This window comes from Salvia splendens, chromosome 8, assembly GCF_004379255.2.
Source record: "Salvia splendens isolate huo1 chromosome 8, SspV2, whole genome shotgun sequence".
NCBI lineage: Eukaryota > Viridiplantae > Streptophyta > Magnoliopsida > Lamiales > Lamiaceae > Salvia > Salvia splendens.
Window position 1 is genome coordinate 27,200,920 of NC_056039.1, and position 72,089 is coordinate 27,273,008.

Consider the following 72,089-nt stretch of genomic DNA (forward strand, 5'->3'; position numbering starts at 1 on the left):
CATGTACTCCGGAAGAACAATGTGCTGGAGAGCTCGGCTTGCCAACAAGTTGTGAAATCATTGCGGCGCTTGGCTTCTCTGTACGACATCATTCTTTCCCGGCGTCCCTCAATCGAGAGATTCCTTAGCCGTTTCCCGCTAACAGATGCTCACACTCCAACTCAAACCTCTAATCCACTTACTCAAAACTCTGCTCCAAATCAGCAACGGACTCAGGAGCAACCGGAAACGTCAAGACAAGAACGCCCTGAAGTTCGTAGAGGAGTTGTGAATATGAGTGAGCAAGATCAGCGAATGCTTCGTGAAGAGACTCTTCGCCGCCGAGGTGCTAGAACTTCCCGGACTCAGGGAAGAGGCGGTAGGTCGATCAGAGCATCTCGTCCACCTACTTATTCTTCAACTGCTCGGAATGCCCGAACTCAGCATCATGAGGATTTTTCGGATAGGTGGCTCAACTTTAGCAATCGTAGACAGTAGAATAGTCCTTTGTAATGGTGTAACGCATTCTCGTAGGGCAGCGGAATTGTATGCCCAACAAGACTTAGTAAATGAAATTTTTTCATTTCGCTTCTATCACTGCGTATTTACAGTTCAGCGATTTTTTATTTCATTTATTGTACTCGTCCTCGGTCTTATGAAGTAAACTCTTCTTTGACCGGACTTAGTTAGTGTCCTTATTTGGCGAGTTTTATCGCTTGGATTGGACATTCCCTAGTTAACCGGAGTGGTTTTCGGCTTATTGCAGTTCGTTTCAGACGAATTGCTTGTTTCTTAAGCTGAATTGTGGAATCTTGTATCTTCCTTAGAAGCTTGGACTCACAATTGTCTTTAATACATGATCTAAAAAAAGGGGATCAGCCTTTAAGGAACAATATACCTCAGTAACATTTATAAGAGACAAAACGCACATAGAGAGACAAAACGCACATAGAGAGACAAATAAAAAGGACGAAAAAGATTTTAATCTTTTAAAAAACGACAAGTATAAAGAACAATAAAAATATGAAAGCACATAACCCTAGGACCGAACTAGACACAAGACTGACCGGACCTTGTCTCTTACAAATAGAACTTCTTGAGGTTGGAAATATGCCATGTTCGGGGTACTTGTTCTCCTGACATGTGAGTTAATTTATAAGACCCTTTTCCCAGGACTTCTGACACCCGATACGGACCTTCCCATGTGGGTTCAAGTTTGCCCAGCTTTTCTGCTCGGCTTACTTCATTGTTTCTCAATACGAGATCTCCCACTTGAAACTGCAGCTTTTTCACCCTTTGGTTATAATACCGGGTTACTTGCTCCTTGTACTTGACTTCTTTTATGAAGGCCAATTCTCTTCTTTCTTCGGCAAGATCTAGTTCGGCTCTCAGTCCGTCGTCATTCAGTTCTGTTGAGAAATTAAGGGTTCGGGGGCTGGGTAAGCCGATCTCAACCGGAATTACGGCTTCAGTGCCGTACACTAGACTGTACGGAGTTTCACCGTTGGAGGTTTTTGGTGTAGTTCGGTAAGACCATAGGACTTGAGGAAGATTTTCTACCCATTGTCCTTTGGCTTGTTCTAACCGAGTTTTTAATCCTTTCACCAAAGTACGGTTTGTTACTTCCGTTTGTCCGTTTGCTTGTGGGTGAGAGACTGAAGTGAACCGCTGTTGAATATTCAACTCTTGGCACCAATTCTTGAATATTTTGTCAGTAAACTGAGTCCCATTATCTGAAATGAGGATATGGGGTATGCCAAATCGGCAAACTATGTTCTTCCAGACAAAATCTAATGCCTTTGAGCTTGTTATCGTAGCTAATGGTTCAGCCTCCACCCACTTTGTGAAGTAATCCACGGCAACGATCAAGAATTTCATTTGCCGGGGAGCTTGTGGTAGTGGTCCTACTATGTCTATGCCCCATTGCATAAAAGGCCAAGGGCTTTGCATAGCACATAGATCAGTCTGCGGCGTCCTTGGGATATTTGCATGGATTTGGCATTTCGTACATTTCTTAACTAGCTGTACTGCTTCTTGTACCAAAGTTGGCCAATAATATCCCCATCTCAGAACTTTTTTAGCTAATGCTCTAGCTCCGATGTGGCTACCGCAAGATCCTTCATGAACTTCTCTAAGGATGTAATCCGTCTCTTCTGGTCCTACACATCGCAATAACGGTTGAAGGTAGGACTTTCTATATAGGACTCCTTCATGAAGTTCATACCGACGTGCTCGGCATGTGATTTTCCTTGCTTCTCTCTTATCCTCGGGCAGTTGTCCTTGATCTAGATACTTTAATATTGGCGTCATCCAGTTTGGTGAACTGGTTACTGAGTGTACTTCAGCTTCATCAATGCTTCTGTGCGGTAATTCCTCCACCTTTGAGCTCGGATATGAGGCCAACTTACTTAAAGTATCTGCTCGGCTATTTCCCGCTCTGGGAATGCGGATTATCCGAAAATAAGAGAAATTTCGGCTAATACTTTGCGCTTTGTCCAAGTATTTTTTCATCCTTTCACCACGGGCTTCACTCGTACCCAGCATGTGATTCACTATGACTTGTGAATCACAATGAATTTTGAGAGATTTGACAAGTAGACGTTGCGCTAACTGAAGTCCGGCAAGAAGGGCTTCGTATTCGGCTTCGTTATTAGTGGTTGGGAATAAGAACCGAAGTGAATAAGTTACTTCGTGTCCGTCGGGAGCGATAAGTAGAATACCAGCTCCACTTCCTGTCTTATTCTAAGCTCCATCTACGAATCCAATACAACAGTCCGTCGGCTCTACTTCGGGTTTCTGGGGCTGTGTTAGTTCATCATTGGTAGGATTTTTCTGTTCGGCAATAATAGGGATTGCCTGATCGAACTTTGCCTCTACAAGAAAATCTGCCAAGGCTTGTCCCTTGATGGCTTTCCGAGGTAGATATTCTATTGAATGTTCTCCCAACTCTATGGCCCACTTGGCAATTCTGCCTGATGCTTCTGGCTTAGTCAAAACTTGCCGAAGTGGAAGATCGGTTAAGACGCATACTTTGTGAGCATAGAAATATGGCCGCAGTCTCCTTGCTGCATTTACTAATGCCAGAGCAATTTTTTCCAGAGGTTGATACCTTGTTTCGGGACCTCTTAATGCTCGGCTTGTAAAGTAGATAGGACGCTGTTTTAGGCCTTCTTCTCGCACAAGCACCGCGCTAATGGTTTGATCTGATGCTGCTAAATATAAGAATATCACTTCGGCATCTGTTGGAGCAGAGAGAGTAGGAAGTTCGGTTAAATAACTTTTGAGTTCGTCAAAAGCCTTTTTCTGTTCGGCTCCCCACTCAAACTTTGGTGCCTTCTTCAAAACATTGAAGAACGGCATTTGCTTTTCGGCTGCTTGGGAAAGGAATCTATTCAGTGCGGCTAGACATCCAGTTAGCCTTTGCACATCATGTATGGACTTCGGCATTGCCATGTTCTGAACAACTTGAACCTTTAGGGGATTTGCCTTGAGTCCTTCCTTTGAAACCCAACAACCCAGAAATTTTCCCGAATCTACCAAAAAGGTACATTTTTGGGGATTGAGTTTGAGGTTGGCTTTTTTGAGCACGTCGAGAGTGGATTTGAGATTATTTTCGTACTCCGAAGTGCTTCTGCTTTTAACAACTATGTCGTCAACATATACTTCAACCTCTTTTCCGATCAGGTGCCGAAATAGCTTATCTACCATCCTTTGATATGTGGCTCCGGCATTCTTTAAACCAAATGGCATCTTTTTATAAGCAAAAATACCGAAGTCAGTAATGAAAGCCGTTTTTGAAGCATCATTCTCATCCTTTAAAACTTGGTGGTATCCTTTATACAAATCAAGAAAACAGAAAATTTCGAAGCCTATCAGAGCTTCTACTTTTTTTATCTATGTTGGGAAGGGGGTAGCAATCTTTAGGACAGTGCTTATTTAGATCCGTAAAATCTATGCACATCCGCCATCCTCCTTCTTTTTTCTTGATCATCACAGGATTGGCCACCCAAGAAGGATATTTTACTTCAAATAATACATCCGCTTTCAGTAATTGGCGGACTTCGTCATGGATGACTTGATTTCTTTCTGCCGCAAAGAGTCTTTGCTTCTGTTTTATAGGCCGGACTGAAGGATCAATATTTAACCGATGTGTAATTACCTCGGGAGACACTCCAGTCATGTCCAACGGAGACCACGCAAAGACATCTTTGTACTCTTTGAGGAGCTGGATGGTCTTTTCCCGGAGTAGAGGTGTTCCCGCGAAACCGATCTTGACCGTTCTGGATGGATCATCTTCGTATAACTGAACTTTCATCGAGTTCGGCTCCGGTGTGACTTCGTTCATTTCGCCTGCCTCTGACTCCGGCTGCTGTGATTGCTATGCTTGATGGTGCCGATCTGATTGTTCGGCACTTTTAAGCGCAATCTGCAAACATTCTTTTGCTCTCTTTTGATCACCTCGGATGACTGCTATCCCTCCTTTAGTGGGGATCTTGATTGTGAGGTGATAAGTAGAGCAAATGGCCCGAACTGTGTTGAGCCAGTCTCTTCCCAGTATAATGTTATACGGGGATCGAGCTTTTACCACAAAAAACTCGATCACCGTACTGGAGCTAGTAGGCGCTCTTCCTACCGTAATCGGAAGGCTGATAATACCTTCAGGGCGGGTGTCCTCCTGGGCGAAACTTTTCAGAGGAATTGGGGCCGGACTGAGCCGAGCTGGATCCACTTCCAGTTTATCAAAACATTCTTTAAAAAGAATGCTAACCGACGCTCCTGTATCCACAAACACTCTGTGGATCAGTTTGTTTGCCACTCCAGCTTGAATGACAATAGCGTCTTGATGAGGAGAAATGGCCGGGACGGGATCTGCATCTGAAAATGTAATTACTTCCTCCTTCTTCAGCCTTTTATGTGTTGGCTCCTCTCGATTGAAGCCTCTGCGCTCTGATTTTAGAGACGATTTAGTCTTCCCGGCTGGGAGAGCGTCAATAGTCTGGATCACTCCATCATATTGCGGCTCGTCATCGTCTTCGGGATCCTGTTGCCTTTTAGGATCCTGAGGAGCGCAGTTCGCACTTCTCTATTTCTTATTCTTTTTCGGCGGCTTGCTTTGGTATTTTTTTAACGTCCCTGCTTTCACAAGAACATCAATATCTGCTGCCAAATTTCGGCACTCCTCGGTATCGTGACCGTGGTCTTGATGGAAGGAGCAATATTTATCCTGACTTCGGCGCGTGGCCGATTTCGTCATCGGCTTTGGTTTTTTCGAACATATCAGAATGCAGTTCGAAAATTTCCGCTCTCGACTTGTTCAATGGTACGAACTGAGCGGGTGGTTTCTCAGGATTGAGACGTGGTCCCAATCTGTCTTGTACCGGTGCCCTTTGAATTCTTTCAAAAGGAGTTCGGCGAGGATGTCCCTGATCGCTATGATCGGGCTTCCTCTTGTCTCCTCTGGAAGAGCTGTCTAAAGACCGTTTTCGACGGTCTGCCTCATCAGCACGAGAAAACTGGTCCGCAATGTCCCACATCTCTTGAGCTGTTTGCGGACTGCATTCAACGAGCTTTCTGTAGAGAGCTCCTGGCAGAATTCCATTTTGGAATGCCGAAATGACAAGTAGATCATTGAGATCATCTACTTGTAGGCATTCCTTGTGGAATCTTGTCATGAAGTCGCTAATATTTTCATCGCGACCTTGACGTATAGAAAGCAGCTGAGCCGAAGTGATTCGGGTTTCAGCTTTCTGGAAGAATCTCCTATGAAAAGCATCCATTAGATCTCTGTAAGATCTAATGCTGCCTTGAGGGAGGCTATCAAACCACCTTCTTGTGTTCCCGATTAGCAGCTCGGGAAACAGCTTACACATATGAACCTCATTGAGACCTTGGTTCGCCATATTATACTGATAGCGTCCCAGGAAATCATGAGGATCCACTAACCCGTCATAAGTCACTGACGGAGTTCGGTAATTCTGTGGCAACGGAGTTCTGGTGATATCATCCAAAAATGGAGTCTTCAGCGCTCCATACATAGCGAATCCGACATCTCTACGGTATGGTGGAGATGGAGTTCTCCTGTGATTTCGGTAACAAGGAGGAGAAGGAACATATCGGTGGTGAGGATTCTTTCTCCTAGAAGATACGACACTACTGCGGTAGTGACTCTCATGTCTGGAGGGGGAGGGAGAATCCGCCGTTTTCTTCTCCGGCTTCTGGCTCTTTTGCAGGAATGTTAAGAACTCATCCTGCTTCTCAGCCAAGAACAACTTGACAGCCTCATTCAAATCGAGCTGCTGGGGAGGCTCGGTGCGATGACTTTTTGAGTGGTTTGTTCTTTCACCGTGAGAACTGGAGGCAGATTTCTCCCGAGGCTGTTTTCCAGACCTACGGGCTGGACTAGCTTCCTCACGTTCATCACGGACGGAAGTATGGGTATTATGTGATCTGGTACGCATTTTTTGGTGGAAGAGGATCAAAAACTCGCTTTTATCACAGTTTTGGTTTTCTGTGTTCCCACAGACGGCGCCAGTGATGATTTAGCGAATTTTTGATGGGAATAAATGCAAGTAATAAATGAAGATCACAACACTGAAAATTACGTGGTTCGATTTACTGAGGTAAATCTACGTCCACGGGAAGAATAGATGGCAAATTTGTATTGCTTGATCTAGCTTACAGATTACAATACTGATTTGCTATATGAGATTCAGGATCTAGAGAACTTAACCCTGGTCTATCTGATCTAAGTTCTATTTATACATTCGAACTAAGATCGTGGTTTGCAGCCCTGGTAGGGGGTTGATAACTGCTTAATACCACTAAATAGATCGTGGGTGTAATGGAGGTCGTGGAGATCCTGCATGGGTCCACTATCTCCTTGTTCGGTCGAATACTGAGACCGAACTGCTGAACTTTGCCGATCAGCTTTTGCCGATCTGAGAGTTGAGCTCGATTGGTCGGCTCTTACCGAGCTATAGGCTGTGACCAAACTCTTTGGTTGTGCCGAACTGATACTCTTTCTTGGGTTTTGGGGCTGATGGGCCGTCACTGCTATTGGGCTCGCAATTATTGTTTAGTTGTTTAGTTCGTATCCCATCACGCTGCTCAATCACAGACATAGTTTACGCTTTCTGCCTCGAGGTTTCATCTATTTGCTTTCGGTGCTATTTGAAGTTGCTGGGAAATGGGGATTAATTCGTGAAGAATTACTATTTCATCTTATTTAAGAGTTCAATCTTGCTGAACAATTTCGGTTTGTGTAGGTGTCATTTATTCTTCTCTTCGGATAAGTTTCAGAAATTTCTTTACATATGCATTGCCTGCATATACATAGATCAACAGTACGCTTTAAGCTAGAGAGGAGTATTAGGTATTTATTAAGGCTGCTAAATGTGGTGTGTGCACCTCAGTAGTGAATGGAAAACTTCTGTTCCGATTAGGTACGAATATCAAAACGCTCATGGTGCCTCTCCTTGTGCAAGTTATATGCATAGTTCACTGTTAATGTTTAATCAGATTCAGATCCGACCTTATTTTAATCAGCATGGATACCTCATCCCCTTGTACTCATTTTATCGTAAATAGATTTTCCTCTGTCTGTTAAATATCAATACATGTATATGTATTTAATCTGGAGCATGGAACTCTGCAGCCTAATACACAAAATGCTAGTCATTTCAATATTTTGCTGCAGTTCTTAGTTCTTACTTAAGCCTCTCCTAGCATATATCTGAAGTAGCATTGCTCAATGCTAATCTTTGAAGTTGTTAATAGCAAAACCTTCCATGGCTAGAGGCCCAGAGCTATGCTAAAAGCCTAAAACACAAGATTTTTCCCAAACAAATTCATCCAAGTCAATGATTATTCATATTTTATCCTCGATCTGAGCATTCTGTTGCTTAATATCCCATTAAAAACTTCTCAAACTAAAATATTCGCATTTTCTATCAAACATTGCTTGGTTTTAGATGGAAAGTATAGTGGTTGGTTCACTGCTTATTTTATCCACTTTGATTTCTTGGGTATTATATTGGTACATACGTCTTCCCATTCAGAGTTACCATAGTAATACTCCCTCCGTCCCGGCTAAGATGACACATTTCTTGGCCGACACGTGATTTTAGGAGTTATTGGTTAATGTGTTTAATTGGAGAGAGAAAAGGTGGGTGTAAGTATTAAAATAGAGAGAGAAAGAGAGATGAATATTTTAATAGGAGTGGGAAAAAGTGGCTGGGTGTATTAATTGGAGAGAGAGAGTTTCCGAAAAAGGAAATGTGTCATCTTAGTTGGGACAAACTAAAAGGAAAATGTGTCATCTTAAGTGGGATGGAGGGAGTAGCTTTTTAACAACAAAACGATAGCAAATTTAGTCTCTTTTAAAAGTAGTTACATCACATTATATTGCAACTTGTGATTGCAGAAGCTGGGAGAGGAAAGAGAAATGGAACTGTTCAGACAATGAGATACAAAGACAAGTGCTTCGTTCAATTGATGCGTTCCTTGAGTGTATCTCTAGCGAAACGTTGCAATACCCACTTGTCAAGGTACATAGATTATGAAAGATCTAAACTAGCAATATGAATTGCTCACAACCTTAGTTCACACGTGTCTAACTTTTATTTTCCCCATTTAACTCATGTTGTTCCAGGATTCGGTGGTTGATATAGTCAGAGCAATGAAGAGCATATTGGAGTTCAAAAGTCAATCAATATTGAGCCTGGCTTCTAATGTTACCGTAAAGCTGGTTAATTTTTTACCGAGTTCAATACTGAATATTCATATTCTGGATATACTCTATCCTTTAGCAGATTTATTATCTTGCCAACAATGGCAAGTTGCAATGTCATGTGCTGCATCCATGAATGTCATTCTATCCAAGTTAAATTCTAGACACGAAAAAGAAGTGTGGCATCTTCTGAAGGAAGCAAATGTAGTTAGTTGTATTGTCCAAAATATCAAGCAGTTCTATATAGAAGGAAAACTAATTCAGTACTTTCTAGAGATGTCATTTGTTTTTAGTAAAATATTGTGGCGGTGGTCAAACTTTAGATACTCCGTGTGGAATGATTCTGAGTTCTTAAACATCTTGGATGCTATCATACAGTGTGAAAACTCAGTAGTTGCTGTGCTGCAGTTATATTCTTCTTTAGATATCACATTATTTGTTATGATATATTTCCTATTCTTTGAAGTTCATCTTTATCTTGTACATGTAAACAACTTTTTCTGTCTTTTGTGCTTTCCAGCCATTTGTGTACATGGTGCGGAGAAGCTTCTTGAAAAGGGAGAGCACCTTCTTGAGATGGTTGTTAGCTACATGGATAGTTCAAACACTGATTCAGTCCTCATGGAGTCATTTAAACTTGCTCGGTGCTTAGCTGTATCCTTTCATGTATTGACCATTATCCTGAATTGATCTTGTAGACATTTCTGTGTCTGAATTGTTCTACTTCATGAATTTTATCAGCTTAGCAGGAGAGGATCTACAAAAATGCTGAATATATGCTCTGAACTGCTTGTCAAAGCTGTCATCAATGCATTGAAGAGTCGGAGTTCAATTGCTGAAAAGTCTGCTAAAAGCCAACCATCTTTTGTGGAGGAAGCTTGCGTTGGGCTTCAATAATTTTATGGGTCGGTGATCACCACATGCACTTTTGGAAGGCTGGTGTAGATAGAGTACTCCTTGATCTTCTTCTAGAAGATTATCCCAAAATTCAAAAAATGCAGCGTGAGTCCTCCTTGAATGATCTGATAATTATTGTGCGGGAGAGCCATGAAGCAAATTTTCTAGTTACCTACAGACCATATGTATGGGATATTCTTGGTGGACTTGCGGCTAATTATGCAGGAAATATCAATCATAAGGTGCAAGGGAATGAACTCCAACTTAATGTCCTCATAATATGTGCATGGTAATACATCTATCTGCAAGACAGTGCTTTTGTAGCTCAGGTTGGAATATTTTCCTTTTCTTCTCCAATTAGTATTATCGTTGTGGGTTTTTTCCTGCTACTCCCTGTAATTAGTTCTTGTTATTACAGTTGATTGAGGCGGTTTAACATGTGGTGCTTATTCTGTTTATATGCTTTTCTCTTTCTTGTCTCTTTGGCAGCTTGTCCTTCGCAAACTCAGTTCTGACATTACGCCGAGTCTCTCAATATGGTCTCACATATATGAGGGAGTCTGAATCAGCAAGTAGGGCGGTTCATATGATGCTTTATTCTCCTTGCAAATGGATTGCATCCTCAGCCAGGTCCATACTACACGAAGTACTTAGGCTGGATGCCAAGGATTATGTTGAATACTTACTGAACATTCTAAATGCGAGATTGACTGGTAGCATGTTTGGTCTTCCAGGAAACCTTGAGATTATGGTCAGCTTGATTAGTTTGGCAAGTTATTGTAGCCTACCTGCATATCGGGAACTCATAATTAAATTCCAAGGGGTGAAGACTGTGCTGGCCTTCATACTATGGTGGTTAAACAATCCTGTCCGTGTCAAAAGAGCTGCTTTGGTGTCATTTTTACGTGATCCATTCAGTGATAGGAGTTGTTGTGTTTTTGGCATAGAAGATTGGGAAGGGGAAGATGTGCTTTTGATTTTTAGCTTGTGGATCCTTGCTGAGTTGTTACATCATTTTACTTTTTTGAAAGTTCATCCCTTTGAAAACCAGATAGAATTTTCTGAATCCCAGTTGATTGAGGAATTGGAAGCTATATGCAGAAACCATAGTGCTCATGGTTCAAGATGGTATGCTGCATATGTGCTTAGCTATTTTGGACTATATGGGTTACCAAGTACTTTGGGGAAGAGAATTGGGAAATCCCTTGGGGCGAGAGATCATTCTGATGTAAATCTAGTTCTTGTTAATGAGGAATCTGTCCATGTTCATGAAGTAATTCTCGCTGTAAGATGTCTATCATTACTTCCTCCTGGGACAGCAGTTCCTGATGAGAAGTCATCCAATGGAGCGAGCACAGAATTGGATATTGAGAGAAACATTACAAAGGCAGTCCATCTCTCTGCTCAAGTGGATCAGCAATCATTGTTGAAGTTGCTGGAGTATGTTTACTCAGGTTATTTACAAGCTGAAGAAGGCCATGTCAGAAAGCTTAAAGTTATCTCCAGGCATTGTAAACTGGAACCTTTAGTGCAAATGCTTTCTAAAAGAAACCCGAAATGGGGTATCCCTTTACCAAGCTTTGATCCGAGTCCTGCTCTTAGGCCAGGTGGACAACATTATTCGTAAGTACCATTACCTCAGTTAATGACCATAGGCTTTTGCATGCTAGTTGATTGGATATTGGGCCATGTTTCAGAAGGTCATGTGGCCTTGTGAATTCTTGATCTGCTTGTTATGCATCAGTGTTGTGAAAATCGCGCTCGGGGCGCGCGGCGCTCAAAGCGAGCCTGTAATTGCCCCGATGCGGCGGGGTCGTGCGAGATCCGTGGAGCGACGGTGGGGCGCGCCTGGGTCGCCGTGGAGCGCCTGGGTCGTCTGTCAAATGTGGGGGAATTCGAATTCGAGCATCAAGTTTGATCAAAAATGCAATCACGATAAGCAGAGGCTGAGGCAAGCAATCAATTACGCAACCAAGCAATTCAATGGCCAGCTGAAGATGGCGGCGCCGAGTGGGTTGAACGGCGTCGTTCGTTGTCGCGGTGGAGTTGATTTAGGGAGGAAATGGATTGATTTAGGCGATTGGCATTTTCGTTAATTGTTTCTTTAGTGGACGGCAATTTCTACAATTTCATCAATTTAGTCCCAATATTAAAATAATTATTTTCTAATTGACCCCATTACTTTTACGGTATATTGAATTAGTCCATATTTATAAGGTGTATATGTCAACTTTGTCCGATACATTGGGTTTAATTATAAAATTTTAAAATATACTACTATTTCAGTCTGAAGATATCAACTTTATTTTGTGCATAGTATCTAAAAGTCTGAAATTTACTATTTCTGTATAAAGATCTTAACTTTACTTTGGGCATAGTATCTAAATTCTGAAATTATGTGATAGCCATTAGTATTACAATTAATTTCAAAATTATTACTATATCGATATGATATATAGGGGTCCATTTCAAACTCAGATTGAGAAAAATATGATCGTGAGTGTGAATTCTATTAGAGGAATACTAGTAGAAATTCCTATGAAGACCATACTAGAGGTAGCACAAGCACAAGAGAACAAGCCTCAAGCTCTAGCGTGCTCATACTCTTGTGGATAATGAAGATGACAGTGAAAATATTAATTTGGTTGTATCCGATGAAGGAGAAGAGGACTTACTTCTGAGTGATGATGATATTATTTAGTTAATTATTTTATGTTTTGCAACTTTTTTTGGAACTTTGATGATTTTTGATAATAAAATTAAGTTATTTAGTTATGTTATGTTGTTTAAAAATTTATATTTTTCGTGTAATCTTCTTTTTTTTTTAATATGGAGTAATGATGTATGTAGATTTATTTGATGTGATAAACATTCAAGCAACAAACTTATAAAAGAGACATAAATATAATCATCATTCGGCTATTCTGGCGCCCCGATTCGTGGGTCTCTCGCCCCGTCGCCCCGCGACCCGGGGTCCCCCCTCATCGCCCCGGGGCGCCCCGAACAACACTGTTATGCATACACCATCTTAAACATTGTTATTTGACATGGACACTGGTTTAATAAGAAGAGGTTGCAAAATATAACTTGAGTCGTGGATACAGTGACTAGCAATTGCAGGACATGGGTATATGAAGCTATCTTACTATATGCATAGTTGGAGAAAGGGCTATTCTATATTGATGGGAGTGTTGGGTGAGGAGTTTCTTATTTTTGCTGTTATTTGTTCCCCACATTTTTCTGTAGCTATGTTTTCATATTTTCTTTTGTTTTATTCATGGATTCAGGGATCTCATATTTGAAGCTAGCAGCACGATGCCACTGGTGAATTGGAAGTGCAATAGTTGCTCCTCTTTGGTTCCACATCGGCATGTTCACAAAGTTATAGTAGAGGCAAGTTGTGATTATTTGCGGGCGTTATTTCAATCAGGAATGAGAGAAAGGTACTCAGATATTTAGTTTATGGGCATAAGTTTTTACATAACATATCAAATCAAATGTTTTGTTACATTTTGCTGTTTAATCTTTTGTAGACTTCAAAGTCTGAGACATTGTTCGGTTCCAACATAAGTTTTATCTTCTGTATTTGCAGTTTTGTAGATTAGACTATGTGGCTGAGAATGCATTTAATATTCTTACTTTTTTATGGATCCATTAGATGTGATGGCACCTTCATACTTTTCTTCATTTAATTCCAATCATGAATATGCTTGTTCTCTCAAGTAGAACGTATTGTTCTCTTGGATATGTTCTAATTAGCATTTAAGGGCTTTTTCCCATGAACTCTGAAGGTAGACAGCCCTGAATAGAAAAATCACTTACCTTAGATATTCTCATGTACACTGCCGACAGCACCAATAATAATAAAATAATAGGAGTCCTAAGAGAGCCTAATCATTGTCTTAAATAGGTGGAGTATCACTCACTAACAAATTTTATGTCTCAGGAAGTATTTGGCCCAAAAAGACCATGTGTTTGCTGCAAATCCTGAAAGGTTAATTTATTACTTGTGATTCTCATTGCAGTCATTTGCAAGTTGTCAAGGTCCCTGGAAGTTGGGAGTCTCTCGATAAATTGGTCAGTTGGTTTTACTCTGAGCATTTGTCTGTGCCCACTTTTGACTGTCTATTGAAGACCTGTGTTGGCTTGCTGAGTTTTGGTTTATTGAAGACCTTCATGAACAATGTTACGAAGTTGTAATCTCTTTCTTGGATTCAACTGAGCACTTGTCTACTAAAGTAATTCAAACTGCTGCTAATTTCTCCCAGTGGAGACTGGCTAAAGCGGCGGCAGACCATATGGCACCTTCATATCATCGTCTGCGCAATTCTGGCGAGCTCGATGGCTTAGACAACAATCTTGTTGAGATGGTGCGAGATGCATCAGTCCGGCTTTCTCGAGAGCGTGCTCAGTCCAGATGACTGTGTGTAATATATCATCAGTATTATCTTTTTGTCAGTGACTCATCCCAAGAGAAATGATGTTAACCTATTTGGTAGTTGGACTTGGGTGGAGATCGAAATGGAACTATAATTAGGGTGGACTAGAGCAAAGCGCAGCTGATCAGAACGATTTGTATTTTACAGAAATGTTATCGTAGAGGCAAACTGAATTATTGCTGCTGGTATTGATAATACAACTCTCCTTCACATCACCGGTGTATACCTCGGGCTACACTTGTATATTATACTTCATTAAGTGGTATTTTGCAATGTTAATTTTGATGAAGCGTCTTTGTTTATACAAGAAATAATGCCTATGAAATGTAGTAGTACTCTTACTCACTCCATTCGGGGTAGAAGCCCAATCAATCTGATGCCCAGGAATGGATAGCTTAAGATACTTGGTGAAAATATTGTAAACAAGAAAAATGAAAATTGTGTCATTGGCTTCTTCGGGAGTCTAATTAATTGGAGTGACATCTCCAACCATTTCAACCAAACTCAAAACTTATTTTTGATTGATAAATAAATGGGCTAAATTCCACGAATGTACGTAATGAGAGATAATATCTGCCATTTGTACCCGGAAAAAAAACATTACTAGTGATGGGAAAGACGCGTCAGCCTCTTGCGTGTTTTAACCAAACACGCGATAGTCTCTTGCGTATATACAAAACACTCATGCGTGTTTTAATTAAACACGCATCAAGCTCATGCGTGTTTGAATGAATGAAAAATCGACGCTTCTCCCCTCTTCCTTTACTCCCAGCAGCTCCCTCTGCACGCCCAGCGACGAGACGGTGAATTCGTCATCTAGCTGACGAAAATCGAAGTGAATCCGACATCTAGCTGCTCCCATTCCTCTTTTAAGTGTTGTTAGGTAACTTTTTACCCTTAATTTCGATTTTAGTTGGTTATAGATTTAGGGTTCATGGTTTGAAATTTTTTGTTGAATTATTGAATTTGTGAATTATTGAAATTGGTGTCGAATTTTTGTTGAATTATTGAAATTGGTTTCGAATTTTTGGTGCTGGGATGAATTTGGTGTTGAAAGACATATGTTAAAAGACATTAAACTTTACAATGTTTAACCTTATTATTTTGTAATTTGTTCCAATCAAAAAGTATACTTTGCTTAATCGGATTTAGAATAGTTAAAAGCAAATTAGTTGAAAGCACCGTCAACTTTAGATTTGTTTAGTTCTCTTAACAATGAAAATTGATTTGTTTTGATAAATTAAGATTGTTGTTTGATGAAAATTGCCGTTAGTAACTAAGATTTGGTGTTGGATTTGATCTCAGAGAATTGAACTCTATATAAGCTGATTGAATTTTGAAATATAAGTAAAATATATGGAGTAATGTATACTAATTGATTTTTATATATACACTTAACTAGATGATGAGCCGAAGATCCTTCTATATTATAATTAAACATGTTGTTAATTGTATTAGGATGTCGAGATATGGACCAGAAGATCCTTCTGTATTGCATTATCAGCACAGTCATATATCTCGCAAGGCGTGGGCAGGCGACGAAGCAACTCCTTTCAATATTCGGCGCTTTGAGGGGCATTTTTGGGAAATAGATAATCATCACAGACGCGTGATTGATTATGTCTGCAGATTTGGTTTTGGTGGAGTTTTTTTTACTGTGGGAAGTCTCTAGATGTAGATCATGCTTTGATCACAGCTTTGGTTGAACGTTGGAGGCCAGAGACACATACATTCCATCTTCCCGTAGGAGAAACTACTATTACATTACAGGACGCTCAAGTATTATGGGCTCTATGTGTAGATGGAGTACCCTTTATAGGAAATGGTTATTGTGAATCTAGGTGGAAGAGTTTATGTGATGAACTGTTGGGCTTCTATCCCCTTCAAAGCGAGATGAAGGAAAACGGTATCTTGGTATCGGCTCTAATACATAGGATGAAGATTGAACCGTTAGAAGATGGTCTGGAAGATGAAGTCTACATTCAACGGGCACGTATGATTGTGCTTGTGCTATTAGGAGGGTTGATATTACCCGACGGCTCAGGGTGTAAGATACCTCTGATGTGGTTGACTCAACTTCGAGATGTAGAGGCTGCCTCTATGATTGTTGGGAGAGTGCTGCACTTGCTACATTATATCATAATCTTTGTGAGGCGTTCATGGGCAAAAGGATAGACATTGGAGGTCCAACAGTACTCCTATAGCTGTGGGTATGGGAGAGAATGCCCACTTTGAGACCCAATTTTGTGATGGCACGTATACATACAAACAACACTCCATGTGCATTAATGTAAGTTTATTGTTTCCTCTCTTTTATGTATTTAATGACAACATATTAAATTGGAAACTTTTCTCATTGTAGGTGGACTGGCTCATATATGATAAACAAAGCCCCCAAACATTCAGTTCGACATTATCGTGAACAGTTATCATTACTCCAAAATAGCCAGGTAAAATGAATAATGTTTTGATATATATTTGTCTAATAGTCTAATGTAAACTTGTTATTGTAGTTTATTTGGATGCCAAATGTGGACCATCAATTGCCAGACTTCTGCCTCGAGATAAACAACAGTTGGAGATCTGTGACGTACATGGTTTGTTGGGCTATTGTCGAAGCACATGAGCCTGAGCGCGTTGTGAGACAATTTGGAGGCAATCCGTTCATTCCGAAATTGCGTGATTGGGGTTTCAATGAACCTCATTTCAAAACAAATCGTCGTGGAAAATCTAAGACGAGCTGGACTATGCAGAACAAGGCTTACATTCAACATTGGAAGAAAAGGTCGAAATTCGTGTCTAATCATTACATGGAGCCTTTTGAAGACCACGTGGCAAAAAATCGGCGTGGCGGTGGTGACGCCGGTTATTGGAGATGCTCTAAATGTTACACAAAATGCCAACGCAACACGACTTCTTCGCCTGCTTTCCACAAAATGCTTGATAAAGATTGGATTATGTACGGGAAATGTTACACGTCTTTGTTGTTGTATTTAAACGTTTATTTCATAATTTCAATTCGAGGTCTCCAATTTTAGTATCAGCAAAAGTCAATAATATAATCATTCAAGCAGGTCCCTAAATTACATTGGAGAATAGAATCTCACTAAAATAAATGTGTAATTGAAAGCATCCAGGTACGAAGTAGATTTTGTATAAGATTTTCCCCAAAATTATAGAGCACTGCTGAAACTCAACACAGCTTGATTTGTATCATGATTTATGGCTTAGGCGGAGGAGAACTGCTGGTGCTGCTGCTGTCATTCCTCCCTCTAATAGGCCTGACAGGATATAATGATACAATAATATAATCACACGATCATATGAAATTTCAGAGTAAAATGAACAGTATGATTCAGCTCATCAAAGTCGACACAAAATTTACAAAATACTAGGGGCTCGTTTGGTTTCCTTGATAGCCATAGATAGTCATTTGTATCCACCCTCTATTCCATGTTTGGTTGGCATGATAGCAATCACTCTGACCCGCATCTTCAATCTAACGACCCGGCTCGGATTGAGTTATGGATCTCCAAAAAACCGATAACTCCATCGGTGCTTCGACGTGCGATTGTACGCAATCAACAAAGTGAAGATTTCAAATTTTGCATCAATTGACTCCAATACCCCTTCATTTACTCCATCTCCATCTACCTCTTCCACATTTGAGCAACAATTTCCAGAGGTCGCCGAAATCGGTGAGAGGCTGTAAGGGAAGAGTTCACGGTAAGCCTGTTTTTCATATGTTGGTTCCCGAATTGAGATGGTTGAACTACTATTCGAATTTCTCACCGCGCCTGCGTGTATTTGCAGGTTGCAAGTGAGGGTTCGGGCTACATCGGACGACGAAGAGCCATGGCCGACCAAGACGTTGTTCAGAAGGTAAGTTCTTAAAAAATCCGATCCCGAAAAATGTGTACCCAGCCGAGATTGAAATTACTCCAGCCAATTCGGTTAATGATGAGATTGAGTTGAATGTGTTCATTCCCATGGCCTTCTCAATGTGAGCATAAACTGCCGAACGTGTGCTGTTAAATAATTTTGGGTGTTATTGTATTAATTTTGTTGCATAAACTGAATGGAATTTGTTTTGTTCTTAAACGAGAATGGAGTTCTGCGTAGACAGATCGGCCTTCACAAATACAGCCTATTATGTTTTGCAGATTTGTTTGTGATAGGGGGTTATTGTATGTTTTTTGTTGCATAAACTTTCATGAATTTGAGGCCAAGTCAAATAGGTTTATGCAATTGATTTATGATTCAATGTTAATGTTTATGTGATGCTTCAGCAGTGATTATTATGTCCAATGTCATGGTGTTGTGGTGTGTATTTCAATCTGAGGAATCTTGTGCATATTGTTCGTGTAGATTGCAAGAACAGAACCAACAGAGCTATTGATCTTACTTGAGGAAATACTGAGAAATCATCGGATGAACATGCTTCTAATCACCATGTTTATCAATTTGGCCAGATCCAAATCACAAAAAAGGAAACGGAGGGTGGGGGGATTAATTACCGAGGCTATGATTGAAGCCATTCCCGCACATGTAAAGCAGGTGGATAGGCTTGTCCGGGTTTCTGATCGTTCCTGCGTGGACAATTTGCGTATGGATAGAAACACTTTCGGTAGATTGTGTCGCATTCTACGGGACCGGGTAGAATTATTCGACCAAAAATTTGTCACCGTTGAGGAACAAGTTGCTATGTTTTTGTCCATTTTGTCCCACCACAAAAAGACACGGGTTGTAGGACACGATTTCATGCGTTCTTCTGAAACAGTTTCTAAGTACACTCATGTTGTGCTACGTGGGGTGCTTACTTTGCATGACATTTTTTTGGTTAAACCGGAACCGGTTGGGGATGACTGCACGGACTCACGATGGAAGTGTTTTAAGGTATGTGTAATCTCGCTGTTGGGTGTATTATACGGTATACTAATGCTATTCCAACTGTTGACATTGTAGGGTTGTCTAGGAGCTTTAGATGGAACATACATACAAAAGCAACATACTTCACCAATTTCAAATCATTCCATCCGTCTCCAGGAGATCAAGCACAAACGCCGGCCGTGCCCATTCATCCAATCCCCTGAACAGATCCATTAGCTCTGGCTCCTTTACTAACTTCTTTGCCGCATAAAACTGTTGTTTGATGGTGAGCCCGGCCATGCCTTTCAGCTGGTTGAAGACCTCGGTTCTCTTTGTGCTTAAATCAAACTCATAACCAATTCGGTTAGATATGTCCTTCAGCCGCTCATTGGTGCCTTCATGGATGCGATTCATCATAGCAAGGACACTGTCCATTTTGTCCTCGGCCTTCCTCTTTTTTGGATACAATTTGGTTGGTACCCTCGCAGGTAGTCTCGCTGGTGCCGGGGCCGAGGTGCTCTCATCTACCATCTCAGGCACTACACCTCCAGTAAAAACTTCATCTGAGAATAGTTCATCTAAGGTCATCGGTGAAGATTTGGCTGAACTTGAACCAGCATCAACCTTAGAACCATATATCTTTTGAACAGCCTCCCCGGTGTCCATTACATTAAGCCCATCCGCACGGTCCTTGCCGAAAATCTCCTTCCAGTCATTGAACATTGGCCACGACTTATTCCTCATGTACTTGGCATTAATGTCTTTCTGAAGACACATTCAATAAAAGACACCAATAACCATGTGTACAGCCAACTGAAAATAAGACTTCAAATACTAATAAAGTTAAAGTTGCAACTTTAACAGGCAGCCACAATTACCAAACTCACTTACTCATGGTACTAATGCGTGAATCATTCAAACGGAAGCTAACCGTGGATAATCAAACACCATAATAACAGATATAGGGGGGGAAAGTAAAACACACTTGCATAAGCACATACTACTATATCCAAACACAAAATTTGACTAGTTATACCGCCACAACTTGTGTCCATTGTTCATCATCGATGTCTATCTTGAAGTCACCATCCGCATTGAAACCAACTCCACTACGGTCAAGTATTTGCATTAGAGAGTAGTAATTCTTTTTCCAGGTGGTGATTTTTGACTTGATGTGAGGGTGAACACAAATATCAGTTTATGGAAATTCACGTTTAAGTGCCTCCAGAGCACGAGTCAGATAACCTGAACGAAACCCATTATCGGACTTCCAACCGGTTGCAGCCAACTCTTTCATGGCTGACATAAGAATAGTCTCCTCGCGTTCTGTCCAACAACGTCTTGCACCTGCACCTGCAGCTGCTATTACCCCTTTGTTGGGCACCATATCTGAGCTACCTGCACCGAAAAAAGCAGGGCACTATCACGTCCGTAACTCCTACGCAAAAGAACGGAGCTTAGATGAAGACATTACCATCTGGTAATGGACTCCCGTCATTGTCATTAGCGCTTCGGTGTTGAGATGCCATAGGATGAAGCAATTGTGATACTTATTTCCTGGTTTTATATGCAACAAAGAAAGCAAATAACAAACACAATAAATGTATGGATGTAGGTTGACACAATACCGAAACCATGAATAAGCTTTCGCCGCCATCGGCTTTCATCAAATATTACGTAACACAGATTGGTAGCAACAATCACATTGGCAAAACAGCCTAACTACTTCTGATAACCGAATAACAGACCTGTGGTGGAGCTTCAACCTTCGTTCGCCGTCGTCGATTCCACAAGGTGATTGAGAAGTCCTTCGGAATCAATTGCGTGGGCGGGAGCTAGGGTATACCGCGTATTAAATTGGCAGCCCCAATTTAGGGATGAAGAGGGCAAATTGGGATTTTAACAAATATTTGAGGACAACACCGTCATTCCGTATTGCCTATCTATACTTTATGCAACCCAAACCAAACAGAGGTGTTACAATCTCGGGATATGAATCTCTTCAACCAAACACGAGGGTGTGATTGTTAACTCCATCCTCCAACATGCTTTTGGAGTCTACTATTTTCAAACCCATGTTTGGCTATCAACGAAACCAAACGAGCCCTAGTAGTATTTGATAACCTACCTTCGAGGGCTACGGCTCCGTGATACCCTACGAGGTCTCTGCAGCATATTCACAAGATATACAAGCATTAGCTGTGCTGACCTAAAAGAGCCTACAGCTTAGATTACATATAATATTAAGAGAAGAGATACAGACCCTGCATGGACTAGGTGACGAAGAATAAGACCTCCCTCGACCTCTGCACAGATGGCAAGAGAAAACACCATGATTAAAACAAAAAACAGCCAATGGGCTGATTAATTCCCATAATTTTTTTTTCTCATTATTATCTGATGATCTTGCCCGTGGGTGGCAAACAAACAGATAGAGGGTATAAAAGCAAATAAGTAGTCATGAAGATAATGTAATAATCAACCAAAACTAATGCAATATTCAAATATCACCTTCTAGGGGAGGGTGATCGTGATGGCGAATGAGCTGGCCTTCTAATAGGAGAGCGAGAACGTCTGCGACCAACAGGAGACCTTCTTGGAGGACTTCGAAGACGCCTTGGTGAACTAAAACATAATCAATGACTATCAGGATAACCAATTATGATAATAGTAAATGACCCACTATGACGATATGAGAAAATCTAATCCAAACACAAGGATGTTAAACTCAGTTGTCTGGGACAGTAAGCTATGCAGGTTCTAGGTTGTTAATTCATTAGGTTGGTGAGCTCAGTAGTTCTGAGATATTAAGCAGGATGCACCATTTTACAAGAGATGGGTATTTACATAGATTACCATTAAACAACGATATATATGTGAATGAAGAATCAACTGCTGAGAAAGGACCTTCTTCTGCCAATTGTAGGCAAGAGCATTAGAGAACTACTATATGATATGGCATTTTGTATGTACATCACAATTACTCCAAATTTAATTAAATCAAGGTGTTTTATGTTAAATCATACAACTTGAAATATTCCATAAAATTATCTCAAAACTAACTTCACCAGCTATTTACCCAGTGTTAGTCTAGATATTCTATTAAATATAAGTCACTATTTATGGTCCCAAGGAATGGTAGTAGTACATATTTTAAGCAATAATAGCAATCAGTAAGGCTTGTAAATTCCTTCAAATGATCATTTGACTGAACTATCAAACCACGAAGGCCTATAATAAGTGGATTTCCAACATGATTTGACAAATGGCTGTAATTCCGATTTTGAAGCCTAAAAATGAAGTTAAAAAGGAATCTTCCAGTGTATGCAATTATTATTAACATTTTGTGTCCTGTAAATCTACGAGGCAAGCAAAACAAGATGAAAAAACACCCAGTACAAAAACACCATTCGATCACAAAAATGTTACACCAATATCAGTAGCGTTGGAACCATGGTAGAGCCAATACAAATGGAGGAAGGATAATCAAATTTGAAGCAGAGAACATCCTCATAACACTAGAGAACAGTAGAAAAAGAAAGGGAAAAACAAGGGAGTAATAGAATTATGATAAGAACGGACGAGAATGCAGTCATTTTGCAACATACCGTCGCCTAGGTGGAGGAGGGGATCACCGACGAACAGGACTACCGCGTATTCTTCTTGGAGATGACCTGCCAAGATCAAATCATCAGAAGCTGCCCCGAGACCCCAACCCTTGCTTTCAGAAGAAAATAAGTGCAGGGATATTAGGGAGGGGTAAAAAAGAGCTAAACCTTGGTGGTGACCGGAAGCGTCTCGGAGGAGAAGGTGAACGGCCTCTAGCAGGAGACAGTGGAGGCCTTCTCCTGATTGGAGGGGAATCAGCTCTACGACGAGGTGGGGGTGGAGAATCTTGCTCTCGTCTAGGAGATCCTCTTCGTGGTCCAGGAGATCTTCTTCGAGGAGGAGATGGTTGCTTTCGACGAGGAGAAGCTGATAATATCATGAAAAAATTCCAAATTTGCTTAAACAAAAAAATGTAACTCAGCAGCATTTTGAGAATGAGATCTTACCATCTCTTGTACGTTTTCCTCCATCTCTATCACCATCCGTAGCAGTGTCTTCAGATTTTGAGGCATCTCTCCTTGATGTGTTGGCGACAGCTTTGGGAGGAGAAGCAACCTTCTTTCTCTCAGGTAATGTGAACTTTGCCCGAACAACTTTACCATCTATTTGAGCCTGAAAATACATGGGCAGGTAGAAATTGATTGCACGGTAAATGAAGCAGAGCAATAGGAAAACTAATAGAAGCATACACCATCCATATATAACTGAGCCTTTTCAGCATCTGCCCTAATCTTGAACTCAACATATGCAAATCCTTTTGGAAGGTTAACCTGTGTATAGAAAATAACAAAGTCAAAACGAAGAAAATACAACTGATATGAGAGTAATACAACGAATTGGTGCATAAGACTTACAGCATAATCCATTGCAAGCCATACATTCACCACTTCACCAAAATTACCTTCAAAGGGGAATAGAGAAAGTAACAATAACGGAAAACTTAGACTAAAGAACCGAATAACAAAACTATTTGATAATGTCAGCATACTTTCAATTCATTGAAGTCATTGAACACTCTCAGTATAACTAGCATATAATGCATCTAATCTAATAACAAAACAAGCATAGCAAGTGATCAAATGTTTCAGTAAGTACTGTAAATATACCAAATATTTCTTTCAAGTGGTTTTCGTTAACATTCCTACTAAGCTGGTTCACATGCAGCACAAGAGATTCAGGAGCAGGCGAAGCTTTCCTGGAGACAGATAGTATATAAGAAGAGGAAAAGCACTACACATATCTTGAGATACTAGTAACAGAGACAATTGCCCAGAGTATGAAACTGAAAGAACAGCCGAACCAGATATTGGAGTTAGACCAGCAGAGTTGCTGCCGAATGAAGAAAAAACAGATAAAGTACATGGTGACAGAATCGACCCTCTAACTTATAACTATCAGAACTTGAAAATCCGAATGAATGAAATCTTAGGCTTTTCTATTGACGCCGCAAATCATAGGAATTTTGATTCTCAATGAAAAAAGTTGTCTTCCATAAGCCCAAAAAAACCCAGAAGAAGCCACATCAGGCTATTGAATATTTGAAATTATCTTAGCCTTTTGAGGCACAAATTCCAAGAAGTAGATTTAGGCTGCTAGGCAAGGTCATTTCACGATCCGATTTACAATACATGAACAATGGCAACTGGCAAGCAATATTAACATCAATTCACAAAGCCAAAAATCTGTCAAGTGCAAAATAATTGACCACAAATGGAATGGAAACAAGATTCCACCTTTCAATTTAAGTTAAGAAGAAGTTCTCTCACCTTGGAGGTGGGGAAGATTTCTTGGTTTGTGGTGGAGGTGAGCGACCTCTCTTAACTGCTTCACCAGTGCTAAGCAAACCAGAATTGAAAACAAAATAGTATCACCGGGTGTAGTTCAAGAAACATGAAAACAAGTAAGACCACACATCTGAAGAACAAGATACGGTCCAAGGGATGCAGCTTAAAGAGACAAAAAACGGTAGCAAGGGCACATGTTAACAAATTAATCAACCAGATACCAACTGAAAGGCGTTATTGAGCTGTCCCACCACATTTCTACCACAATTCAGAACGGTACTATAGGTTTGGAGTACCAAAATCTATATTGGAAACTAGATCATAGATCATAAGCCAATGTAATCACCCTCAAAAGTAACATAAAATATTTGTTACTATAAAATCTAAATCGTCACTTAATTAAGATATCTTGGAAGAATTCCAGAATGAACGGATGAAATTCACCTTTTCCGCGGCGGAGGGCTGTGGGAGCTGCCGCTACGAGAAGGAGAAGAGGAGGATATGGATTTAGAGCGGGAGCGCGACCTGGAAGTGGAGCGGGAGCCTGATCTGGAGTAAGAGCGAGAGCGAGAGCGGGAGCGAGAAATGGAACGGGAACGGGAACGGGAACGGGAACGGGAACGAGAGCGGGAGGAAGAGCGAGAATCTGATCCCGACGGCGACGCCTGGCGGCCGCGGGCGGGTTTAGCCATCGGAGTAGAGCGATTCAAATCCTATCCCCCGATAAACCCCAACTCACTTCAAGATGTAAATGAACGGATAGGATTAGTGCTTCGATTGCTCTAGCTACTTTTTTTTTATTGGTTTCATTGAAATTCTATCTTCTTTTAAATAGTTGTAACTAAAATTGAATGGAATATGATTTATGAACATTCACTTTTTAAATTAAAGTAAGGATATTGGTTTTTAAATTATAAATTTTGGCCAGATTTTGATATTATCCACAACTTTAAAATTTATCCAAAATATTATAAATTTTATTTGATTTGTTATTTCGCACGACAGGTCAATTACTATATCCGACATACGGACATGGCTTTTTTTATCCCTCTTGGCACAAACTTCCGGACTACGGTACCTTCTACTGCTTGAAAGGGCTTTTTGCTAGTTAGGCCATCCACAATAGGCGCCCAGCGACCGCCCAGCCGAGCGCCGGCGCTGGGCGGTTCGCTGGGCGATCTATTGCAGCCGCCCAACGGGCGATTGGAGAGAGAAACCGCGCAGCGCTGGGCGGTCGCGTGGCGCTGGGCGGTCCGTTCGGCGCTATTGCAGCGCCCAGATCGCCCAGCGCACGGCCTAGCGCGAAAAAATAATTTTTTTTTATTATTGTATTTTTTTTAAAATTTATGTACTTTTTTTTATTATTGTATTTTTTTTAATTAATGTACTTTTTAAATTATTGTACTTTTTTAAATTTTAATAGTATTATTAAACTTTTCCCGTATATGTCTCGTAAATTAAATTTCGCATATTGTGTGATTGTTAATTATTTCATTTTGTATATATTTGTTAATAGTGATGTGGATATTAGTGGCTAGACTATGGCTGGGCTATTGCTGGGCTATTTGCTTGTTTTGATGATGTGGCAGGAGGATTTTTAGTGTTGCTGATGTGGCAGTGGCTGGGCTATGGCTGGGCTATTGCTGGGCTATTCCTATTGTGGATGGATACAAATCTTGTTGTTTCCAAATGAAATCCTTTTTTCCATTAAAAGGTGGGATTCCTATAATAGGGTTTGCAATTTTGGAAAGACGTCTCTTTTCGAAAATGACAATAACACAAGACACACAATTAACCAAGAAACTCCAACACACAAGTAAAATTTTAGAAAACCGAGCACACACGATTTTAAAACCAAGCACGGTACCATGGAATTGAGGGCTTGGAATTGGAATTGGAGCCTTCAATTCCAAATACGTTGTTTGGTATCACAAAAATATTTGGTTTTAAAATTCAATTGCAATTCCAAATTTTCCAATTCCACAATTTGAATTCCATATCAAAAATAGAAAATTGTAATTCCAAAATCCAAATAATCATAAAATTTCACTATATATCCACAAAACACATTTCACACACTACACACATTTCACACAGTTCACACATTTCACACCCTACACGCACTACACACATTTCACACACTACACACACTTCACATATTTCACACACTACACACACTTCACACACTACACACACTTCACATATTTCACACACATCACACATTTCACACACTGCACATATTTAACACACTACACATATTACACACTTTCACACATATTATACACATTTCACACACTACACACACTGCACATATTTCACACATTTCACACACTACACATATTACACACATTTCACACATTATACATATTTCACACACTGCACACAATTCACACACAACAAAAACTACTCACATTTCACACATTTCAAGCATCATATTTTTTAATTTTTTTTCCAGCTTTTAGATATTTTTTTTCGATTCAAACCGAACCGAATAGAAAAAATAAATCTTTTTAAAAGTTTAAACTGAATCAAACCGAAAAACTGAACTAAATTCGAAATTTTAGTTTGTGTGAAGTGTGGGTATTTCGTATAAAATTTGTAAGTGTGTGTAATGTGTGTACAATGTGTATATTCTTTATTTTGAGTGCAATGTATGTATTTTGTGTGTATAGTGTGTGTAGTGTGTGAGCACCAGATGATACGAGGGTACTAGTATCGGTCCCAGCAGCGCGAGGTCACCGGAGAAGGGTTAGGTTCGTTCGCGGGATCCTCCCGTCGAGCAGCCTATGGTTCTCGGTCAATTAGGGTTTGACGAGATGAACTTGCGCAAAAATAAAGTACGAAAAGATAAAAGAACGATAAAAGATAAATTGATTTGATATTTCTTGAATGAATAATATGAAGGTCTCCTACACATATTTATAATATGTGGGGATACAATAATATCATACCAAAATCTAGTAAATCAAATATAATAATTTCCTAAGCAAAAGATATGGTGAATCAATAAAATATGGAAAAGATATGATAATTAAATACTAAATAACTAATAGGATAATAGGGGATATTTTGGAAGATGTATCGTATCAGTGAAATGTGTGCAGTGTGTGAAAAGTGTGAAGTGTAACACCCCTTGCTCGATTTATTAAACCAAACAATTGGTGTCACATTTCGATATGCTAAGCCTCTTATTACAAAAAAGCCTTTCTCCAGTGTATTTTTCTTATTTTTTTTCATGACACGGGCACACACTATTATATAATTAGCAACCTGCTACAGCAAGGAAAACTATCGACTATACATATCTACAATTCTCAACTAAACATGCCATGTATACACAACTTTAACTTTCTCGACAAAAGTCACAGTGACTTGACGCACACAGCTGTCCATCTAGCGAGATCCCTCGCCACTATACTCTACGAATAGTCTGCAAAAGGGAGGAGAAAGGGAGGTGAGCTTAAGCTCGTAGTGTAACCACATTCCCGAATTTAATACCTAAGATTTCCATCAATAACACTATCAAAAAGTAATAACTTTGTTACTAGGAAATTCGTACAACATCTATTTATATTACCTCTCCCAATCTGATATCAACAATATACCACTTCATATAGCATTAATTCTGTCAAATCATGTAACAAACATAATCATATAAACAAAATTGTACTTGCAACGTTAGTATAATAGCAACCTGTCAACCAAATCATATATGCCACCTAATAAATCTGTCGAATCATAGAAGTGACAGAACAAACATAATTATATAAACAAGTGAAATTTTCAAATAATAATATATAATTGTCAACCAAAATAATCTTATCCCAATATAGCATAATATATCAATTTATTCTATCAACTTTATCACTTTATTTCATCATCCAACACTATCTAGTTTGAGACACCGTAGCCTTTAAGCACATGCATCATTTTGAAGTTGATAACAATTTCAACTTCCAAAAATTCCATCAGACCAAACAACCAATAGATTCATTTATAAATAACGACTTACTTTCAATAATGACATGCCGCGTGTTAATCAAAATAATATATGTCGCAACTATAGCACAAATATAGCATATCATATGACAGCTTTCACTTCATATATCAATCAACATAATATATAGCTTTTGAGATAATCACTTCCCGAATCATTTTAGGCGCATATACCTTCTGTATAAATAACACATCCCTCTCACTTTCTTTCATCACTTTCATTCATCAGTCAACGCAATAATATATACTACAAGATACTCATAACCATTTAATTAATATTAAAGAACAACTATTATTTCTCAAATAGATAACACATTCAACCCCAAGTTTTGCTTAGTGGTGGACACGGGTACACGGACACTATAAGTAGCCGATGAGGGCATCTTTACATCTGTAGATATTGTACATATCTGTATGAGGTACTATCAGATGTTGTACATCTCTCACATGGCCTATCATAAGGCATCTGTCATATATTACCCGTATAGGAAACGGATAGAGCGCAAGAGGGCGGTGGAGTACAGAGAGGGACGTAGAGGGTGAAAGAGAGAGATGGGTTCCATTTTATTTCTATCCCAATCCTTTTTCTATTTTTTAAAACTCCTCTTTTCTTTTTTGTTTCCACACTACACGTATCACTCCACCGTCCACCGCACCTATTTATTCTTTTCCTCTCTTTCTCTTTATCTTATTTTCTGCTTTTCTATTTTCTTTAATTCTAATACCACTAATATAAACATATAAACACCCACTTTATCACAAACTATAATTAAAAACTCTAAATTTAACTTTCCAAAAGTTAGGGATATTACAACTCTCCCCCACTTAGGAAATTTCATCCTCCAAATTGGTAAATGGACCAAAAAGATAAGGGTATTGCTGCCTCATCATATCCCATGCTCCCATGTAGCTTCTTCTATTTTATGACTTCGCCATAATACTTTCACATATAGGAGTCTTTTATTTTAAAGTCCTTTGATCTCTCTCGTTAAAATCTACAACGGTTCTTTCTCCTATGTCATATCTGGTTACATCGCTATCAACTCAGTCTGGAGAATACGAGAAGAATCTCACAAGACCTCATCAAATATGCATATCATTTCTAGCTGTCTTACGCTTCTTACAAATTTTCTTTTTCTAGAATCTCTAAGCAACTTGTGGATCTGTGTCAAAATTTTCGGGCAACGTATTCAATATAGTCATACAATTTCGGCAGTATAAAACTCGATCAAGGTTCTAACTGAAATACACGTATATATTACCACATAGGTTAATGCACACATTATTGTATACATCTTGCCAAAGTATAGTATAATATAAATTATCACATACATGTATCCAATTACCCCAAGTGTGCTTAATTATAAATATGGGTGTACGTGCTAAACAAAATGCTCCAAAATGGGGCTGATCAACTCCTCGCATCATACTATATCATAGTATTTCCTACCATCACACCGCACATCGCATATACTTCATCCCATCATACCATATATCACACATCATTTGCATCCAATCACACTATACATCATATCTTTCCTCCCATCTAATCATATATCTCATATTAAGACTCATTTCCATCACCAAATGACAAATAAAACCTCACGTTTGCATATTATCTCACTAATCAGCACACAATATCTCATATACAATAATGTAAACTTGATTCAAGAATTAAGACCCAATGTAAAATACATTATTCTAGAATGACCAGTTGAATGAAATAAACTGAAGTCATAACTCAATATTTTTTTTTCAGAAAGTGACGCTACCGAGATTTAAGCTATGTGGAGTGGCCAGTTCCACACGACTACATTCTCAGTCACATGGAGACTACATCTCATATCTTAGTTACATTTAACTGCACATAAGCACAAAAACAAGACATATATGTTTTCACCGTCACACCATATCTTTTAAATTTTCATTTAACTCCGATCAATTCTTTGGACTCTATTTGAAACCATGTTCTGTCATAATAATTTTCATATATAACAAACACAACTTACACGATACATGCAAATAATATTAACAAGGTGAAAATCAAAAGGACAAGGTAGACACCCACATGACAAAACGACGACTAATATATACTAGTCTAATTATCGGTGGCAACTGCATAAATTAGTATAGACACGTCTCATATTACCGTGTGGTATGTTTCGACATATTTATCACATTCGGTTCATCCTAGATCATTTACAGCAATATGGGCATAACAATTGTCAAGGTATGTAAAATCTCATCTTGCCTCATAATTGGAGCATCAATGGAGGTTAAAGAAACATTCTCCAACTTATAAACCTATATATGACTAGGGGCTTCGGCACAACTCGAACTCGACTAAAACGACAGTTGTGTCAAGTCACGAACATATCAAACTCTATGTGGCATGCTTCTATACATATTAAAGACTCGATCAAAGCCTAGAATCGCCTGAATCTGGACTCTGATACCAAACATGTAACACCCCTTGCTCGATTTATTAAACCGAACAATTGGTGTCACATTTCGATATGCTAAGCATCTTATTACGAAAAAGCCTTTCTTCAGTGTATTTTTTTTGTTTTTTTTCATGACACGGGCACACACTATTATATAATTAGCAACCTGCTACAGCAAGGAAAACTATCGACTATACATATCTACAATTCTCAACTAAACATGCCATGTATACACAACTTTAACTTTCTCGACAACAGTGACAGTGACTTGATGCACGCAGTTGTCCATCTAGCGAGATCCCTCGCCACTATACTCTACGAATACTCTGCACAAGGGAGGAGAAAGGGAGATGAGCTTAAGCTCGTAGTGTAACCACATTCCCGAATATAATACCTAAGATTTCCATCAATAACACTATCAAAAAGTAATAACTTTGTTACTAGGAAATTCGTACAACCTATTTATATTACCTCTCCCAATCTGATATCAACAATATACCACTTCATATAGCATTAATTCTGTCAAATCATAACAAACATAATCATATAAACAAAATTGTACTTGCAACGTTAGTATAATAACAACCTGTCAACCAAATCATATATGCCACCTAATAAATCTGTCGAATCAAAGAAGTGACAAAACAAGCATAATTATATAAACAAGTGACACTTTCAAATAATAATATATAATTGTCAACCAAAATAATCTTATCCCAATCTAGCATAATATATCAATTTATTCTATCAACTTTATCACTTTATTTCATCATCCAACACTATCTAGTTTGAGACACCGTAGCCTTTATGCACATGCATCATTTTGAAGTAGATAACACTTTCAACTTCCAACAATTCCATCAGACCAAACAACCAATAGATTCATTTATAAATAACGACTTACTTTCAATAATGACAAGCCACGTGTTAATCAAAATAATATATGTCGCAACTATAGCACAAATATAGCATATCATATGGCAGCTTTCACTTTATATATCAATCAACATAATATATAGCTTTTGAGATAATCACTTCCCAAATCATTTTAGGCATCTGTCATATATTACCCGTATAGGGCACATATCATCTATCAGCATATCATATAGACCATTGCTTCGGTTATCCAGAAGACGAATGAACAAACATCTGTGAAGTACTGATGTCCTATGGCATGCCAACTATACCTTGCTATTCACTTTAGCAACGGGGCGTAACACATATTTCACATCTCTTTTCATGTTGCTCAACACATAAAGGCTATCAAATTACTTTGTGTATCATATACATATTCACAGTTTCAATATATATAATCTCACAATCTCCATCATCTCACCTTTCCATTTCACCCCCGTCATATCACATTTATGTAGTCCACACAAGATTAATCATTAATCGACTATTTCACATTAACACATATAATTAAAGAAGTCTTATCTATCCACAATTATATTTAAGTTTCATTGCACAAGCAACTAACCACATAAGCACGTAGTAATATTTATCAAATTTAAAGGCATTAAATTTTAGAATACGTGTACACTACCTGTACATGTAAACAAAACTCCATGTACTTCTCCATTTACTTCAAGGTCTTGTCCTTTCCTTTGTTACTTGCATTTTGAATTTGGTTCGCCTACTCTAATTTCAAGACTTTGCAAAGTTAAGTGGAGGTGAGTTTGCAACCTAAGCTCCAAAATTGAGAGAAAGTAGGGGGAGTTGAGAGTTGAAGTTGGTGGTGTGTGCTACATGTATCACGGTGGAGTGGCCAAAGCTGTCACGGTGCTGGCGCAGTGGCTGAACAGATGGAGCGCAGGAGGGCGGTGGAGTACAGAGGGGACGTAGAGGGTGAAAGAGAGAGATGAATTCCATTTTATTTCTATCCCAATCCTTTTTCTATTTTCTAAAACTCCTCTTTTCTTTTTTTTCCACACTACACTCCACCCTCCACCCTCACCTATTTATTCTTTTTCTCTCTTTCTCTTTATCTTATTTTCTACTTTTCTATTTTCTTTAATTCTAATACCACTAATATAAACATATAAATACTCACTTTATCACAAACTATATTTAAAAACTCTAAATTTAACTTTCCAAAAGTTAAGGATATTACATGAAGTGTGTGAAGTGTGTGAAATGTGTGAAATATGTGAAGTGTGTGTTGTGTGTGCACTGTGTGTATATTTACCAACCATGTCAATTCAATTTCATGTTAATTCTTCATTTTACCAAACATAGGATTTAGAATTGTTCCAATTCAATTTCATAAAGTTCCAATTCCAATTCAATTCCAATTCTGTGTACCGAACGGACCCTAACAGTTTTATTTTAGGGTCACTCCCCAAAATGTCTCGTACTAATGGAATAGAATTTCACTTATATACTACTAGCACATTTTCTAATCTCCATTGTGGGATGATTTGAACCCAACAACATACAAAATGTAAGGAACCAAATCATAGGAACCTATTTTGGCTTAGAGTCTTATTTGAAATGAAAAGAAAATCAGAAAACCTATATATATCCTGTGGAAATTAATTTCAAGATGAGAATTTAACAGCAATGAAGACAATGAATGAATAAAGTTTGAACATAATCTTATTCTATAATTATAGAAGAAAGGAGAGAGAGAAAAAAAGGAGGTTTAATATAATTATACGTATAGAAGAGTGGCGATGGTCAGTAAACGTAGAGGTCGGCCAGCTCTTGGAGAGAATGAGAATCGGAAGCGATATTTGGATCCGCATTTTCAAGCATCCACAAGAGGTGATCGAACAGCACGACCTCGCACTTGACCACAGCAGCCGGGCCCGAATCCCTCTCGATTAGCGCGGTGACCAGCGGGTGGCTCAAGTGCTCCGACCTGATCACGTACCTCCTCCGCGAGCTCCCCACGAAGATCTCCTCTCCACCTTCTTCCCGGGCGGATTTCGATCTCAAGCTCGTGTAGGAGGAGCTCCGGCTCAGCTGCCGCGAAAGGGTCTTGCATTTCCGGAGCAAGTGGTTCATTCGCTTCTTCATGTTTGTTGCAAAAGTGATGGATGAGGTTATTGATTAATATATATAGGGTCGTGTCAGGATGATAACTGCCTTGATTTGATAACTCATCAATTCAGTATATAAAAAATGTTAACACAAGGACATAGTTGACATATTTATGTGATTGTGTTGATATTTTTATGCACCTGAGTTGACGAGTTATCAAAGTTATATAACTCAATTGGTCATGTGGTGGCGGGTCGTTGTTCGTGTGAAGCGGAGATCCATTCGCAACCGACCGTATTTGCTGTGATTTCAACATGCCATCTTCTTTGTCAGGAATGGATGGACTTGTCTTGCTTACCAAACTTGTTAACTAACTTGATCATTCTTTTGACCACATCAAAAATTGAAGCTTTACCTTAGATCTTGCCAACTTATTACAAGTGGCCTTGTTACAGATTTATTTTACAGCTTGTATTTAAAGACTTTCTCATCAAATCTGTTAAAATGATTCATGAATCGCAGTGTGAATACAAAAAGATAAAGTTCATAACAAGAAGTGCATGCACTAAACTAAACAATTATATACAAGTGGCCGTTCAAGGGCTCCACTCCTCCCACACGAGGGAGGACGAATAAGTTAATAAATCTGTCACCGCCGTTTTGTCTACCTAGATTGCCATTATCGTGAGTTTTATCGGAAAAACGATGTACGAGATAATTGCAAAATTCTTAAACTTGGTGATTTATTATTCTTAGTTTTGAGAAGTATGAGACACACTATAAGGTTACCATTGTTCGTGATTTATTTGACAATTTGCCTTATTTTTTATCTCTTTTTTTTGTTAAATTTAAAACAAAATGATTGCATCATGCGAAAGATCTGAAAGGAATAAAAGCTAGAGATGGTTTTAGCAGTTAAGTGACAAAAATTTGAACGTGTGAAGTTTTTGAAGGGTAACCCTACCCCACATGCCGTATTCATTTTCAATACACTATACCAACTATCAGTGTTTGTCAATTCAGGTTCCACCACAAATTTGATTGCTTCTTTCGTGCTAAAACTTGATCGTAACGTTGTGCTCTAAAATTTAATTAAAACTGCAAAATACAGTCAGATGTAATTAGGATACAAATATTGACATTTTGGATAACTAAAACCATCTTCAAACATACTGATAATTTTTTACTTAGAAAACTTTCTCCAATCATAATGCGAACACAAACCCATTTTTAAGTTTGACTATGGAACAATAACAAATATGAGTATTACTATAGTTAATTACTCCAAAAATTTTGTGAGACATACTATATAGTAGCGTACAATTTGAATTTGGTATAAATGTACAAAGTAAAATAACTTTTTTATGTTACCTATACTAAAAAATGGATTTGCCTTTGGTATAAATGATGGGAGATGGCTTTAGCGATTTTAGTTATTTATGAAGTCATTTAGTTCACTAGTTTGCTAACGTTTATAAATTAAATTAAATGTTAGTTTCGGTACTCCCTCTGTTCTTTAGTAGTGTAGACATTTCTTTCCGGTACGGAGATTAAGAAAAATGTGTGTAATGTATGAAATAAAAGGATACTAATAAACTAGGAGAGAGGAAAAAATAGCGAGGGAAAAGAAAGTGAGAAGAAATGTGTTGACTTTTACTAAAAAGGAAAATGACTCTACTACTATGGAACATACCAAAATGGCAAAATGACTCTACTACTACGGAACTGAAGGAGTAAAAAAAATACTCCCTCTGTCCGTCCCACAAAATTTGTCTCATTTCACTTTTTATCATTTTTTGTAGTGGACCCCATATTCTACTAACTCATTCCTACACACATTTTATTTTAAAATTAATATATAAAAGTATGACTCACATTTTACTAACTTTTTCAGCTCACTCTTCATTACATTTCTTAAAATTCGTATCGGATCAAGGTGGGACAATATTTGAAGGACGGAGGGAGTACGGAATATCATTTTATTCCTTTTTCCAATACCACAAAAATAAACTTATATTTTACAAAGTTTGAATCTTGAATGATTAAATCTTATGTTCTACGTAACAATCTTAATTAGGAGTATAAGTTTGGTGTGACAATCATCTAACACTTTGCTCTTGATGACTAATAATGATAAGAAGTGAGTTCCAGACTTCTATTAGACGAAACTAATTCCAAATTTCCAATTAAATAGTGGAGTGGTATTCAATAATATATTGGTCTTAAACTGTTATATATCCATGCCGTTGATCAGTTGCATTGAGCACTAGTTTGATAAATTCTAAAATATAATACTCTTCCCGTTCCATTTAAGATGTTCATATTCAAAAATAAATTCATCTCTTTTTATTAAAATATTCAATTACATTTTTACTTTACTTTATTACAAACAACTAATTCATCTAAAACTTTGTGTCACTCATCAACAATGTGGTCATCAATTACATTTTTACTTTACTTTATTACAAACAACTAATTCTTCTAAAACTTTGTGTCACTCATCAACAATGTGGTCATCATGATTATTGTATGTAGGCGTAATTGATTACATGCACAAACAATTTTCGGCTATATACATAGTAACCTATACTAAATGGAACTGTATAACTGATTGCGTGTCTATTCATAAGCATCGATAACGGTTTATTGCACAATTAAGGGGGACAACTATTTATGAGAAAGTTACAAAATTCTCTTCGATAATTAATCCACCTTATCACAATCTGTTGGATATATAATTTTGAAAAATCACATAATTTAAGTGGCGGATCCATCATATGAAAAAGGTTGCACGGCCAAAGTGAATTAACATTGAAAAATTTCACTTTAATAAATGATATAATTTTAATTTCAAATGTGACTGTTTGATGTTCTCCTTCTTTAAAAAAAGATCCAAGGATAGCCATGACATTTCTGACCGATCTAACACAATTTTATGGCCATCGTTTTTATAACAGCATATACTACCTAAGCATTGACTAAACTCGTTAATTTCAATTGCTCGATTTGGTATTTTTCATTCCAAAAATATTTTGCATAAAAAATTCCCAAACCATTTGTAAACAGTGTCCTTTTGAGGAGGGATTCAGTTAAAACTGTTCTAGCACCAGTACAATTTTTATAAGAATCCTGCATAGCATCAGTAGTTTTACTTAATCTACGATGAAAGCCAAACGATCGACTACAACGTTTTCACCTTTCCCAGCCACGGCGAGGATGGAGGCACTTTCTCAACTCAGTTCCTCCTAGCAGTTCCGCGATAATCATCACCTCTAGAGCTTCTCTTATCTGAGCATCGCTCTTCACCCCTATGTTTATGATTAGATTTATCTTCAGAATCGTGCCTGTTCCTGTGACTCCCTCGTACATCTTCATTGCCATTTCTCTTCCTGATCTCATCTTCGTTTCTCCTGTCTCCATGGCCGACGTCATCTACACGCTTCTTTTCGTACTTAACTGTATCCCTCATGTGTGTGTGTCCGTGACCAACATCATCTCCATCCTTCTTTTCACGGTCCCCACTGCCATGCCTTCTTCTGCGTTCTCTCTCATCTCCTCCATTTCTGTCCGAGTAGTCTTTTGCTCCTCTCTTGTGTGGACTCATCTGACGCCGTGCATAACCCTCATCTTCCCTGCTCTTACTTTTTTCATATCGTCTCGGCCGATCATGCGTATCCCTTCTCCTTTCATCACGATGTCTGTTATTTTGCTTATCGTCGCTCTGTTCAGCTTTATGGTCTCTTCTCCTTTTACTATGCCTTGGCCCTCCATCATCTTCATCTTCATCAAAAACCATCTCATACCTAAAAAATGATGAAACGCAAGATTTTAGAGCATGTGTCGGTGGGTATTTTGAAAGAAAAATTGCAGTAGCACTCCATAAAACTACCTTGTGCTTCTGTCTCCTCCACGTTGAGTGTTATCATCTTTCAGAATATATTTGGAAAGCGGTTGTCCGGCAGTGGGACCTCCAGGGCAGTCCTTAGCAATGTGATCAAGAGAACCGCATTTGAAGCACCCGGCACCTGTAAAAGAAATTAGCAAACATGAGAAAATGAAGCTTCAGACTAGGAAGATACAAGCTCTTAGTCAAGCATTTTGTTGACACAACTGCACTTATCAGGGAAATAGAAACAATCCCAGCAGAAACAGAAAACCAGACAAATTACCTCCACCTATTCGACCTTTGCCTTTATATTGGAACCACAGCTTCGCAACACTTTGACTAAAGTCAACATGTATTCTCCGGTCATCAATAAGAGCATTGTCCATCTACAGTCAAGTAATAACCCAGAAAAATAAAGTAAATGTGGCCATAACTTGAAGTACATAAAGGATTAGATTCACTAGGGAACAGCCCGCAGTAGAGAATAAGATTACAGGGATGCAATAAATACGGTCTTGTTAAGTGAAAGAGACCAAACCCAAACTTATTTGACAGAAAACTTAAAGTAAATGATTGAAAAAAAATATTCATACAGCAAACCCACAGCTTATATAAATCAGCTCCAATGGTACTACATACTAATGAATATCTACCAGTAGAGAAAATTAAAAACAACTATGAGCTATTGTTCCCAGTTTTTTCTTTAAATATAGTGATAGTGCAGTTCTTTGAAATGGCTAAGCTGTCCAGATATGTTAATTGAGACACATACATGAAATATCAGACTTCTGAAGGACTTTAGTGTATATCGCATAACAGCATATTAGAAGAGATAATCATAGTACTACAATATATGATGTGATCACTCTTAAGAATCAATCTAGGCTATGAAAACGTGGGGTTAAATTAAAATAGCAGAAATCAGGTTCATTATCCTGGCAGAAAATCCAAATATCAGCTTCCAGAAGTCAACAAATATACCTTAAAATATGCTTCTTCACATGCATCTTTGTCTTCAAATTCTGCAGCCAGAGAAAATCACATATAAGTAGTGAAAGCAATAATAAACCGTTATTATGCTACTCACACTTTTTTTGACACGTTATTTAAAGAATGAGTAATTAGTGTAATTAAATTACGCATTTCAAGTGTAATAAGGGAACACTTAATTAACTCTAATATCTTAATTAAATACCCTAATTTTTACTTGAGATAGAAATAGTGCAAGTAGTTTGGGACAGCCCGAAAAAGAAAAGTGTGAGTAGCATGGGACGGAGGGAGTACTATCTAGTAGTAAAATCCAATAGCTTCATATATCAAAGCTAGCTTGTGATTATGGTGTGATTGTTGAATCGGCACAAATTTGCAGGAGCAACATCGGCCAGACCAAGATTACTTTTGGTAGGAAATCAAGAAGCCATAACACTATTGTCAATAACATAATTCCCATATTTAATAAACAAAACAAAAAAGGGAAATGAATCAGCATGATAGTTCATTAATCAAGGTTCAGCTGTGAGTAGTTGAGGAATAATGCATTATAAGATCACAGTTTTGTTTCAATTGAATACTGATACAATAATCAAGGTTTGCCTTCATAGGAATAAGAAACTCACCTATAAATGCGTAGCACAAACTGTCACCAGTTTTGTGATCTCGGATAACTTCAGCACTGTGAATGTCAATTAAGTTAAAAGAAACTCATCGAGTAAAAAAAACTGTGAAAAGAATATTTAACAGCCCAGCCATTACAGAACTCACGATGTTACAACTCCAAAACGAGAAAATATCGTATGCAAGTCATCATCCTACAGATAGAGGAAAGCACATATCAGAAAACATTTGATTTGATGGTCAACCTAAAGAGATGGTTCAGCATCTACTTTGAAATAAAATAACCCCTTAAGTGCTAAAAGCGCCTCCAATTACCTCAGTCACTGGATTCAACTTGCACACAAACAATACATTTTCAGGAGGCTTCATCTCAGCTTGAGGAATGTCCCCTATCTATGACATAAAGTAGCCAGTGAGTTACACAGAAAGGGCCAGCTAGCATCTGTAGGTATGTAACAGTACTCAGCAAAATTATAGATGAGGCATAACATACAGTCTCAAGTAACACTGCACTGGTATGCGCGGCCTTTTCACGCAAGACCTCTTGAAGCTCTTGGGGGTTAAGTTGTTCATCCATAGGGATCCAATCATCTTCTAGTCTCACATCATCATCAACCTAAATTCAGTACCAACAATAAAGCCCTTCAGTAAAATCAACTACACTAAATTCCATCTGAATTTTTCGCTGCACATAGTCACAGATAATACAGTATACACGATAAACATATTTAGCAAAGTTACAACCGTAATTCTTAAATCTTACTTATTTAAACAAGCGATATTGTATGCTTGAGCTTCTGAGCAAAGTAGAATTCGAAATTCATATAATAGAAGAGACAATCAAAGAGCAAGAATAAGAAGGTAACATAACTTTATAACTTGAGCAGGAAAACAGCACAGAACTTTCATTCAACCTGACTAGTCAATAAACAAGCACCAGTACTAGCTAGATCAAGGGTCTATATATCATGCACCTAAAATCTATCTTTATTCAGGCTAAGCTCGGCAGTGTGAAGTACATAAATAGCAACCGTACAGTTTAAATGTAAATTATCTTATGAATCACTAATAAAATACAAAAGAAATTCAGTCCTAAAGAAAAGGGATGATTGTCAAGTACTCAGAATATGGCCTTATGCAGATTAGAACTACCGGCCACTACCAGATTTGCATAAATGTAACTGACAAAATTTATACAAGTTGAAGAATGATGTAAAAAAGGTCAAGTAATCAATTACTTCATCTTTTGGTTTTCCTTCAGGTGAAGCATCTGGGATCAGCTCAGCTAGTAGGGGAGGATCTTCGAAAGGATCGTCTATTATGTAAGTGTGTTTGATCCTGCTTAGATGAGATAGTTAAAGGAGAGAAGGACGGACACGGGGAAATTGCTCAAATTAATAGTAAATAAAAAGAAACCAGTAGCATGCAGGCTGCAGCAAATAAGTCTTACCTGATGTTTTTATAGGGTCTGTTCTTTTCATCCACATAGGCTTCATTTATTCTAGTAAGTGTCTCCAGCCCTTCAGCAACCTCTCCAAACACCTTTTAATCACAATAACAATAGCAACAGTAAGAGTAAACTAAGTCAAAAAGTGCAGAAATCCTCAATAGATATAGTAAATTTCTTTATGGAAGAGTGGTTCAAGCATTTCAATAATTAATGTGTCTAATAGACACTGTCTATTATTGAAGCATCCAATCAGTTGTCTAGTCCTTAAGTGGAACTAGAAGCAGTGCCTAGGAGTAGATTATAGCTTAAAGAAATGCAAGGAACAATCTTTCTTGTTCACAGTCTTTCACATATTTTTTTATGCTGATTTGTTTGGCTGTTCCTTCTGGAAAAATAGCCTGACTTCCACTGAAACTGTGTAATTAGGAGGAGGATAAAACATAGTAATGATCTTCCTGGAAACTATTCTACTGAAATAAGTTATAACCAGTAACCACAAAAGATGACTGTGGAAAATGGATACAAACTTATAACTAAAAACTTCAGTTCCAATCTCCCACCAAAATAAAAATTTCAAAAAAAACATGGAGGTAGAGTGGCATCTAGTCCTTAGTTTCAAATATACTAGTCTTTAGATGAGAGGACTCACAGTATGTTTGCCATCCAGGTAATCAATGTCCTCCCGCAATGTGATATAGAACTAACAAGGAAAAAAATGACACATTAAGAGAAAACATTCTGTGGCAAGGGGATTCATATTGATAAAGTAATAATGTATTATAAACAACAATATATGCTGTGCAAATCACACCTGAGAAGCATTAAGGTTCTCCCCAGCACTAGCCATGGCCAGAGTTCCGATCTTGGAATGTTTCACATCCAGGTGTATTTCATCGCCAAAAAAACGAGCCTGGTCACCGTATAAGAATCTGAAATCACATGTTAAGGAAGGATCATGCACGAGAAATGGATATCCCATTAACTATCAATGTCCCATAAGTATATGATTGCAAGAAAACATATTTTTTAAAAGATCCCAGCCTAAAGTTATCTGATATTACCAATGCAAACTGACTTTGACATGATACAAAAATCCAGGACTTTAATGTTCACCCAACAAAATTACTTACTTGTACAAAGAATCACCACCAGATCCCGTCCCTGTCGGATCACCTGTCTGTGCAGTAAAATCCTTTTGTATTGTGTGAAAGAGGCATCCATTATAATACTTAATTCTGCAACCGAAGAAACATATTAAGATCAATGGTCATCCAATATATTATCCTCCAAATATTTATACCAACAGACACAAATTTAAGACGTGTTGGCTGAAAATAAAGAATACAGTTTTCAATGCAAAAGCTACAACTTCCAGCACTAAAGTAGTTCCAAAAACTATAGAAGCATAAAGGAAATAACATTTTGTACACAGGCCACGACATGTGACTTCTCAATGGTAAGAAAACTAGGATACTCAGTTGCATCAGTTTCAAATGTAATGTTCCTACTATCTGAAGGAAATACATATAAATCTGAAAATATCTCCACAATGACAGTATGTGAATGCACACTACCAAAATAGAAACACAACTTAATCCCTCATCCAATGCAATAGCTTCAAATAAAATAATTCGGAGACAATTTGCAATAGTTTCAAAAAAAATAATTCGAATCAATTTAAGCAGCAATCATTGGGTTTCAAATTATTAACACAAAATCTCGGAAATATTCCAAATTGGTTCCCAAGAGCTTCGAATAAGCAATGAAACATGAAAGTTGAACAAAAAATAGTCAGAAGGAAAATTACTTGCAAAGCTTGAGAAAATTCTTGCAGGTCAAAGGGCAACGATCAGTAAACAAATCCACCACAATCTCTCCCAAACTCGTCACTAGCATAACCGACATCTTTCATGCACTTGTCCAGTTACCGAATTTTTTTTGTAAAATGGAAGTCAGGGTTTTAGCTGCAAACGCCCAGAAATAAAAATTGCAGAGGTCGTGAAAGTGAATAAGAGAAATGGAGTGGACAACTAAATTCTGACAAAATTTCTAGTGTTTCTGAAAAAGGGAATTGAAGTAGAAGGTGTGGAAGCTGAAAAACTGCCTCGCGATTGGTGATGTGTCGGGGAGTATGACGGAGTTGTGGGTTACGGGGAGAATTCTGGTGCCGGAGTTTTAACAGAAAAGGAGGATTTCTTAAATTGGGGATTTGCAGAAGATGGTTGAAGCGGTGGGGAGAGATTGAAATAGCAGTGAGCAACTATGGGAATCTCTCCGACCACATTGAATCGAAGATTAAAACAAATCTGGATGCGTAAGGCAACGGTCGGCTAGGATGATTCCAATCAATTCGTCGGAAGGAATTGAGAAGAAGAATAGAGAAGAGAGGGTTGGTTCGATGGGTCGATAATGGACAGACAAAACACTCAGTTGGGCTTGGGCCTTTCTTAATTTAAAAGATGAGCCCTAAATACTGGGCTCCTCATTATTAACATAAATTAACTCAAATATTTAGAAAAGAGAACAACTATTTGGATAAAGAAAATGAGAAAAGTTGATAGAGAAAACCGCAGAAAAAATAAAAAAAAGGAGGAAAATGATTAAATGAGAGATTTGATGACATGCATTGGCGGACACAGGTGGAGGGATGGAAGGGCTTAAGCCCTCCCCAATAAGATTTTTTTCATCTTTTTCTATTTATAAATTTTTTTGAAAATTAATGATAACAGTTTTAAACCCTTCCAAAGCCAATATAATTACAGACTAAATTGTTGTAACTGAATGATGTGAAGGGGCTGGACAAATTTTGAGGATCGAAAATTTGCAAAAGATAATGAAAGAAGAAAATGGTTGACGAAACTTTGGGGAAGAAGTTAGTGATATAATATTACTATATTAGGTATTGAAAGTTACATTTAAAAAGTACTGTACCATTTTGAGCTCCAATTAATGTTCTCTTATAAAATAAAATTGATTATGAAATTTATCCTAAGTTATGAATTTTGACTAATGAAAACTTCCTTAATTCCTTTTGCTATGTTGCATAAATTGTTAAACTTATTTCAAATATACGAGTAGCTAAAATGCATAACAAAGATTTTTTCTACTTTTCCAAGTTCTTTCACATCACTTCCTTTAATTCCTTTAACTATTTTAAATTTATGATAGGTTGGACTAGTGTATATGATTTTTTACGATACAAGTATTACTTTTTTCATATATACTAGTATATAATATGAGCTCGACTCAAGATAGGTGAAGCATTTTTTTACACACGATACTTAAGGAATTGATGTGTTAAATGTTAAAAGTGGAAAGAGTAAAGTAAGAGATGAAATAAAATAAAAGAGATGAAAAAAGAATAAAGTATAAGAGAAAATAAAATTTTTGCCAAAAAGTAAATGACTTAACTACTTTGAGACAATAAAAAAAGAATACGACACAATTACCTTGGAACGGAGGAGTATAATATAATAAAAATATACTCCATCAATTTACTAGAAATAAAAATTCTTTCAATTAAAAACCATTTGTTAAAAATAGAAACTTTTCATTTTAGAAAATGGACACACAATCCACTAATACTAATTTCCCTATATTTTTTTCCTCCTCTATCATATTTTATCAATTTTTTTAATTTTTTTTTCATTTTTTTTACTTTACCGATTTTACATTAAAACTCATACCGTTTTCAGAATTTTTATTTTTAGTAAATGAAAGGAGTATATGATTAAGCCCCTACTATTAATATTTCCTGCGTCCGCCACTGATGACATGAGAGGCACCATATCAAATCTCGAGATATTTAAGTATATATCAAGATTAAAGTTTCTTCTAGGATTTAAAATAAAATAGCTGATAATTCAGTAAGAGTAAGTAAATGATAAAATCGATGAAGGATGTGTGTTTTTGATACATACTATTAATCCCAACATCAACCTCTTTTATAATTTTGCATTTTAAAGCTTTGTGTGTTTCGCCACATTGTGAAGACAGAAGCATGGGTTCAAAGATTGTCTGACAATTGAATTTTGGGTTGTTTTGAGCTTGATGTTTCAGAGTGACAACTGACAAGTATGTTTTGTAATTTTAGTGAATAATCATTTCTTTTTGATGATATAACACTATCTGTATTGATGGATTGGCTATGGAGAAATTGTTAAATGTTTGTTAGAGTTTCTGTAGGCATCAATATTTATATAAGAATACATGTAAAATATAGGATACATATACCAATCAATCAAACAATATATAATAAATAAATGAATAAGTAGAGTGATCAGAAACAGCAATCGAGGCACCAGCAGCAACAGAGTCCGGCCAAACTGTGAAACAAGAAGCCTCAATGTTAGTGTATCAATCCTCAATTTGCACATAATATTATAGTTAAGTGGGAATGGTTACCATCCTTTGAAGAAGCCGCCGCCTCTGCTTGTGGTTTGGATGGTGGCATGGTCTTGGCGGATGTCGTCCCTAGTCGGATATCCCATCGGTGGAGGCGCCATCACGTATGAAGTTGGTGGCGCGGGATATGCAGCTGTAGAGTGCCAATTCATGTTATGAATATAGATAAAGAGATGATATTAATTACTAATTATGACATTACATACCAGTTTGTTGATGTTGTTGATCGTATTGGCTCATGGCTGGTCAAGCTCGTTTCAAGCTTCTGTGTGTTTTGAATTTTGATAAGAGAGACAAAGTTGTGAATGAGAATGCTATGGAGAGGGGAAGGGTGGATTTATATTTATAATTATAATTATAATTTTATGCTCGCAATGTTTATGTATGAATGTATGAAGATTGGATTGTTGAAGGCGTCATAAGTCATAACTGAGAAAATTCAGTTTGTGAATACTCAGCAAAGCGCGTCTATCTAGAATGATTCGCCTCTCCCTTTTCTATATTACGTCTTCATTGTTGTGCTGTACATAAACCCATACCCACATTAATTCATTTGAAACATTCAAATATTTGAATACAACTAGTTTAATAGTTTTAGTATGTGAATCGTGTCAATTTTTTCAATCTAGGTGCATAATCCTTTTTAATAAGTGTTGCAATTTTATTGGAAGTTGGACAGGGTTTCGAGACCGACCTCAACCCCGAGCAACCCAATCGTATAGTAATGTAAATGTTGATACTTTGATTAATACTCCCTCCGTCCCACATTTGGAGTGACAATTAGTTATGACACGGGTTTTAAGAAATTGGTGGAGTGTGTAATTAATGAAGTGAGAAAGTAGAGTGTGTAATAAATGAAGTGAGTAGGTGGAAAGTGAGATGAGTTGACTTTTTTTAGTTTAAAATTATTTCTTTTTTTACTTTATTTAATTTTGGTTGTTTAAATAAGTTAGTCTTATTGTTTTTAATTTTACACTTTGGTAACTCTATTTCCTTTACATAAAATTAAGCTAGGACAAAGTTAAAATTGAAACTAAAATTTGAACACTTTGCTAGGTTCACAAAAACACAACCAATACAGAGCACTCACAAAAACTTCATCACAGAGAAGCAACATTGCAGGTCAGAGCCAACAAACCAACCATATACAGCAAAATAGCAAATCACAGCCTCCAAACCATCAAATGGGTGCCCATGTTCACAAAAAACCAACCAATACAGAATGATGTTACTAAGCATGTAGAACTCTCATAAAATACATCATCACAGAGGTACAAAGTTGCAAATCAAAGCCTCCAAACCATCAAAGGGGTGGCTAAGTTCACAAAAACCAATCAATCCAGTCAATACACAGATAATCAGATGTTATTCATCACAAAAACTTCATCGTATGACAACAAACAAGATCAATTCAACTGAAATAGCCTCCAAACCAAGCAAAGGGGTGGCTCAGAATTGAGAAAATACCCACAGTTTAGATGAGATCTTTCATGCCAGGCAACAAGATCAGCAGCATAGCTTTCTCATTCTCGGTATACTCCACCTTTGATGAGGAAGCTGGTTGAGGTCCAGATTCGTCACAGGGGAGGGATGGTTCAGACCCGTCAAAGCCCTCAGCCGGCGGGTGGCGTTCAGGCCCGTCAAAGCCCTCAGACGGTGGCTGGGTTTCAGATCCGTCGAAGAAGCAAGCCGGTGGGGGAAGCTTAGATTCATGGACGACCTCAGACCCATCAACACCCGCAAACCATCTCCAATGTCCAGATCGGTGGTAACAATCGACCACACGGTCGATTTCCCACCGTGCAATCACTTTCGGTGGTGTATCAGGGACGATTAGGGTTTCGGGAGGTGCATCGAAAGATGGCACCGATTCACACTCCGATAGTGGATCCCAACCTTCCGCCATGAGAAGCGAATAGAGAGAGACGAGAATGGTGGAGTGATAATAGTAGGAGCCGATTAGGGTTCCAACAATTTAGATCGGCGATTAGAGTAGGAGCCGATTAGGGTTCCTACAATTGGGAATGGGGGAGACGGGAAATGGTGGAGAGAGAGAGAGAGATGAAAGTCAAATGAGGGGGGTTGGGGGTGGGGTGGGGGGTGGGTTATGTTTTTGTTTTTTTTTTTGGTTTATTTTTGTGTTTATAATGGCATTTGAGTGTAATTTTATTGAATAATAGGGTAAAATTCTATGTCCAAAAATGAAAAATTCTAAATGTAACTCTAAAACTGGGACGGACTTTTTTTGCAAAATGTCACTCTAAAACTGGGACGGAGGGAGTACTAGATAAGTAGTGAATCTCTTGTTTTAAACGGCATGCAAAAATTATTCATAACCAATTGTAGGAATTTAGGATCATTATATGAATAAAGATTCAAACCTATAGAATCAAATCAAACACCGTGAATATAAATTTGGGTGCCATTATAGTTTCACATGAATATAATTTCAAGACAAGAAAATCTGAAATGAGAATTAATTCCACGGTGTAAAAGCGACAAGTGACGTGGCAGCACATCTATATATAACTGTAAACCAAAATCTTTTACTTTCAGCTTAAAAAGATAAAGAAAAAAGAGGAACAAAACTCCGAACAGATTTCCTTTCAACGCTATCCATTTTCATATCTCCATCCTATCAGCAATGGAGGTAGCATTACCGATTCCAAATCCACCTCAATGTAGGCCTCTTTCCGCTAATTTCGCCGCCTGCTCTGTTTCAGCTCTCGCCTTTTCTCCCGCGATCACTCGGAAATCTTCGCCCGCTCGAGCTAGGACTTGGCTTATTAGGGCTTCCCTTGCTGTCGAGCAGCTGACCGAGAGTAAAGCTGCCGTGATCAGAATCGGAACCAGGGGGAGGTAATGTTGCTTCGGTCTCAAAATAGTTCCTTGATTTTTTGATCTAATGGATGATTTTGCGTTTCGTTTTGGGTAGAATTATTGGTATTTGGTTCCTAAAATAGAGTATGTAATGTTTGAGTTTGTACTTTTATTACTTAGCGATTTTCTTGGTTGTTGATTGATAATTCATTAGTAGGATTAATGTGCACAAATCATTGATTAGTTTCTCTCTTTGGTATTCAATTCATTACTAAATGGCTTGATCTTAATACTCTTGGTAGGACAGTCCACTCGCACTCGCTCAAGCTTACGAAACTCGAGATAAACTGATTAAGTCGAATCCGCAGTTAGCTGAAACTGGAGCAATTCAAATTGTGGTCATCAAGACAACAGGGGACAAAATTCTAACTCAGCCTCTTGCTGATATCGGTGGAAAGGGTTTATTCACTAAGGAGATTGATGAGGCACTCATTAACAGCGATATCGATATGGCTGTCCACTCGATGAAAGATGTCCCGACGTATCTTCCCCAAAACACAATGATACCTTGCAATCTCCCAAGGGAGGATGTCCGGGATGCTTTTATCTGCTTGACCACAGCCTCTCTGGCTGAGCTTCCTGCAGGAAGCACTGTAGGCACAGCTTCATTGAGAAGGAAGTCACAACTTCTCAACAGGTATCCATCACTTCAGGTGAGTGTGTTCACTTGGAGAATTTCATCTCAAGAATTTGAGTATGATATTATGGTCTAAAGTCCATGGTAAAATACAGTTACTTATCTACTTTTTTATGTCCATCCCATTTTAGCTTCATAAGTAGATTTACCTATATGATTATTGACTTAAAAGATATCGATCGCGAAATCTCATCTATTCCATTAATATATATTTCGGAGCGGCAACTGAAAGTAAAATCATACGAACTAGGCACAAATCATGATTTTTCCCATGCTTAATTTATGTTTCTGTAGAGCAGTCATTGCGCGTCTTTTGGCTGTGTAGGTACTGGAGAATTTTCGAGGTAATGTACAGACAAGGTTGAAAAAATTAAATGAAGGGGTTGTCCAAGCAACATTATTGGCATTGGCTGGATTGAAGCGCCTAAACATGACAGAAAATGTTACTTCTGTTCTATCCATTGATGATATGCTCCCTGCTGTAGCTCAAGGGGCTATATAGGAATTGCATGTAGAAGTGATGATGAAAAGATGGTATGCCATCTTGAGCTCTTATGCCCATACCTAATCTTATCAATATCATGGCCTTTATTTTTTAAAAAATTCTCTTCTATTTGAAGCATTTTCTCTATTCAGGCCACTTATTTGGCAGCCTTGAATCATGAGGATACCAGATTAGCAGTTGCATGTGAGAGGGCGTTCCTGGAGAAATTGGATGGATCGTGCCGCACTCCAATAGCTGGATATGCCTGTCGTGATGAGGACGGAAACTGTCTATTCAGAGGACTGGTGGCATCTCCTGATGGAATCCAAGGTAGTTGAAAAATGTCGAAAATATACTCAAAACAGCCGTGTGATTGTTATTGAGTGGCATTTGACATATCCTTATTCTGTTACAAATGCAGTACTTGAAACCTCTAGAAGAGGCCCTTATGCTTTTGATGATATGGTAAAGATGGGCAAAGACGCCGGTGAGGAGCTTCTATCTCGAGCTAGTCCTAATTTCTTTGACCGATGAGTAGTCAAGTGTTTAGAGAGAGAGAGAGAAGATCCCGAGTCACATTTTTCCATTTCTGATTAACACCTTAGGCATTAGTAAAGATTTCGTTTGGTTGTAGTGTTGTACTAATTCTGGTTTAAAGTCCATTTGATATACCGTTGGAATTTTTGTAGAATATTCATGTTATTGAAAAGTATGATCTCATGTGCTGGCCAGTTTGCCCTTGGGAAATTAGATTTAGTGTACCAATAATATTTGATCATGTACCAAGATTTAACGATTTTCAAGCATACTTAATTTTTTTAGGCCTAACCGGATGCCTATTCAACTAGGTGTAATACTACTATTTAAACATCACAAACTTCTAATATCCATATACCAGTCAATGAATTAAGTATACTACGCCTATTTGTACTAATCATGTCAACTGAATGCTTGGAACTCAAATCAAAATCCTGAGTTCGAGCACAGGAAAATCAGATTTAGAGGCAAAATTAGAAAATAGTACTATCACGTAAACAGAAAATACTCAACATAATCCAGAAGCAACACGTTCATAACAGTATATTATAAAAAAGAAAGAAAAAAAAAACACAGTAACACCAAAATTAGGTGACGGTGCCACTGAACTGACAAAGTTCAAATGAGCACAATCACAGCCTGTCCTCGAACTCAGAAAGAGGTGTCATGTTCTCCTTCAAACCCTTCCTCTTGCGAATATCAGTAACAAGGGTAGAAGCCTGGGTACCTGGTTCAAGAGGATCGGAAGCCATCATTTCCCAATGATCAAACACGCACTGTGGGAACGCCTGACCAGAGGTCGCAGCTCTCAGAGTACTTGAGAAACCAAAGGACTCAATAACCGGAAGGTAAGCTTTGATGTTGTATAGAGGGGTGCCCGGCCTCTGCATTTCCTCAAACACATGGCCACGCTTCTGATTCAGCACACTGTAAATACCACCAAGGGCTTGCTCCGGTGCCTGGATCTCCACAAGGTAGACAGGCTCCAGAAGGCGAGGCTTTGCTGTGATCTGGGAGGCATAGATAACCCTTCTCGCAGTGGGAATAACCTGTCCACCACCTCTGTGAATAGCGTCAGCATGAAGAACCACATCACACACCTCGAAGCAAATGCCTCTCATGTTTTCTTCGGCCAATGCACCTTCCTTGGAGGCCCACTGGAAACCGGCAACAACAGAGTCCTTGATTTCATTCAAGTACTGGACTCCCTTACACATATCAACAACCATGTTGGGACCAGTAGTTTCAGGACCAAAGCACCAAATTTTCTTAGCAAGTTCTTTGTCCCACCCAAACTCCTCTGCCAAGATCTTTGACCGGATCTTGGGATCATCCCTTGGACCAATGCGCCCATCATCAATGGCCTCAGCCAAACCCTCTTCCATAGGTCTGGCTTCCATGTACAGCCGGTTGTGCTTGTTCGGTGATTTGCTCATAACTGTACGGCAAGACCTCTCCAGGACCGTCTCACGGAAGGAAACAACAGGATCGGATTTTATAATTTCAGCACCACCCATAAAATCATCCTGCAAGTCCTTCAAACAGATCTCAAGGTGCAGCTCCCCAGCACCAGCAACGATATGCTCACCAGATTCCTCAATAGTACAGACAACCATAGGGTCAGATTTGGCCAAACGCTTCAAACCTTCAACGAGCTTTGGTAGGTCAGATGCGACCTTGCACTGTACAGCAACACGGACAACAGGTGAGACAGAGAACTTCATGGCTTTGATTGGATGAGCATCAACTTCCTTCTCGTTTGTTAGGGTAGCATTCTTGGTGATGAATTGATCAAGCCCGACCAAAGCAACTGTGTTACCACAGGGAACATCTTCCACAGTTTCCTGCTTCTTACCCATCCAAATGACAGTTCTCTGGACGCTCTTGGTGTACAAGTCCTTTTTCTCACCAGGAATATAGTTCGGGCCCATGATTCGGACTTTCAAACCCGTAGAAACTTTTCCAGCAAACACACGGCCAAAAGCAAAGAACCTACCTTTGTCAGAGGCAGGAATCATCTTAGACACGTACAGCATGAGAGGACCATTGGGATCACAGTTCCTGATGGCAGTAGCATACTGATCATCCAGAGGTCCCTCATACAGGTTCTCAACACGATACTTTTGGGCTGTAGCCGGTGAGGGGAGATGGAATATCATCATCTCCAAGAGAGCAGAGCTGGCAGGAAGCCATGTTTGCATAACACGCTTCATCAAAGCTTTACCCATCAACTCCTTCTCCTCAGACTTCATCACTATGCCAAGCTTCTGCAGCATAGGCCACAACTTGTCTTTCTGGTCATTCATGCAAGTGTTGATGACCTGCTTGATGGGTTCGTAACAAAACTGTACAAAACCACGTTTACAGGTTGCAGACCCAGTGCTCTTGTTGGTCCATTTCTTGGTAGTTGGGTCAAAGAAATTCTCTCCCCAAAGTCTTTCCATCATCTTGGCCTCATCAACACCAAACTTGGCTGCATACATCTTAGCAAAGTTTGTCAAAGTAAAAGCCCAACCGTGTAGACCAGCAGAAAAGGCAACAGTCCCTTTCTCTGGGTAGACCTGAACATCACCGAGTAAGGGGTCCTCATAAGTTGCCATGATGACATTGGCATTTTCAATAACCCTCTGGAATGTTTGATATGCCTCCTCTCCATCCACTTGGAGTTCAAGGAAACACCTGTCCATCTTGTTAACAGTCAAGACAGGCCTGATTCTTTCACCAAGTGCCTGACGAAGAACAGTCTCAGTCTGGACGCAAACACCTTCAACACAGTCCACCACAACAAGAGCACCATCAGTGATACGGAGAGCAGCAGTCACTTCAGAAGAGAAGTCAACGTGCCCAGGTGAATCAATAAGATTGATGAGGTAATCATTCATATGGCGTTCTCCCTTGTAACTCTTCAAGGACTCATCACTCATTTGATAATACAATGAGATACCAGTCGACTTAATAGTGATACCACGTTCAGCTTCATCAGCTCTTGTGTCTGTCATTCTAACATCGCCAGCAACCTCTTGGGCAATAATACCAGCAGCCGCAACAAGAGAATCTGTAAGAGTGGACTTTCCTGCAACACCATTCACAAGTAAATATTACTTGTTCTTTCATGCTAGAGAACCATGCCAAGCAATTCAAAAAGAATGGAGGTGATTGTAAAAAACATTATATCAATACTGTAGCTTGCTTACCATGGTCAACATGGGCAATAACAGACATGTTACGAATGTTATGTTTGTGGTCCATGATGGCTCGAAGCTCATCTGCTGTGAACTTCACCTGCAAACATAAATTGTGTACTTAGTGTTTGATCAAATCACATAACTTTATAAATAGGTTACAACCAAAAAGTGATCCAGTCCCCGTACCATTTTGACGGAGTCTCACAAATCAGCAAAAGTACCTGCAATGAATAACAGGATGTGTATATTAGCTCCTACTATTAAAGTAACCATCTGAAGAACACATGAGATTATACGCATAGCATCTGGATTCCTTTATGTTCAGGATTAGACAACGCTAAAAATGATCTATATCGCATATCCTGAAAACTAGTAAGACAAAAAACATGATGAATGATGAATTCATATAAGAAAAAAGGTTTGTTAAATATAACAAACAGAGTTCTTATATAGACAATCCTAAACAATGAATCATTCTTGCTGCATCTAGCACCAGCTCATTCAGTGAATCAAAAGACGAAAACTAAATCAAACATCTGGGTAGGATTGGACTTATAAATCCCACATCTTAAAAATAATATTCACCAATTATTTATGAGATAAAACTGGATGGCAAATTAGCAAAAATCGTAAAATAGTCTTGGAAATAAATTACAGATACAAGTAGAATTCCAAATCAATTGACTGATGAAATAGATTTGAAGTAGCAACTAGTTTGGTAAAATTCAATCAGATCAAATTGAAACCGATAGCTAGACAAAACATTAACAGAACACGTAGAATTCCAAATCAATTGCTGATAAATCAACAGCGGAATTCAAAGGAGCATGGGAAAAGATTTAGAGAGATAAAACTTACTTGAGATGGGAGGGGAAATGAAATCTTGCGGCGGCAGAGAGAGAGCTGCGAGAGGAGTAGGCCACTAAGATTTAAAGTGTGAGACAGGGGCCGTCGTCAAAACCCTAATATAATTTCTAAATTGCATTTACATCCCTAAACTATGTTCATTTTCGAAATCATGCATATTAGAATTGCAGCCTACTATAAAAATCACGTCATTATTCTTTTGCTAATTACGTAAGAGCATCTCCAAAACATTGCATCTCTGTATGAAATAGGTAAATCGAGAAGATATACTATTATTTTTCATTTACCTTTTTTGATAAAAGTATATATATCTTCTTCAAAGTGATAAATTATAAAATCATGTTTATTAGCAATCATTCCATCCAACTCAACAAATCACTTTTATAGTAGTGTATAATTAATTTTTATCTCCTTCATATTATTTTTCATATCATCAATATTCATCCAACCCAACCATGTTATTCATCTATCCATAATTAAATGACTCATATATTATCGTCACAAGTTTTAATAAATTGTTTGACTTTACAAAGTAAGTGGATAGAAAAAGTTAGTGGAATGTGGAACATATTTTTATATATTGGTTTTACAATAAAATGTGAGTGAGATAAGTTACTGGAATATAAGGTCTATTTACCAATTATAGTAAGTGAAATGAGACATTTATTGGCAGATGGTCGAAAAATAAAAAATAAAACATTTAATAGCGGAGGAAGGGGGTATTTTTACTATAATTTATCAGTGACCATCCAACCATCACCATTATTTATTTATTTATTTATATTATTTTTTATAATAATAATATTATTTGAAATATTTTATCATTCCACAGTAAATTTTATAAAAAAACACAATAAATGACACTATAAAAAGAATTAAGTTAAAGAAAAGGAATTATATGTGAAGAAAAGAAAAATATTTTGTTCAAAACTAGATCAAATGTGATCTCTATTTATACAAAATGGAATACTACGAATTTTGGTATAATTTTTATTTGTCACTAGTTTCATTATCTCTCTACTTATTTATCTCTCATTCTTCAATATTAAAGAAGGTATAATATATTTTTAAATAATTTTTTATTGGTGAATGAATTTTTAAGAATGAAAGATAAATATAATGGATAAAACTCTTTTATCTTTCCATTTATCCGTTCCTTTTGAGAAGCTCTAACAACAATGAATTCGTGCTTTTTGATCCTATGAGAATGCAAACTTTAATAATTCTTTAAAAACTATATACAATAATTAATCTTAAAATTATTGTTAGTTTTGATTTCACTAAAAGCGTAGCTAATATATATAATGAAATTTCATTCAAGTAATAGTTGTAATTAAATAGATACTTGCTTCTTGAAATCTCATAAATATAAATTAAACTATTTTTCTTTATTTTTTTATTCTTTAATAATTTAAATATAGGATAAAGGAATAAACTATTGAAAATATTCATGTTATTTAATAATAAAATAAAATAAGATAGCTTGATTGAAAACAAATTGTATTTAAGTGAATATATTATGGTGAAATTATAATATTATCGTGATAAAGATACAAGTATACAACTACAAGGCTATTAAACACTCCACAGTGGGCTTGTTTTAAAAATACATACTATGAGTATCTCAGTATATGCAGTCAATTATTGTCAAAATTCAAAAGTAAAAATTGGCTTATTGTTGATTTTGTGATCTGCTTGAAATTATGATTTGAGTAAACAAAGACTATAAAGCATACTGGGGCTGTGGAGCACAAACTACTTTTTCGCATAAACAAATTGAATTTTCATATCCTTCTTTATAGTTGATTATACATTGGATCATGAGGTCGATATACTAACCCTTGCAACCTCAAAATCATTTTTGCAACTATACTATAAATTAGTTACTCGTTCCATCATACAATTTCAAATTATCAATAATCATACCCATCAAATCCACAATTCAATATCATATAAGAGCGTCCACTATAATGTGGACGCGGCTATAGCCGCGTTTGGGGCGGAAGCGGGGCGGCTTATAGTGGGAAGGGTGTCCGCCGCGGGGGTGGACGCGGCGGGTGGGGGGAGGGGCGGCGGACGCGCGATCGCCGACTCCGGGGCGAGGACGCGGCTGAGGGTGGCTGGAGAGAGAAGGAGTGGGGCTATAGCCGCGGCTGTCTATTGCTATAGCCGCGGCTGACGCGGCGGCGCGGCGGTTCGATTCGGGGGGCGGCGGTGGGAGGGGGCTGTCCGCCCCTATAGTGGACACCCTAATCAAAATCGTCGCTACTCATTTACATTAACACCCGGTTCATGTATACACAATTTTGTGAAAGTTGGAGAAGTAAAGACAAAGGCAGAATGTATGAGGAGAGAAAAGTCGTGCATGAGAAGAAGAAAGAAAGCTTGCATGCTGAGATGAAAGTGCTGACTCAGCATCGTGTTGACAGTGACTGGGCATCTAGTCAGCATATAGTTGGTTAAGAAGTTGGTTATATTGTTAGTTAGGAGTTAGTTGTTTTCCTCCAAAAATATCTAGCTTGGTGTATAAATAGTGAGCTAGCTTCTTCATTGTAACTCGGTTGATTTATTAATGAAGATATATTTCTTCTCCCTCAATCCTTGTTGCATATATTTGGTTTTATGAATTTCCACATGGTATCAGGAGAATATTGATCAATCTATTGCTTCCGCATCTCTTTCTCTTCTTTTTCAATGGCTCGCAACACTCGTGTTAAATTCTCTAAATTCTATCCCACATCGACTTGGTGAAGATCCCATCTAATCTATATAAGTGTGGATAACCCTCCCCCTTATGAGGCCTTTTAAGGGGTGAGTGGCCCATTTATAATATGGTATCAGAGCGGGCCCAAGTCGATGATGGTTTTCTCTTTATCTCTTATCTACCTCACGAGTGGAAGACCGATGTCCTTTCCGGCCCACATCGATGATGGTTTCTCTTGCATTGCCTACCCACGTGATGGAAGACCGATGTCCTTTCCGGCCCACACGTGAGGGGGCGTGTTAAATTCTCTAAATTCTATCCCACATCGACTTGGTGAAGATCCCATCTAATCTATATAAGTGTGGATAACCCTCCCCCTTATGCGGCCTTTTAAGGGGTGAGTGGCCCATTTCTAATTTTTTTTTTGGGGAGATGCAGATAAAGAAGGAGAAATGTTGCTCCTATTACTTCTTCGATGAGTGAGCAACTGTACTCTGCTAATGCTGCTCAATCATATAATAAGAGTCGGTTGTGTTCTCATTGTGGCAAGACTAACCACACAGTAGACAAATGTTTTGTGCTTCATGGATTTCCTCCAAGTTTTGGCAAAGGAAAAGGGAAATTCAATGCAAAGGATAGCAATTTCTCCAAGTCTGTGAACTTTGTGGAGAATACCTTTGATGATTCATGTAATGGTTCTACTGTTGTGCCATCTGCTATGCCTTCAGCTATATCTGTTGATCAGTGTCAGCAGCTCATCAATATGCTGCAGTCTCAACTTGCTGCTACTGCCACTCACTCCTCACCATCAACATCCACACCACTTCCATATTCATCCTCTGCCGCACAGAATAATCCTTCCACAAACTCCTTCACAGGTACTATATCCTTCATTCCCTTCATTGCTTCAGTCACTACATCAAATCCACATTGGCTCCTAGACACAGGAGCCACTCACCATGTTTGTTGTGATTTGTCCATGTTCAATACTTATTCTGCCATCAAAAATGCATCTGTGCATCTTTCTAATGGTGCCACTGCTTTAGTTACACACATTGGTTCTATCATACTGAATTCACATATCACTTTATCTTTTGTCCTTTGTGTCCCTAGTTTCAGCTTCAATCTCCTCTCCATAAGCTCCTTGACTTCCTCACTTTCATGTAATGTCATTTTCACTCATGACTCCTTTGAAATTCAGGAAGTTTCTCAGGAAATTGTGATTGGGAGGGGTAGCCGAATAGGCAATCTTTACACCCTAGAGCTCTCTGACTCAGAAGATAATAAAGGTTCTTCCATTTCTGCTTCTTTTCCAGCTATTTCTAATTCCTTTTCCAGTTCTGCTGTTATTCCCTCTATTAATCTTGTTGCTAATATTGATGTATGGCACAAGAGATTGGGGCATTTATCATATGACAAGTTGAAATCCATGTCTGATGTTCTTCATTTTCCAAATAAAATCATTCCTTCACTGTGTGAAATTTGTCCACTTGCAAAACAAAAACATCTCTCTTTCACAAGATCTGACAGTATAGCAGAATGTTGTTTTGATCTTGTTCATTGTGATACCTGGGGTCCTTTCAGCCATCCTACTAATCAAGGGTTCAAATACTTCCTTACTTTAGTAGATGACTGCTCTAGGTTTGTTTGGACATTCCTAATGCAGAACAAGTCAGATGCTGGGGCTATTTTACCTCAGTTCTTCAATACAGTTTTCACTCAGTTTGGCAAGAAAATCAAAGCCATTCGTTGTGACAATGCCCCTGAGTTCAATATCCCTTCTTTATACTCTTCTTTTGGCACTGTGATCCAACATTCTTGTGTTGAAACCCCCAACAAAATGCTCGGGTAGAGAGGAAACATCAGCACTTATTGAATGTTGCTAGGAGTCTCCTTTTTCAATCTTTCTTGCCCATTCATTTCTGGGGGACTACATTCTCAATGCCTCTTATCTTATAAACAGAATCCCTTCTTCAGTTTTACCAAATAACTCCACTCCATTTCAGATCCTATTCCAGAAACCTCCATCATACTCACATTTAAGAGTTGTTGGATGCCTCTGCTATGCATCCACTTTGCAAAGAGGCAGAGACAAATTCTCCCCTAGAGCAAGTAAATGTGTTCTTTTGGGATATCCATCAGATTTTAGGGGTTATAAATTGTTGGATTTGGAGACTTTGCAAGAATTTGTCACAAGGGATGTTGTTTTCCATGAAGATGTTTTTCCCTTCTGTCATTTGACTCCATCTCAGTTTCCATCTTCTGGAAACACAGCAGATACTCAATCTTCATCTGCTATTCTTCCATCAAATAATGACCATAATCTCCCCACACCTTCCATCTCCTCTCCATCTCCCACATCTCTCTGCCCCCCATCCACCTCCTATCCAGAAAATACCCTTTCTAAATCTGGCAGAACAATAAAGCCACCCTCTCACCTCACTGATTTTATATGCAATTCTGTGAGCTCCACTTCACCTTATCCAATCTCTTCATACTTCAGCCTATCCAAGCTCTCTCCAGAATATCTCAAATATATCATCATCATGTCTGCCATCTATGAGCCAGCCACATACAAACAAGCCTCCCAACACCCTGAGTGGCAGCAAGCAATGCAAGAGGAGCTGTCAGCTTTTCTAAGAACTGATACTTGGTTCATTACTGTTTTGCCACCGGGGAAGGTACCTATTGATTGCAAATGGGTCTATAAAGTCAAGTTCAACCCAGATGCATCAGTGGAAAGGTACAAAGCAAGGCTTGTTGCTAAAGGATTCACCCAATTGGAAGGTGTGGATTTCCTAGATACTTTCTCTCCAGTTGCAAAGTTGACTACTGTCAAATTTTTGTTGGCTCTAGCTGCAGTAAAAGGTTGGTCTTTGACTCACCTTGACATCAACAATGCTTTCCTATATGGAGATCTAGAAGAAGATATATATATGACTCTTCCCCCGGGCTTCAAGGCTGACTGGCAGACTGTTGAAGGGGCAAATTCCCAATCAACCTTAGTTTGCAAGCTAAAGAAATCTCTATATGGTCTAAAACAAGCATCTAGGCAATGGTACTTGAAATTCTCTCAAGTTTTGAAAGGTTTTGGTCTGCAACAGTCTGCATCAGACCACTCTTTCTTTTTTAAGCATGATCACACTGGTTTCTTTGGGATAGTTGTGTATGTTGATGACATTCTAGTGGCCACAACTGATCCAGCAATAACAGAGAACTTCAAGGACTTTCTATCTCAACACTTCAAGTTTAAAGATTTGGGAGTTCCTAAATATTTTCTAGGAGTTGAGATAGCTAGAAATAAGAAGGGAATACTGATTTCTCAGAGAAAATATGTCATGGATTTGTTGAGGGATACTGGAATGCTGGGATGTAAACCCTCTGCAGTTCCTATGGATCCTCTAAAGAAACTAAGAGCAGATTCAGGGAAGCCTATGGAGGATACATCAAAATATAGAAGGCTGATTGGCAGGCTGCTGTACCTATGCATCACCAGACCTGATGTAACCTTTGCTGTGCATAAATTAAGCCAATATGTGGCCAGCCCTACTGATGAACATTGGGAAGCTGCAGAAAAGATCCTAAGATACTTGAAGAGATCTCCAGGCCACGGCTTATTCTATTCCAGCAGCAGCAAATTGAATCTCAGTATATTCACTGATGCAGATTGGGCATCATGCCAAGACACAAGAAAATCGATGACTGGCTACTGTCTATATCTTGGAAGTTCTTTGATTTCTTGGAAAGCCAAGAAGCAGAATATTGTCTCTAGATCTTCGGCAGAAGCTGAATATAGAGCAATGGCACAAGGCACTTGTGAAGTGGTCTGGGCAGTAGCACTCTTGGCTGATTTTGGAGTTAAAATTGAAAAGGTTGTTCCTTTGTATTGTGATAATCAATCAGCCATTCATATATGCTCTAACCCGGTGTTTCATGAAAGAACTAAACACATCGAGATATATTGCCACACTGTGAGAGAAAAGTACTTGGAAGGGGTGATTAAACCTTTACACATCAGAAACAATCTACAGGTTGCTGACATTTTTACTAAACCGTTGGGTCCAATGTCTTTCCATTCCATATTAAGCAAGATGAATTTTGAAAGCCTCTACAATCCATCTTGAAGGGGCATGTGAAAGTTGGAGAAGTAAAGACAAAGGCAGAATGCATGAGGAGAGAAAAGCCGTGCATGAGAAGAAGAAAGAAAGCTTGCATGCTGAGATGAAAGTGCTGACTCAGCATCGTGTTGACAGTGACTGGGCATCTAGTCAGCATATAGTTGGTTAAGAAGTTGGTTATATTGTTAGTTAGGAGTTAGTTGTTTTCCTCCAAAAATATCTAGCTTGGTGTATAAATAGTGAGCTAGCTTATTCATTGTAACTCGGTTGATTCATTAATGAAGATATATTTCTTCTCTCTCAATCCTTGTTCCATATATTTGGTTTTATGAATTTCCACAAATTTAAAAAACATCGCAATTGGAGTATAAAAAATGAGAAAGTCAAAAATTTCAATGTACAACAATGAGATACCAATCATTTTGCTAAAAAAATCAAGATAAGCAACAAACTTGTTTTACTTCAAAATCGGATATAAGCATATATCCGCACATGAAAATCAAGATAAGCAACGAACTTGTTTTACTTCAAAATCGGATATAAGCATATATCCGCACATGAAAATGAGCCATCCTCCATTCCTCCTTAATCCACATAGTGACGGGTCCAGTTTAGGCTAAGCCGCCGCTCCTATTGGGGCTTGGCCGGAGGCGGACCCAGTATCCTCCGGAGGTCTGGCCATGACCGCCCCTGGCACACCAGGATAGACAGAATTGTGATAAAAGTTATGACTTTGTCTCTGTTATATTCTGTTGGAGAAGGTGACCTATTGACGGCTTAGCCTATGTTTTACTTATGTTGTTAGGCCATTAACTAAGAGTAGTTATTTTATTATTCTACAAGTATTATTTATATAGTTCACTCTATTATTTATCAGATTTGTAGGCTTAACCAATTTTAAAACTCGGGGTCAAGTTTCCGTATGCTACATATTTAATTTTGTATTTATGTTGTTTTTTGGAAGGAAAGAATGTATTTATTGTGTTTTCAACTAACGTATTTTCACCTGCCAGTCATATTCTAAAAGATTACTTTATTCATCCGTGAAATATGTCTTATCCTGTTATTTGGGATGCTTGTGATTTAAAGTCTCATTTACTTTCTTCTATACTAGGTAAGTAGATCCAACCATTCATCCAAACTACCTTCGTCCACAAAAAATACACAAAGTTGTAAATAACATGAGTTTTAATGCGCAATTAGTAAAGTAAGAGAGAGACAGAAGGTGGTGGAAATAGAATTAGTGGATTGTGAGGTCATATTGGAATGATGTGAATAGGGTTCGTATTTGTTTAAAACTTTTCATATTTAGAATTGGTCTATTTTTGGTGGACGGCCCTAATGGTAAAATTAGTCTTTTTTTTGGACGGAGGTAGTATATAAAAGTTGGATCCACATTCTACTAACTTATTTTTCTTCACAAAATCAATGAATTTCTTAAAACATGTGCTAAATTTAAATGAGATTATTGCGGGCGGGGGAATATATTACCTTAAGGGCTCGTTTGTTTGTTATGTTAGTGGGTGGATAGTGCCCACTATCTACCCTTATGTCTGTGTTTGATTGACATGTTTGTATTACACGAGACCCGGTGTTGAATCCCACAACCCGCTTTTGTTGGTGTTTATTAGGGCAAAATATTTGATAACTCTGTACATGTTGAAGGCTGCGTTAGAATTTTATCAGCAAAAAAATGATAAGACCCCCTTGAGTCAAAAGACATAATTACCCCCACCATAAATACAACCACCATCCTCTTCACCGACAAAATTCCCAACCCAAGCATTCAAAAATTTGTGGAGTAATCGAATATCTGCGGCGAGTTTGCGAAATCCAAATCAAACAAAAACTGCGGGTAGTTTGTGATTTCACGAATTCGTGGAATAATCGAAAATCCTGATTCAATTACGAAGGGAATTCGAAGATTTGGGTGGGCAGAAAAGCTTGTGCGTTTAATTGGTTAGGTTCAATCCAATTGCATAGGATCCATGGCCGAGCAAAATCAAATTATGAGGGTAATGTTTTACAAAACTCTGGAATACTATCCATCTTCAATTCGTGACTGGGCTTCGATTTATTATGCACATAATACACAATTTGTGGATGCTAGAGTTCTTCGTTGTGTGTGTATGTAATATGCAGGTTATAAAATGTATGTGATTTGATGTAATTTTTATTTATGTTTTAATTTTCTAATTGATATTCTGTTGCTCTGTATATAATCGATAGAAGTTTGTATGCTCTGACTTAGCATCATCATTTTTGAAAATCCTGTTTACAGTTTCACTTGATAAGTGGATTTGATATTGGTCAGTCTGAACAGGGTTACGGTTTGTTTGCTGTGAATACCATATAAAAATTCTTGTCTGTAATTGCAAATCTGCTAGCTTTAAAATTGACGCTGTTGTAATCCGTATAGGATGACCGAAATGGTGAGGAACCGACCACCATTCTGATTATGCTTGAGGAAGTACTGAAAAACCGTCGGATCAATCTCCTCTTGGTAAGCATGCTACTCACTACGATTGGACCTAACCCGAAAAAAAAGAAACTGGGTGGTAGAGATACACCAGAAAAACTGATTGAGTCCATTCCTGACCATGTAAAATAGTTAGACATGCTTGTCCGTGTAACTGATAAATCATGCATAGACAATCTTCGAATGGATAGAAACACATTTGGAAGTTTATGTCGTCTTCTGAGTGACCGAGTTGGATTAATAGATCAGAAATTTGTTACGGTTGAAGAACAAGTAGCTATGTTTTTATGCATTCTATCCCACCACAAAAAGACACGGATTGCTGGTCACAATTTCATGCGTTTTTCGCAAACTGTGTCTAAATATATGCATATTGTGCTCCGTGCGGTCCTTACTTTACACGAGGTGTTTTTAGTGAAACCCGAGCCAGTTGATGATGCTTGCACTGACCCAAGATGGACATGGTTTAAGGTCTGTTAAATTTGTGAAATGCCATGTTGTTTTATGTCAGTTCTTTAAATGTCCCCATGTCTGACCCTATTTTTGTAACAAATATCTAGGGATGCCTTGGAGCTTTGGATGGTACGTATATCAACGTCAGGGTACCCATTGCAGACACCCCTAGGTATCGAAATAGGAAGGGCCAGGTAACGACAAACACACTTGCGGTATGCGATCGACGACTCCGCTTTGTGTATGTACTGCCGGGATGGGAGGGATCAGTAGGTGATTCGAGGATATTACGTGATGCTATAAGCCGACCACTTGGACTGAAAGTTCCCAAAGGTAGATCATTATGATTTTTCATTTATTTCCTATGTTTGCCCTTATAGTTCAACACATTTTGAATACACAATGTCCTTATGTGATTATTATCATGCACCGTCGCTCTCATTTCATAGATTGCTATTACCTTTGCGACAATGCGTATTCCAACAGCGAGGGATTCATCACACCATATAAAGGCGTCCGATATCATTTGAAAGAGTGGGGTCCTGGAACACAAGCGTCGCAAACTCCCGAAGAACTTTTCAATTTGAAACACACTAAAACAAGGAATGTGATTGAGCGTTCCTTTGCAGTGCTTAAGATGCGTTGGGGAATCCTGCGCAGCCCGAGTTTCTACCATATCGATATGCAAACTGGGTTGATAATTGCTTGCTTCATGCTGCACAATTTCATTCGTACTAATGTGGAAGTGGACCCCTGTGAGTACGTCTTAAGCGCTCAACCAGATGACGGGTATGGCAGTGACAACGAAGAGCAGGTAGTGCCTACTATCAATGTTGTCTCGCCAACAGCTTTGTGGACGAAGAAGATGGATGATTTGGTGGCTGCAATGTGGGGTCAAAGAATGATCGGGTGAACGTAGTAACATGAGTTTATGAATTACTTCGATTTTCATTTATGTACGTGCAGTTTTCTATTCGACAAACAAATGGTGTGTATGAACTGATTAAATTTTCTTGTGTGATATTTTGTTATGTATGGCCTAGGCGCATAATTTATATTCTGGATTAATGATATGAATGGGTTAGGGTCTGTTCAATTTTGAATATGAGTCAGTTTGTGCATTTGTTTGTCTAATATTTATAATTTGGTTGTCTTCCTTTCATATTTATACAATTTTGAGTTTGGGACAACACATCATACAAGTTTGGTGAGGTTTTAAATTCCCACATTAACTCCCATAATAATAAACGTAAACATCATTTCCGTTCCTAGGCGAAAATTACTTATTATAACGTAGTCCATATATGACATTCTTTTAACTAAATTGTTTGGTTTTGTTAATTATTGATTTTTTGGTTAATTATTATTAATGACGGCATGCATGGATGAAGCATTAACGACATTAATGGAAAAGATTTTGTTTTCATATATAGACAGATATTGTGTCAAGAAATGCAACATTTTTTAGATATATTTTGATACTTTAGTGTTGACTAAATATTTGATAATTTATTAACAAATATTTTTACCCCATGTATAGTGCGCATATTGAATTATGTGCATGTATATCTCAGAAGTCAAACAAGCCCAGAATATATGTAGCCCTTTCAAATTCCATATATAGATTGGACCTTAGAGCCATAACATAATTAAGAAACATTCACCAAAATACCATTACATTAAACCCAATGATCAAACATTAAAGCAAGTAATATGAAAATTTGTCATGATCAAATGGGCGTACACAACGCAAGTATCACCTACATTACGATAATAAAAAGCTTACTACTACTGCATATAGCTAAAGTAATTACTTCCAACGATCTTAAGGACGTTCAAACCACACGTAAAATTGGACAACAAAGGCATCAACGAGCTTGAAATGACAATGCACCCCTTCCACCAGATTGTGCTCGTGTTTGAGTCGAGCCCACCCATGCTTCACCCATATCTTCCTCGAGTTGTGTTTGAGTGTACATCGCCACATCCCACCTTCGGTCACCAGATACACAGCCGCTTTAATTGCCCCCAGCGGGATATGGCGTTGCCAAAAGCCATATGGGATCTCAATGCTGCGATTGATGTTCGTCGGGGTGAGCGAAATGACGAATGTTGGGTAGCCGTCAACGTTTAGTGCCCCGCTATCGTCCACGTAGTCGTCATCCATAGTTTTTTCAGATTCAGTCTCCGATGGCACGTAATCGTCGGACGTATCGATGTCCGGGGAGTAGCTACCTTCCACATCGTCGTCTTCAACAACTACAAATAAAATGAGTTTATGTATTAGTCCCGCATGAACAAAGTAGATGATTTCAAGTGAGTTTACCGTTAACGTCTCCCAGCGGTGGACAATGCGTTGCGCTATCAAACCGCTTTACATTGAAAATTCCAATATCCACCAAAGTGAAGGTGAGATGATCGTCGTGTACGACGCTAGTAGCACGAACAAACTGTCGCCATCCGGAGAAGAAGAAGAACCCATTGGCAAGCTTCAGAATTCACACCCTATATCGTATTCCATTCGGCCAAACGAGCCTACAGTCGAACGGTAGGTCATGCCCATGAATCCCGACGAATTCGGGAGGAAGTTGCTGCAAGATATAAGTTGAAGTGAAAACAACATAACAATTTCATATGTAATATATCAAAATAGAAAGCCACATACCATGTCATCCTTGCATCGCTCCTGGTGGAACACCTTCATGAATGCAGGGAGTCTTTGGTAGTCCGGGTCAACGTTCGGGATGGAGTTAGAACCTTCACCTCCCATTTGAAGTTGTATGTGATGCAGATTTAGTTTAGGGTTCGACTAAGTGTTGAATGTTGTTTAACCGACTAGATACGTATACAACGTTAGGCTTCAAATGGAGAAGACAACCTTATGCATTAAAGAGAAGTGGTGAGGAAGGTGGAGAAAATTTATGATATCTGAATCGGTGGGTGAGCAAATAAAGTGTCGTCTGTGAACCTGTGTATACATGGCTTCTCGCAAATCCCGCTGGTGGTTGGGAGTTGAATTAAAAGGAGAAATAATGATGATAATTTAAAAAGAAAAACAATATTACTGGGGTTGAGTATATTGAATTCATTTAGATATTTGTGGATGTATGAATGGAGTAAAGAATTGATTTAATATTCCATAATGATTCGTGTCATATAGTGAAAGATTATACTAGGATTACAAGATATATATTATTTAAAAATTTGTATATACAGCACTGAAAACATATTGGGTGACAATCCCAAAAGTTTTTCACAAATTCCAATCTCACGATCATGAACTAACCGATTATACATTAGTAAGAATAAACCACGATAGAATAAAACAATATATTATAATATAATACTGAATATTACCCAAATGAAATGCCTATACATATTTGGATACTATTATATATAATTTCAAATCAGTAATACCTTAACCACCGCCTACATAAATGGGTGGTTGACTTATCTAAATTGAGATATTAATGCAATCAATATGAGGACATATCGTGGAATAACTAAATACATAAATATATATTCTCCACATTGCTAATGAATAATAAATATAGAACCAAAAATAACTCAACTTTCCATTTAATTCGGTCATACCAAATCTGATTATCCCACTCGTACTCAAACGGCGGTGTATGTGACATGTTAGGCCGGCGGGATGGTCACTTTTTTGTACCCAAACCCTAATGGATTTGACAAATATCTACCAAGGGGTAAATGCTATTCCAATTGCATTAACTACTGTATTATTAGATCTTTTATGAAATTATTCTATATAATGTACTGAAATTTACAGTTGTATACAAACAACTCCAAAATGAACTCCCGAATTCCAGCTCAAGCATCGTTCTTCTATAGTGGAAAATGGATCTAAGAGATGGATTATGTGTTGCTCACAACCCTCATCGAGAAGAGGATTAGGCATGGATGGGACGATGCAAGTGTTCCCAACTATGTGTTTCGTTTATGTGTGAAATTGATTAACCATCGTTTTGGTTCTGAACTTACATGCAGCGACATCATGACGCGGCTGATGCTTCTCAAGCAGCGGTACGATACGTTCAAGGAGTTGGTTGCCACGACCGGCGTACACTGGGAATATGTCAACAAGATCGTCGTGGCCAATGAAGCAGTGTGGAAGGGCGTACTCATGGTGCGCACACTCATTTTTATATATAGATTGATGATTATTTTTTAAAAACATGAATAAATGTCGTGTTGTTTTTGCAGCTGAATGCGTTCGCTGGGGCGTACTACCACCGCGACGAGCCACATTTTAACGAACTGGCCACTATATTTGGTTACTTCGACGTGAAGGTTGAGGAGGCCACTGAGGTGATAACCTTATCCGACAATACCGAGATCGTAGTTATTACTGACACCATCGAGCCAAACGTGCCCTTGCGTGGGCATGTGAAAGAATTGGATGTCGATCTCGATGAGGTAAACTCACCATCGCCCAGGGCAGCATCGCGTGTTCGCCGAAAGCTATTTCACATTGACGAGGTTAACCTAGACCTAGACCACCTATCATCTTCAAAGTCACCAAGTCACGTCATACCGGCGAAGAAGATGATGGGGGCTTCACCCAAAGGTTCCTCGTGGGCTTCTTGGAGCCTGCTCCCAACGTCACGCAAGACGGCACCGTAGCTGGTGTTTTATTAGTTTCAATCGAATGTTATGCAATATGGTGTAGGGTTTAGCATTTTGTCGTAAGTTTAAAATAATAGGAACTTCAGTAGTAATGTTATGTTTTATGTCCTCATCCTTAGTAGTCGTTGGTTTAAAATAGTAGGAACTTAACAGTAGCAATGTTATGTTTTATGTCCTCATCCTTAGTTAGTCGTCGAAAATATTGCTCGATGGATGTGTCGATTCTCTATGTATTAGGAATTTGGGAGTGAAGTTGTTGATGTTTTAATTTGCTATAAGAAAAAATGGCATAATAGCCAAGCCGGTTGTGTACGTTATATTTAACAAGTCCATTACTTAATAATTAACAAATATAATAGTCAACCAACAAAGTGGATTTCAATTTAAGCATCAGTATGAACCCTAATATTTCAATATTTCATCATTCAGATACACATGTGCCTGGATTGTTAAGACGATCTTAAACAAAGTACACATATTGTTTGGAGTTCATCATATACAACCGCACAAGCATAAACGGGCATACTACGTAAAATTCATTGGCCCTATACGACAAAAGACTATCAAACGTCGACCCTCACTTTTATAGCATCCCATCAGTGTCCAGAAGATCTAGCACGAAGGCCGGAAGAACAAACTCATCCAGACCCCGAAAAAGATCCATAAGCTCGGGCTCCTTAACAAGCTTTTTGCTGCATAAAATTGTTGCTTTATGGTGAGGCCGACCATACCTTTCACTTGATTGAACACATTCGTTCTCTTCGTGCTAAGATCGAACTCATAGCCAATTCGACTCGAGATTTCCTTCAATCGATCATTCGTGTCTTCGTGGATGCGAGTCATCAAAGTAAGGACACTATCAATCTTTTCCACCTTGTCCATCGAATCAACAGCCTTCCTTTTCTTGTTCTTTTTGTGCGGCACCTTTGGAGCAGATGCAACAGGTACCGACGTGCTCTCGTCAACCATCTCCGGTATCACACCCTTAGAGAATACGTGGTCAGGGTAGAGTTCGTCTAAGTTCAGTGGGGAAGACTTATCTGAATCTTCATAAAAAAGACACCTTTGAGCCATAAATTCTGCGAACCGCATCCCCGGTATCCACAGACCGAATTCCCTCCGCACGGTCCTTCCCGAAGATCTCTTTTTAGTCGTTCAACAAGGGCCAAGACTTGTTCCTCATATATTTCGCATTGTTGTCTTTCAGCCATACAAATTAAAGAAAACCATTAGTGAAGAAACTGACACAAAACAATGCATAACTTCCCAATAATATATAAAACACAACCTGCCCGACTTGTGCCCATTGTTCATCATCGATATCTATTTTGTAGTTACCATCGGCATTGAAACCCACGCCACTGCGGTCAAGTATTAATATTAGCGAATGGTAGTTCCTCTTCCAAGTACTGATCTTAGACTTGATGTGAGGGTGAACACATAAGTCGGTCTTTGGGAATTCGCGGCGAAGTGCCTCTTGTGCTCGGGTTAAATATCCTGCACGGAAGCCATTATCCGATTTTCATCCGGCTGCAGCCAGGTCCTTCATAGTTGACATAAGGATCTCCTCATCACGTTGTGTACATACACGTCTTGACCTGTCGACTGCAATCCCTCTGCCGATATGAAGATTCGGATCAACTGGAAAAAAAGAATGCCCTCCTGTCAATTGTTATGCAAAAACTGATCATACAAGAATGAATGAAATTTACTACATGGATTACCATCTGTCAATGGAATGTCGTTGGTGTCATTGGCACTCAATTGTTGGGATCCCATGGGAGCTAGCTTCAACTAATGATTAATATATTACAACAACAACCACAAAAACCCATTGAAGCAATAAATCTCTAATCCAGAAACTGTTATCCAATATATAGTTTTTGCAATATACCGAAAGAAACGATACTTCATAAATTTCCCAACCAAAAATGACCACAGAACCAACACAAATTAAATCTCAGACTGCATTATCTTATACATTCACGCTGGTTCAGGTTATACTAAAACATATATTCGGACACACAAAATTGACGAAGGCAATTTAATTGTAAACACCTAGCAGAAATTTGTTAAGGTTGTCTATTTCATTTGTGCATCTGTTCAATTATACATTGATGAAGGCAATTTAAGGTGCTTGAATACATGATAGGCAAACATACAACCGCTAAAAGAAATCGATAACCTGTCGGATTCAACTTCGGTGGAAGAGCTTCCTCCTGTTGGGAATCGTCATAAGCTTCAGTATTGACAAAATAATGAGAAGTTGGTGTTAAATTACGAATTTGAGTGAAATCGAAAATGAGAGGCGCGAACTCTAATTTGGGGACGCGCCAAATAGGGTTTTTTAGGGCAATTCTGGAATTATGAGTAATTAATGAGGCTATTTTTGGGAATGTATAATTGTATCATACATCTCGTTGTGCCATACCAAACAGATGAATTGCATACATGTGTTTAGTATAGTGACAAACAAACAGCAGTAGGTGATAACTATGCAATTCAGAAAACATAAATATAGTGTTGACTATATGCTAACACATGTTGGTCTAATATGCCAAACAATCGAGCCCTAAGAAAATATTGTAACATGTTATGTGATATCTTAATTGTATATCTAATGGGTCCAAAAATAATTTGAAGCCTAAAGTTAAAATGTATTATTAAAATTAAATAATAATTTTTCAGTATTAAAGTTAAATACAATCATATCATAACATTTCACTTCTATTCTTCATTTTCTAGAATCACTACATAATAGTTTCGGCATTTTCTAGAATCACTACATAATAGTTTCGGCAGTGGATCCCCTGCTGTGGTGGGAATACAACAGGGAGGGGCTGTTGTGGTGCAAAACGCAGCGTTTCGTTCAATTGCTTCCATCCCTATTTAAATAATGATTTTGGTTACTCTACATTCTACAAAGAAAACGACGGCTTTTTTATCAACTTTTTCATCAAACTTTAATCTTTTTAAATTGCTTTAACACAAGTTGCCTTAACTAATCCAACTAATCCATAGCAAATTAGTAATCCATATTTTAAGTGATTCACGTTGAACCATGATTTTATTTAAATAGAGATTCATTACCATTGAACCATCATTAAAATTTATGAATTATTTATTTTACTAATTAACATTTCATAATTTTATATTCACTTGCATGTTCATTTAAATTTTACATATTTAACTACTAATATTAGGACAGACAATTATTAACATAACACGATAATTCGACATAAATTCCTATGAATTTAATAAATTTGGCTCAAACTTTACTGCATTTGGGGTTCATCCGGGTCGACACAGTAAAAACCCGGTAATCACTATATAATAGTTTCGGCATTTTCTAGAATCACTACATAATAGTTTCGGCAGTGGATCCCCTGTTGTGGTGGGAATACAACAGGGAGGGGCTGTTGTGGTGCAAAACGCAGCATTTCGTTCAATTGCTTCAATCCCTATTTAAATAATGATTTTGATTACTCTACATTCTACAAAGAAAACGACGGCTTTTTTTTATCAACTTTTTCATCAAACTTTAATCTTTTTAAATTGCTTTAACACAAGTTGCCTTAACTAATCCAACTAATCCATAGCAAATTAGTAATCCATATTTTAAGTGATTCACGTTGAACCATGATTTTATTTAAATAGCGATTCATTACCATTGAACCATCATTAAAATTTATGAATTATTTATTTTACTAATTAACATTTTATAATTTTATATTCACTTGCATGTTCATTTAAAATTTACATATTTAACTACTAATATTAGGACAGACAATTATTAACATAACACGATAATTCGACATAAATTCCTATGAATTTAATAAATTTGGCTCAAGCTTTACTGCATTTGGGGTTCATCCGGGTCGACACAGTAAAAACCCGGTAATTTCGGGTTGCATTTGGGTTATCCTATAATAATTAGAATTATTTAATTAAAAATATTTTACTTAATATTACTATTATTTGGATTTAAATCAGATAAAGTTTTGATCATAT

General features: G+C 38.2%; 7 protein-coding genes and 1 pseudogene across 7 annotated transcripts; 3 read left to right on the forward strand and 5 right to left on the reverse strand.

Annotated features, from left to right (window-relative positions):
- Positions 1–9,552: 9,552 nt before the first annotated feature.
- LOC121744909 (BTB/POZ domain-containing protein At1g04390-like) lies at positions 9,553–11,731 on the forward strand. The gene is made up of 2 exons (XM_042138614.1): positions 9,553–9,893; positions 10,094–11,731. The coding sequence occupies exons 1-2, from the start codon at positions 9,628–9,630 to the stop codon at positions 11,229–11,231; spliced, it is 1,404 nt and encodes a 467-aa protein (XP_041994548.1). The 5' UTR covers positions 9,553–9,627; the 3' UTR covers positions 11,232–11,731.
- Positions 11,732–17,536: 5,805 nt separating this feature from the next.
- Positions 17,537–19,008, forward strand: LOC121744936. The gene is made up of 2 exons (XM_042138650.1): positions 17,537–17,925; positions 18,516–19,008. Exons 1-2 carry the CDS (start codon positions 17,807–17,809, stop codon positions 19,006–19,008), a joined length of 612 nt encoding a protein of 203 aa, XP_041994584.1. The 5' UTR covers positions 17,537–17,806.
- Positions 18,783–20,936, reverse strand: LOC121744932. Its single transcript, XM_042138645.1, has 3 exons — positions 20,387–20,936; positions 19,949–20,310; positions 18,783–19,677 (listed from the first exon to the last, which is right to left on the reverse strand). The coding sequence occupies exons 2-3, from the start codon at positions 20,039–20,041 to the stop codon at positions 19,066–19,068; spliced, it is 705 nt and encodes a 234-aa protein (XP_041994579.1). The 5' UTR covers positions 20,042–20,310; positions 20,387–20,936; the 3' UTR covers positions 18,783–19,065.
- A 487-nt stretch (positions 20,937–21,423) lies between these two features.
- Positions 21,424–25,109, reverse strand: LOC121744923 (serine/arginine-rich splicing factor SR45-like). Its single transcript, XM_042138633.1, has 9 exons — positions 24,750–25,109; positions 24,288–24,356; positions 23,628–23,716; positions 23,376–23,422; positions 23,211–23,291; positions 22,968–23,133; positions 22,689–22,887; positions 22,521–22,586; positions 21,424–21,537 (listed from the first exon to the last, which is right to left on the reverse strand). Exons 1-8 carry the CDS (start codon positions 24,995–24,997, stop codon positions 22,544–22,546), a joined length of 942 nt encoding a protein of 313 aa, XP_041994567.1. The 5' UTR covers positions 24,998–25,109; the 3' UTR covers positions 21,424–21,537; positions 22,521–22,543.
- An 8,174-nt stretch (positions 25,110–33,283) lies between these two features.
- LOC121744945 (auxin-responsive protein SAUR78-like) lies at positions 33,284–33,899 on the reverse strand. Its single transcript, XM_042138658.1, has one exon. The coding sequence runs from the start codon at positions 33,764–33,766 to the stop codon at positions 33,425–33,427; it is 342 nt and encodes a 113-aa protein (XP_041994592.1). The 5' UTR covers positions 33,767–33,899; the 3' UTR covers positions 33,284–33,424.
- Positions 33,900–36,742: 2,843 nt separating this feature from the next.
- On the reverse strand, positions 36,743–43,070 carry LOC121744897 (peptidyl-prolyl cis-trans isomerase CYP59-like). Its single transcript, XM_042138586.1, has 14 exons — positions 42,488–43,070; positions 41,811–41,915; positions 41,492–41,609; positions 41,330–41,380; positions 40,681–40,772; positions 40,469–40,568; positions 39,724–39,846; positions 39,546–39,623; positions 39,378–39,424; positions 39,233–39,288; positions 38,598–38,638; positions 37,900–38,002; positions 37,620–37,755; positions 36,743–37,533 (listed from the first exon to the last, which is right to left on the reverse strand). Exons 1-14 carry the CDS (start codon positions 42,583–42,585, stop codon positions 36,966–36,968), a joined length of 1,716 nt encoding a protein of 571 aa, XP_041994520.1. The 5' UTR covers positions 42,586–43,070; the 3' UTR covers positions 36,743–36,965.
- Positions 43,071–47,660: 4,590 nt separating this feature from the next.
- Positions 47,661–49,835, forward strand: LOC121744919 (annotated as a pseudogene).
- Positions 49,836–50,095: 260 nt separating this feature from the next.
- LOC121744883 (elongation factor 2-like) lies at positions 50,096–53,748 on the reverse strand. The gene is made up of 4 exons (XM_042138560.1): positions 53,666–53,748; positions 52,994–53,028; positions 52,817–52,904; positions 50,096–52,695 (listed from the first exon to the last, which is right to left on the reverse strand). The coding sequence occupies exons 2-4, from the start codon at positions 52,994–52,996 to the stop codon at positions 50,255–50,257; spliced, it is 2,532 nt and encodes an 843-aa protein (XP_041994494.1). The 5' UTR covers positions 52,997–53,028; positions 53,666–53,748; the 3' UTR covers positions 50,096–50,254.
- Between the last annotated feature and the right edge of the window lie 18,341 nt (positions 53,749–72,089).

Coding starts and splice junctions, on each gene's coding strand:
- LOC121744883 (XM_042138560.1), bottom strand. Junction 52,696..52,816: donor TATTGCCCATGTTGACCATG/GTAAGCAAGCTA, acceptor ATGGTGTTGCAG/GAAAGTCCACTCTTACAGAT.
- LOC121744897 (XM_042138586.1), bottom strand. CDS start 42,585: ATGTCGGTTATGCTAGTGACGAGTTTGGGAGAGATTGTGGTGGATTTG. Junction 40,773..41,329: donor ACCTGGATGGCAAACATACT/GTGAGTCCTCTC, acceptor TGTGATTAAAAG/GTGTTTGGAGAGGTTGCTGA. Junction 39,289..39,377: donor CGTTTTGGAGTTGTAACATC/GTGAGTTCTGTA, acceptor TGACATTCACAG/TGCTGAAGTTATCCGAGATC.
- LOC121744909 (XM_042138614.1), top strand. CDS start 9,628: ATGCACTTTTGGAAGGCTGGTGTAGATAGAGTACTCCTTGATCTTCTT. Junction 9,894..10,093: donor GTCCTCATAATATGTGCATG/GTAATACATCTA, acceptor TCTCTTTGGCAG/CTTGTCCTTCGCAAACTCAG.
- LOC121744936 (XM_042138650.1), top strand. CDS start 17,807: ATGGTTGAACTACTATTCGAATTTCTCACCGCGCCTGCGTGTATTTGC. Junction 17,926..18,515: donor ACCAAGACGTTGTTCAGAAG/GTAAGTTCTTAA, acceptor CAATTTGGCCAG/ATCCAAATCACAAAAAAGGA.
- LOC121744932 (XM_042138645.1), bottom strand. CDS start 20,041: ATGCAAATACTTGACCGTAGTGGAGTTGGTTTCAATGCGGATGGTGAC. Junction 19,678..19,948: donor AATGGACACAAGTTGTGGCG/GTATAACTAGTC, acceptor ATGTGTCTTCAG/AAAGACATTAATGCCAAGTA.
- LOC121744923 (XM_042138633.1), bottom strand. CDS start 24,997: ATGGCTAAACCCGCCCGCGGCCGCCAGGCGTCGCCGTCGGGATCAGAT. Junction 23,134..23,210: donor CTCAGTTATATATGGATGGT/GTATGCTTCTAT, acceptor ATGTATTTTCAG/GCTCAAATAGATGGTAAAGT. Junction 22,587..22,688: donor CGCTTCCGGTCACCACCAAG/GTTTAGCTCTTT, acceptor TGATCTTGGCAG/GTCATCTCCAAGAAGAATAC.
- LOC121744945 (XM_042138658.1), bottom strand. CDS start 33,766: ATGAAGAAGCGAATGAACCACTTGCTCCGGAAATGCAAGACCCTTTCG.